Genomic DNA, 70,829 nt, shown 5'->3' with positions numbered 1-70,829 from the left:
TAAGACAACAGTATTTTATGTATCCCAGGCAGTATGAGGCAACAGTGATATGCAGTGAGCTACCACATTTCACATCCTTTTCCAGAAATCAAATTCATTGGTCAGAGTACACAAATTATTTGCATTAACATTCCGTACAATAAACTGAAATGAAGAGATAAATCAATAGCTAGGCTACAGATCAGAACAACATTGCTGCTACCTTCAGATTACAAGATTCAGTCAGATCATGTATTCCATGGGTGATTCCTGTTTTGGGCCACATATTCATGTCCTCGTGTTTAATTGGCTCTTATTCTTTTATAAAATTAGACAAATCTTTATAACAAACCTATTTTATTATGTGTTTAGGTGTTTTCTAGTGCTCAAACAAAGATAAATTATTATTTTAATTTTTTTACATCTCTTTAAAGCACCATTTCTCTGCAATATGCAGTCATTTTAGCATATTCCAAATGCAATGTATTCAACTTCCTCAGTAAATATAAACTATAAAATTATAAAAACCAAAGATTATTCTTTATTATTTTGATAGACTAGTGTATACTACCTGTAGAGAAAGAAACAAATCTGGTGAAACTTGTTTTGTTTTCTGTAATTATATAATATATTATATGTCCCCGCATTCATTTTCCACCCTGTGAGCCTGCAGTTTCTCGGCTCCCTAAAAAGCCTACAAATCCATCCATCCATCCATCCATCCATCCATTATCTTCCGCTTATCCGGGGTCGGGTCGCGGGGTCAGCAGTCTCAGCAGGGAGACCCAGACTTCCCTCTCCCCGGCCACTTCATCCAGCTCCTCTGGGGGGATCCCGAGGCGTTCCCAGGCCAGCCGGGAGACATAGTCTCTCCAGCGTGTCCTGGGTCTTCCCCGGGGTCTCCTCCCAGTGGGACATGCCCGGAACAACTCCCCAGGGAGGCGTCCCGGAGGCATCCGAATCAGATGCCCGAGCCACCTCATCTGGCTCCTCTCGATGCGGAGGAGCAGCGGCTCTACTCTGAGTCCCTCCCGAATGACCGAGCTCCTCACCCTATCTCTAAGGGAGAGTCCAGCCACCCTGCGGAGGAAACTCATTTCGGCCGCTTGTACCCGCGATCTCGTTCTTTCAGTCACTACCTATAGCTCATGACCATAGGTGAGGGTAGGAACGTAGATCGACTGGTAAATCGAGAGCTTCGCCTTTTGGCTCAGCTCTCTCTTCACCATGACAGACCGATGCAGCGCCCGCATCACTGCTGACGCCGCACCGATCCGCCTGTTGACCTCCCGTTAGCCTACAAATCCATACAGCCATTTCCAGGAAGTGACATTATTTGTTAGGGAAATTCAACTAGAACAGTCACTTCCTGTATTTTTCCTCAGTTTCATATTACACACCGGTTTGAGGCACCCATAAAGTTACACCCTGTTAGTATATATTATGGGAAATATTTATTGGAAAAAATATTTTTCAAAACATGTTAAAAATATATTTAAATGCTGATCGTCTGTAGAGTGTGTGCTAGCTAAAGGTTGCTCACTCAAAGAGCTAGAGCTAAATTAGCTAGAAATATTCCAACCTGTTAGGTTCCACCCTGTTAGGCTATGTATGGCATATGCAGCCTACTGAGTAGAAATTGTACAATTTCTTGTTTTAATGAAACATTTAATGAGTACCCGGATAAAACCCCACGACGACATGGGGAGAACATGCAAACTCCACACACATGCAACCCAGGCGGAGACTCGAACCCGGGTCCCAGAGGTGTAAGGCAACAATGCTCCACCATGCCGCCCCATATTAAACAAAATAGTATTAAAAAAAGACATATTAGGCGTTACCAATAGCATATTATTACTATTGTACATTTAATTGGGAAGAGCAAAGATGCTTCCGATGCATATCGATGTATCACGTATCAACTTTTCCATGAATATACAAAAAACCGCAATAGAGTGAAGCCGCGAATGTCGAAGCGGCGGGGGACGACTGTATTTCTGTATGACATGTAATATTGCATCACCATCCTTCCAATGCAACTTGAAATTTCCCTGAATGGTTAGTTGCTCTCATACGGCACACTGAAGACTGCCACTGGAAATCAAGTTTTTGGATACGATAGTCTTGCAGTATGACCCTTGGTTTTTCAGGCTTAGGCATTTGCACTATGGCAACTTAAACCCAGCTAACAGGGAATGTTCCCAGAATTTCCACCAACGTTATGTGAAAATCTTCTCAAAGTTGGTGGAGAATGTTCTTATTATGATGTTAATGGAATATGTTATTTCCACATTTTACATTTTAACCAAGGTTCTGTCAATGTCAGCATGATAACATTATTACATGAACATCCATTTAATGAAATTAATGTTGAAAATTATTGCTTCATAATAAAATAGTATTTTATAAAGGTGCTACAGTATGTGTATACTGACAACACATCACCTAGCCTTGAACTCATGTCCAATAATGTGTAAAGCCACAGTGTTCCTTCCTGCTCTAACATGTCCTTCATTTACTTTTATAAGGCTTAGTTGCTGTAGTAGTAGTTATAGTAGTGCAATAACATTCAGAAAACAGGAACATTTGGTGAAATTTCCTGGGAGAACACAGCCAGACATGTTCTTTAGATCATCAAATATTTGCATTATGAAAATGACTCATGGTTTTCAAGGTAAAACAAACAGATGCCTGTTTTATCAATGTCAAGGAAAAATGCCAGTTTTTACCTCCCCATTTTTACTGTAAAATGTGCCCAGTTTGCAAAATCACTCTGTTGAAATTAATAAAAATAACATAACACAATAACAGAACTTTTAATGAACCTTTTTCAAATCCAATTTACAAACCCTTATAATGATCAACGGTATATGTCACAAGCCAATGATTATTAAGAATCAGTTTGCCGATGGGAAGTGGTCTCACAAACTTGGTTCATGAAGAGCTCACAAACTCTGCTGACAGAGCATGAATAGCAGGCTTCTGTTATGCATCAACAATTCATGCATTTAAATGAAATGATCATGGTCTTAATTACAGTATGCAAGTGAGTTGGTGTCTCAGATTAACTTAAGTTTGTGCATGTGTTTCATGTGATGGATTTGTATGCCAACTCCAGTCCTGTACTGGATATGCAGCTGCCTTTATTCAAAATACTGTCTGAGCTAGAAAACCTATATGAACTGCTGCAGGATGATAACTTCTGTGAAAGGAGGCAAATAGGGTCAGATGTCCCCATCAATTAAGGGATATAAGCTATGGTTTTGAGATGCCTTGATATTGAAAAACACCCAAGTATGGCTTGTTTAAGAGAGTTTGCTCTTCACAACAGAGGTAGTAATAGTGAGTATAATACTGTAGCTTATGCATCTACAAGTTCAGTCGGTTGGGATGGGTGCCTGTAACCAAAATGTCACTGGCTTAAATCCCGTGGCTGGCAGGGTAATTTTACTGTTGGGCCCTTGAACAAGGCCCTTAAGCCCTCTCAAAAATGTATGTTGATTTTGATGAAGCTGTCTGTTAACTAAATAATATGTAAAATGAAGTTAACTGTTCAGGAACAGTCTATTGATTATATGTTCTGATCCATGGACAACAGAAGCTTTTCCTTGGCCAAATGTCAGTTTTGGTTTTTACATATAATCATGTAATCTTTTCATTTCAGAGAGAACCAAAGAGTCTGGAATGTCATAAATATGCTGAAGCTGAACAGCACACACCAATTTCCACATATTGCAAATGAGAGGCAAGAGAATAATAACCCTTTCCCCATCACACATGTGTATTTTTTGGTGTTGGGATTGATGTTGCATGTTAAGAGTGATGTCCAAGACAGCTAGCAGTCAAATAAAGCCTTAAGATCCTACACCCATAGGGGATGATTCCTTGTAATTGTGTCAGGGTCAGCACCTGTTTTGTCCCAGTGTTTCGTGCCTTCTCCCCATTTGGCCAACAGGTGTCGCTGGCCATCCTCTCCTCCCCGTTATCAGTTTTTAGTGTGTTTCCCCAGCTCCTCTTATGGCTCCATGGCTTGAGCTGAGCATGTGGCTACCTATTAAACCCCTCAGTCATGTGTAGAAATCTCACCTCCTCTATTTTGTAGATTTTGTTCCCTAGTGTTTCATTTGTATCAGTTTTTCTAGTTCCTGTGTTTTGTGACTTGTATTCGGTTTTGGTTCTCTGCATGGTGCCCATGGTTATGTTTTGCCTGTCTTTGTTATTCCCCAGTGTTAGATTTGGTTTCCTTGTTTCTCTGTCAGTTTCTTAGTTTGCCTGTTTGATCTTCTATTAGTTTCACCTGTTGACTATTTTCTTGTGTCAGTCCTTGTATGTTGTCTGACTGCTTGTTGTAATGCACCCTCCCTGATTGGTTAATTGTTTCATGCCTCACTCCTCCTGTGTCGTTATTTGGTTCGGATGTGTATTTAGGTTCCTGCCTCCTCAGTGTGTCATTGTATTTCAGAAGGTGTATGTCAGTTGTGTATTTTAGAATGTTAAGTTACCCTGGGTTTATTATTTGTACTCTATTTCCTCCCTGTCTGTCTGCTCCTTGTTGCCCTAACCTTTTGTAGTTAGTCTTTGTTTTTCCTATTTTGCTTTTTGACGTCTTATGGTTCTTTGTTTTTTTTTTAGTGTTTCCTTGTGTTTTCTGTTCTGATAATAAACACTTGTTGTGTTCCTGGAGCTGCCAGTGGATCGTCCACCTTCCTTCCTGCCTGCACCATGCCACGCCCTTGTGACAGAAACTCCTGAGTCCCTGACAGACTGATCAGAAACCTTCACACGCTAGTTAGTTTGCTTGCTTGCAGTGTTGTTTGGCTGTCTTAAGTGATAATGAAGGAGTTCAGAGTTAAATGTGCTTCACAACTTTTGTAAATTAGCTCAGGCTACAGCACTGAGATCTTGTTCCTTAATATGATGGTAAACACTTTTAAAAAAGAACCACATAAAGAATTAAGTGGCTGCACATCATTCCTGTCCCTGCCAGCATTAGCACTGTGCTGAGCGGTACGCTTTGTAAGACTACACCATTGTTTCCTGAAATGAGGAATAGAACCTTGTTATAACATAATCAGGGAACATACTCATTAAGGGCACATGTTATATGGTCTTTTGCAAATGCTGAAATTACCTGTAAATTTGCCTGTGGATCTGCCCAACCCCATATCAGTTTTAATGTCACATCTCTTCCATCAATATCAAGTACTGGAGTTACAGCTTATATAGACATCCAGCACTAACCACCATTCACCTCCTCTCAGAATCTGCACAGTATCCTTGTAACTGGGGCATCATGTAGGTTTTGAGTAATACAGATTCCACTAACAGCAGCACCCATCCCCCCCCCCCCCCCCCCCCCCCAATGACCACTTCCTTTAATATACTCTCCACGTGAATCTTAACTCTGATACAGCTTCATACCCTCATGTATATTTCTAAATTTCAGCCATAGTCATGTGCACCATGAGATTTGGCATGATTTTTAGCAGAGGGCCTTCAGGCATCCATCTTAGGCATATGGATTTTGGAGAGGCGGATGAGGGACAGCCATGGGGGTGCTGGCTAAGTTTGGCCGGGATTATGGTAATTCTGGAGACTTTTTTGGTGGTGGTGTTGGAGGTAAAATTTGCCTACCGGGGTTACATGTTGATGGTGAAATTTGGCGACTTGGTGGGCGCAGAGTTGTAAACCTCTCGCTGGCTAAATTAACTGCCACTGAATAGCAATGTGACAGATTCCCGGGACACTGCATATCATCGGCAGGAGTCAGGGAGCTGTTGTCAATTTGCAGGAGACTCCTGGAACTTCCGGGAGAGGGGGGACGTCTGACCCTAACCCTTTCTTTACAGTGCCTGGGGAAATTAACAACGCTATGGAGAATGTTACTTACATATTTCATATTTGCCCTATTATGGACCAGTATCCCATCCAGGGTGCCCTCCACTGCCTGGGATAGGCTTCAGGGTCCCCATGTCCCTGGCCAAGAGAAGTGGTTGTAAGAAAAAGGATATCACATAATACTGTAAAATGTATACATAAAATGTATACTGTCACAATAACATGGGCCTGTCTGAAAAACATGAGTCCAAGACTGAAAAAGATCCAGTAGCCATAGGTCAGGGAAGGCTTGATGCCATGACGAATCATAGTTCTATTCCCACAATAGTGTACATCAGTGCTGGCTTAAAAACCCTCTTCAACAGTGATGTAACTCTTTATCTCCATCCAGAGTGGGTTACCTGAAACACCTGCAAACCCAGACGGCTGGCCTAGGAAGTGCAGGACACCTGCAGCATGTTGTTTTCCACAGAGGAGTCATACATTGTAGATAAATGAGATGAGCACTCCCCCTAATGGCCTTGCTAAGGTTAACCCTGTAATACTGGAACTGGTGGGCATGACATTTCAGCATGACCTCACCAGATTGCTCCACCACCATAACTTGCATCTCAGTCATTAAAACTCAAGATCAAAAACAAACAAACAAATAAATAAAATGAGAATTATTATAATTATGTACTGTATATATACAGTGGTACCTTGGTATACGTCCACTTTGGAATAAGTTCAAATTGGTACGCTTCCTGTTTGGATGCGAAAAATTCTGCTTGGTATACGACCTTTGTTTGGAATACAACTCGCTTGCTATAACTTGTATAAAATATATAAATACTGGAATGGCATTGTACAAAACATTGTAACTTCACATAGTACTCAAATTTTGCTTTGTTATTATGTTGTGGAGTAAAATGACGCCACACAAAACTACATTTTATATCCATTGGTTCAGTCTCCTGTCTCCTTTCTTCTTTAACCACCTTCTCTGTCTAGCTTACTCAGTCTGGACCAAACGAGCAGGTGAATGGAAAAGTAGCTGCTACCCTAACATCTAGATCCTGGTAGTAGTTAAAGTCCTGCTCCCTATAGTAACAATTTGAACAATTATATACCACATAAAATATCAACATTTCATTGTTAAAATCTATTCTCAAACACGAACCATTCAGATCAAAAGAATCGATCAAATTTCAGTATCAGTCCACACACCCCTATCAACTGTATTATCTTATTTATCAATTGTATTATCTAATCCTGGTCAGGGCAGTGTGGTGGCCTGGTGCCTACAGGGCAAAAGGCTGTTATTATTTACATGCCAGTCTATTGCAGGGCATATACACACATGTATGCTACGGATACCTTATAACAGAGCTGGGACAACAACGCTACTCACTGAACCACCCTACTGCTTTACGATGTGTATTTTGAATGAAAAGATCAGTGGTTATTGTTAATACACCACAGCATGCAACAACAGAATCTGTCCTATGCATTTAACCCATATGTGACATCATGAGATAGCACGGGGCAGCTAATTAAGCACCCAGGGAGCAGTGCTTGGGGGGCGGTACCTTGCTCAGGGTATTTCAGTGGTGCTTTACTGGTTGGGGATTCGAACCAGCAATCTTTCCATTACGAGTGTGCTTCCCTAACTATTAAGACACCACATACATGTGGCATACATCAAGTACTATTCCTGGAAATGATTTTTTGCAGAATTTGGGCAGACGTATAAAAGTGAATTCAGAAGTTCTCTTTTGCTCCAAGTAAATCTTTTTAGAGAGAAAATGTTATGAATTTCTGTCATGAACAAAAATTTAAGAAAAATAACTGTTTATAATGCTGCGCAATTATTAGGCAATCATAAACTAAGTTGATTTTTCCTCACTGTCACGCTCGATCGCGGGCAGAGCGGCGATCGTGCAGGCAGAAACGGGCAGACAAGCCGTAATCAGGGCAAACAGGGGTTTATTCAGGGGATCCGGGGCAGGGAACAGAAGACGCCAACTAACATCAATGACAGACACGGGTTAGTACAAATCAGGAACTTAAATACATGAAACAAGGCAGCAAGAAACAAGACACGACTGGGCACGATCAGGAAATCACACGTGGGTAATTAGGGGGCGTGGCACACACGAGGAGCTGACGGAGCGGGCGTCACAGAACCCCCCCCCAAAGGCGCGCTACACCGGGCGCGCCAAGGAAGGGGGCGACGGACGGGACGAGGCAGAACAGGACCTAAAAGACAAGAGCAAAAAAATCAACGGGGAACAGGGAACAAGACAGACAGGCAAAACTGACACAGAGGCAGAAGCCAGGACAGGACACCACACAAGACAGGAAAGGCCGACAGACAGACCAGGAAGGGAGAAACAGAGGGAACAGGCGGAACAAAAGGAGCGGGAGTGACGGGAGGGAACGACGGGAAACCAGGGACAGAGCGGGGCAGAACAAAGGGACCAGGAACAGAGGACGGCGGGACAAAGGCAGGAGGAACAAAGACAGGCGGGACAGAGACAGGAAAGAAGGGAGAGAAGGAGGAGGAAGGAAGGGGAGCCCGAGGGAGCCCCAGCGGGCAACGGGAGGCAGCCGGAGGGGCCGCAGGCAGCCGGGAGGCCGGAGCGGACCTCGGAGGGGCCGAGGAGACAGGGCGAGGGACCCGCGGAGGGGCCAGGGAGGGAGCAGGAGGGAGCACCAGGGAAGGGGACGAGGGAGCTGGAAGGGGCCAGGGCGAAGGCAAGGCGAGGGGGGGAGCCGCCGCAGGCGGCGACGTCCTCAGACGGGCCGAAGGTAGGGGCCCCGCAGGCGACCGAGGAGCCGCCGTCGGGGAGCCCCCCGGCGACCGACCAGGCACCGGAGGGGGGAGCGAGGCAGGGCGACGAGGCATCGGAGGGGGACCCGCAGGCGACAGCCGACCCGGAGGGCCAGGACCCGCAGGCGCCAACCGAGCCCCAGCGCAGGCGAGGCAGGGCGAGCCAGGGGGCAGGGCGGGCGGGACCCCAGCCCTGCATCTGTGTCCCCGCCCCTTACGGGACACGGACATCACGCCCCTCGGTCGGGGCCGAGGACGCCAAGGCAAGGGCAGAGGAGTCACAGGAGCGGGGCCAGGGACAGGAGCGGGGCCAGGGACAGGAGCGGGGCCAGGGACAGGAGCGGGGCCAGGGACAGGAACCGGAACAGGGTCAGCAGGCGGAGGGGGCGCCTCGGGAGCTGCTGCAGCGCGGTCAGGGGGCGCCTGCCCGGGAGCTGCTGCAGCGCGGTCAGGGGGCGCCTGCCCGGGAGCTGCTGCAGCGCGGTCAGGGGGCGCCTGCCCGGGAGCTGCTGCAGCAGGCGGCTGCAGTGGGGGCGCCTGCCCGGGAGCTGCAGCAGGCGGCTGCAGTGGGGGCGCCTGCCCGGGAGCTGCAGCAGGCGGCTGCAGTGGGGGCGCCTGCCCGGGAGCTGCAGCAGGCGGCTGCAGTGGGGGCGCCTGCCCGGGAGCTGCAGCAGGCGAAGGGGGCTGTGCAGGCAGCGCTGGCGGCTGCACGGGAGCGGGGTCCGCCGGCAATGGCGGCTGCACGGGAGCGGGGTCCGCCGGCAATGGCGGCTGCACGGGAGCGGGGTCCGCCGGCAATGGCGGCTGCACGGGAGCGGGGTCCGCCGGCAATGGCGGCCGTTCCGACGGCGTAGCCAGGACCGGTGCTCTCCGGACAGGAAAGGCTGCCTGGGGAGACAGCTTAGCAGAGCTAGGGACCCTCCGGGCGATTGGGGAGACTTCCCGATCCTCCTCCGGGAGGGCCGCCGGGATGAGGGCACATGCCCTCAAGGCGATCGTCGGGGCGATCGCCGGTTCCTTCCGTTTCCTCCTCCGGCTCTTGGTAGCGGCGGGAGGTGGAGCTACGTCCGCCAATGCGGATGGCGGAAGGACGGGTCCCCGCTCGCTGGTAGCGACTGAGCGCTTGGTCCGGAGCCGAGCTATCCGCAGGAGACCCTCGCGCAGCTCCTCGGCCAAGCGGGCGTCTAGATCGAGGGCTAGCTCCCCGAGGGTCTTCTCACACCGGAGGATGAGGCTCCATGCAGGTAGATCTTCTGAGATACCGGGTTGGGATCTCCAGAAAACCACCTGGTCTCCGAGGCGGAAGTACTCCTCCTCGGAGATGTAGTCAGCCTTGTTGGGGTCTGTCCTTCTGTCACGCTCGATCGCGGGCAGAGCGGCGATCGTGCGGGCGAGCAGGCAGAAACGGGCAGACAAGCCGTAATCAGGGCAAACAGGGGTTTATTCAGGGGATCCGGGGCAGGGAACAGAAGACGCCAACTAACATCAATGACAGACACGGGTTAGTACAAATCAGGAACTTAAATACATGAAACAAGGCAGCAAGAAACAAGACACGACTGGGCACGATCAGGAAATCACACGTGGGTAATTAGGGGGCGTGGCACACACGAGGAGCTGACGGAGCGGGCGTCACACTCACCATCAACAGAATTAATAATTAAAACAATAATAAGAACATTTTTGTTATTCAGTCTACATAAGGAATGAAAAACTACTGGCCATTCTATACAGTCCATTGTCAATGTGTACAGTAGCTCTCTTTCTTCAAAATGACCATCATGAACATGTTGACCACTGAACCAGTCAAGTCCTATTAGCTTGATTGTATGACAATCACATTTTATGACTTGGGGAATTTTTCATTGTTTTGCATCCCTCTGACTGGAACTTGTCTATTTTCATGTAAGGTCCTTTTTTGGCACATGTAAATAACAATAATAATTTACTTAATAAATAAATGGGGAAGTATATACAGTTTCCTGTTTTTCTCCAAATAAAAAGAACTCAGACTAAATACTGAGCATGCTCTATTTTTAAACAGTTCATTCTCAATTGTAGATTAATCTCCACTAACAATATTGCACATAAACGAAGATACAAGAAAAATACACACTTACTTAATAATTCTGCATGCAGTATATGTATTGAGTAATTCCATTCTTGCCTCCTGATTCCACAGCTACATGACGTTCTTGCACAGCATTTTTTGACAGACAGCCAAAACACTATTGAACAACAGGGTCATTACATGTGCACTATGACATACCTCATGCTCAGTGAGCTTCCTGGAGTCACATTTGGACAGGCACACCTGTGACCCAGACTGATAATCACAAGATCCTTTGGTTGACGTTACCATTATCTGGAAATGTATGACACAGTTCCACACTCATGCTACAGGTAGCTGTCATTTAAGAGAGTTGTTGCTAAAAATCATTGTTTAAACTTGAAGTAACTTGTGATTAACTTTTTCACACTGTAAACACGTACTTCTTAAATCTATATTTATTTATTTCCAGTGGTGTTTATGATTGGTTGCATAACTGTGATTGTTCAAAGTTCTCCAGCCTGAAATGGACATTCTCAGATTACATGCTACATTGTTGCTTGTGAGATGGGATGGGGTCATGTGACCCCAGCCACTCACCTGCAGTAAGTTATTAATTATTAACCATATAAGTAGTGTTCTTCATTTTAAACAGATGGTCCTCATGGAGGCCAGGCAGCACATTTGATCCTTTCAATCCTAATATTTCACTTTGTGAAAACACAAAGGGTGTGTTGTGTTCTCTGTTTGCTAACTTCTAAAAGTTCCCCATTCCATACTGAAACCTCTGCATTACATGGATATGAAATGTGAAATCTGCATTGTTAATATTGTTTTGGATCATATTTTTTCTTTGAAAAAGGGGAAATACTGATTGGGTTAAGGAAGGAATTACAAAAATGTTTCATGACAACTGTTAATGAATGGATGTTGCATTTATATAGCACTTTTCAAGGCACCCAATGGACAGCCATTTGAATCACCAACACCGTGTAGCACCCACCTGGATGATGCAATAGCTTTTCTGCAATGTTTTTCACTAAGATCAAAACTGAACAGAGAAGAACAAAAAATGGACATCTGAAATGGGCCAATACAGTACATTAAAAATATATCAAAAGTGACTGGGTGACAAAATCCATCTTCCAACCTTCCAATTGATCCTGAGCAGGATCAAGGTCACACACTGAACATAGAAACTCCCCCAAATACATTGGAGTAATCATACATAAGTAACTAGAATAACTGGAATAAAGTTCTGCAGTCTCTAAAAATGGGAAGTGTTTCCGCAATTTTGGCCACTAGTGTAGTTAGTGTAGTGACCAGGTTAGATTAAGGAATGCTTTAGGTAAACGGGTATACCAAAATATGTTATTGTCATACAAGAGTTAGACACAAATTCATGCTATCATGCCGATTCAACTTGCATATAGTTCGACTAGAAGAGGGCATCTCAGTATTCAAGAAATCTTTCATACATTGAAGACACCACATTTATAACAAAATAAGATCTGTACATCAATAAGATCTGTAGATATGAGGAAAGTTAAATAAAGGAGTGAAATCATGGAAGCACAATGAACAAAGGTTGTGACTTCAGGACTGGCAGTTGACGGGTATTGATGGTGGAGACAGATTTTGGACGACTTTTGATCCCTTGGAACAATCACTGATAACAAAGGATCCAGCTGTCAAGAAATATGTTGGCAGAGCCACAAAGAACCTAGGAAAAAAATCTAAAGTACTGATATACAATATCTTTATTTATTTATAATATATAATTTCCATGCTTATCTTTTGTAACTTGTCCTTATCCATTGGTTTAGTTTTCGTTCGGTGTAGCTTTGAATTTTTTTTGTTGTTGTTTGTTTAATTCTATGTTTTTTAGGTGCAAATTCAAAACTTTAAATCTGTGTATGCATGCATACCTGTCAGGATCTGTGGAGGACAGGCAGGCAGGCACCTGGGAAGGACAAGGCGGGTAGGCGGAATATGAGGTAAACAAGGGTTTAATCGGGGAGACTGGGGAACAGCAACGCACATTACATCAACGACCGACATCAGACAGGACAAGACGTGGACTGATATACAAGAGACAAGTTGAAATAACAAGGAACAGCTGGGCACAATCGGGGAATGATGAGGGGGCTTGGCACACACGAGGATCGGACGAGCTGGGCATGACAATCCCTGCCCAATAAAACTGATTTTGATTTAGAATATGGTCTTATTTTCTGTGAATATTCATGTGAAAGCTGTACAGTGAAGAAGCAGGACAGGAAGACACACAGAAACCAAAATGAGCTTGTTCATGGTAAGCAAGCACTAAAAGTCTGGGGCTTGACCAACAATGTCAAAGGACAAACTTAAATGACAAAATAAAGGCAAAAAGCTAAAGAGTATAACAACATGTAAATTAACTGTCAAGCTCCTTCCTGACACGTCTGTTATTATATATATGTACTTTAAGATTACTTATGATTTGAAAGTGACTTCTTTCATGGCCACAATAGAACTAAAAACAGTTCATCTTAAAGGTTTTGATATTTGTTTGTTGTTTGATAATGGAGATTGTTAATGGTGATACATTACTTTCTATAGCTATCATCCTGGATTACATGTTGCGGCCTACAAAAAATTGCATCTCCATAGTATCTATGGACGTGGAATTAATGATAAACCACATTATGCCTAAACCAATCTTTTATGCTGGCATCATTTGCTGGAAACTGCTTTCTAAACACCTGCTTGGTCTCCCCTTAGTAACAGTGAGATCAGGACATTGGGAACAGAGTATGCTTGGTCATGCTGAGAAAGCATTTTGCTTTTTGTTGAGTCACCAACAGCCATGCATGACTAAAATTACAGGCACATAGGAACAAACAAATGCAATAAGCAACAGTAAGAAAACCATTTACTAGCCTGTGTTATTGTAATAATAACCTGACATAGAATACGATAAAAACAACCTTTGTGATAAAAGTATCACCCTAAGTGTCCTAAAGGAAGAGACCTCTGGATTCCCCCGTCAATCCTTCGAGGAGCATTTTTTAAAATTAATCACTCAATAACACTACCTGTTGCTAAGTGATGTTTCAAAAGCGCTGGCATGAATGAAAACGGCAGGAAAAGCGTGTTTTATATTTATGCCTTTCTCTTCTTGTACTCGACACTGGAATGTTTGCTCACCATAAATAAGCACATTCTGATTCCAAAGTTTACGCGTGTTATGAACACAGACATCAGTAAGTTTCATGACATCAGCTGTAAATCTTTGACCATTCTCTTACAAATATTATAACAAATTCTTTAAACAGCAAACTAAACTGCAGTATAAAATATGTACATTCAAGTTGTACTACACATTTTTCAAGCACAAGATATGGGTTACTTTGTTCATAATATTATGATTATTTAAATGATCCCTGCACTGGACACTATATAACTGTATAAGCAGTCAATAAGTCAAAAATTTACAGTGTACTATTTCAAATGCAACATTTTTATAAACTAAATTGAAAACGACTTCATCAGCAGTGTCACATGAAAATTACTACTTACGTAATTACTGCTCTGCTTCAGGTCTGTGTTTATAATACACATAAACTTTGGAATCAGAATGTACTTATTTATGGTGAGCAAACATTCCAGTGTGAAGTACAGGAAGAGAAAGGTACAAATGAACAAACAATTGAAGACAAAAAGTTAAAAGACAAAAAAGCAAATTAATTGCAGCTCTCTTTCTTGAGACATACCAGCTATTATGAATACAGTTCAAAATGACCTTTGATGCATAAGTTAACTCTTTCAGAGTTACAATAAAACACGGAGCAAGCATGTTTAGCATGTTTTTACAAATGAACATACATATGTATCTCTCTAGGGTAACAACCACTGGTAGCTAAATAAATAAATAAATAAACAAACAAACAAATAAATCACGTCGAATCAACACAGGATACCAAGAACTTCCTCAAATGTAAACCAGATTAAACCAGTATCTGCTGCTGTTATCACATGCTTGAAACTGCTTCCTGAAACAACTGCTTTTCTCAACTTCGATACGATGCGATCAGGAACCTGGGAACAGAACATGCTGAGTCACGATGACCAAATATTTTTCTTTTTGTTAATCCTGTAGTCATTTCTGGTTTAAAAACTGAGAAATGTGCAAATACTAATAGCAGTAAAAAATAATGAAATCATTTACTAGTGTTATGTCGTTAATAGATGTTTTTAAAAAATAATTTTGTGATGCTAGTATTACACTCACTGTCCGGAAGGTAATTAATGAGACCTCGGCATTCTGCCTCACCTAATGCCGATTCACCATGAGTAGCAATTCTTAAAAATGAGCTATTCAATAACAATTCCTGTTGGGAGTTGGCCTTTTCAAAAGCGCAAGCATGAATAGAAACTCAAAATTATATAATTATTACAAAATGAATTATTTTCTAATCATATCTAAAAGTTTGACCGTTTTGATAAATATTACTTTAAATAGCAAACTGCCATGTCAACAACATGCACTCAAGTCTAATAACAAATTTCAGCTTTACAAACACAAGGCAAAGGCTAATTTCCTAGGCGTTTATATCTAGGTTTTTATGTTGTGGAAATATGAGAAAAATGTTATTTAAAAGCAAAGCATTTATTTCAAAAAGTGTTGTTTTCGATACGTGTTGTTTTGATGACGTGATACTAACAATGAAGTGAAGCAGTTTTCATTGTTGCCTCGCCTGAAAAATGCGGAAAGGCAAGACCAGGAATATGTTTGTATTGTAATGATAACATGTAATTAAACCAATATCTAATAATTCGAATATACACTCCCTTTAATTTAAAAATGTTTTTAGATACCTAAAAAAAAGATTCCTTATCCCGTGACTTCTCTATGGGGGCCCTGGTGTTTTCTTATTGGTTGCTTCCCAAACCCTTTCCGTTCATTTCATTGGCTGTTTGTCTTTGCCCCTTAGACGCTGACGTCAGCTGGCTTAAACCCTTAAAATACAGAGAAGGAGCAGCAGCCATTTCAGATCGTCGGGGATTCGCAGGGAAGTTCTTGCTTCAACAGTGCTTGAACGGAACTTCTTCGCTTACCAGAAGCTCAGACTCCTGTCGCATTCTTATAATCTAGAGGATTATATTTTTGTACGTTTAGTTTTCTAAAAAACAAAAAACCAGCAAAGATGGAATCTCAGATTCGTCAGAACTACGATCGCGAGTGTGAAGCCGCCATCAATCGCATGGTCAACTTGGAGCTCTATGCTTCCTACACTTACCTGTCTATGGTGAGTCACTTGTTAGCAGTCTTCCTCTCTTTTTTTTGTAATGTTTTTGTGAAGTCTGTCTGGCTGACTTTTTCGAAAACATGAAAATCTCGTCGGCTGACCGTCATATTTGTTCGCGTTATGCGGTGGCTCTTGTTCTCACTCTTATAATCCTTTATCTTCCTATACAGGCCTACTATTTTGACCGGGACGACGTGGCGCTGCAGGGCTTCTCTCATTTCTTCAAGGAGAACAGCGAGGAAGAACGGGAGCATGCCGATAAGCTGCTCTCTTTCCAGAATAAGAGGGGCGGACGCGTCGTCCTGCAGGATATCAAGGTGGGATAACAGAAATTAATTGTCCTCGTAATATGTAGTGATTTTTATATTAAGCATCTTAAATTAACCACAACTTCTATCAGTATGACGTATACTTTGGCTTGTATACCATAGTACATTTAATGTGTAACCCATGGTTTGTTCTTTGTCTTGTTCAGAAGCCGGAAAGGGATGAGTGGGGCAGTGGTCTGGAGGCAATGCAGTGTGCCTTGGAGCTGGAGAAGCGAGTCAACCTAGCCCTGCTGGATCTGCACAAAATCTCCTCTGGAAAAAATGACCCTCATGTGAGTTGAAGCTATCCTTTGAGTTCTGCATCTCTCAGGTGTCGTTATGTTCTGTGTGTACTGACTCCTCTCCTTTTTCTCCTCAGCTCTGTGACTTCCTGGAAACTCACTACCTGAATGAGCAGGTTGAGGCCATCAAGAAACTTGGTGACCACGTCACCAACCTCACAAAGATGGATGCAGGCAATAACAGGATGGCTGAATACCTGTTTGACAAGCACACTTTGAGCAAAAGCAGTTAGATTAACTCAATGCATTCTGCAACCAGACCTGGCTTAATTGTAACTTGATGTAGCTCTAATTTACCATGATACTGTATGCTTTGTCTGGTCTGGATTAGGTGTGGTGTTGCTTTAGTGCTCAAGTGAGTGGTGTCCATGAATCACTGAAGTCTAATAAACATTTTGAGCTGGCTGTCTGCTGGGTTTGTCGTTTTGTATTTGCTTTGTACAAAATCCATCTTTTAATGGCACTTATGGCATATGTACAGGACATGATTGAAATTCAGGCTTTTTTTTAAGGACCTTCATAGCAGGGTCTGAACTTCTAAGTCACCATTATTGTTACCAACAGTGGGGGTTTCACCTCATTTGCCACACTTCACACAGCACCACTACAGCGCAGGTGAGCGTGCATGTATGCTCACGCAGCCCCTCCCCTCAGCCTCACATTCACCCATCACACACATTCATATACCAGAGGTGGCCATGCAAGGTGCCAACCTGCCCACTGGTTGAAATTGTGTTCTTCTCAGACTTAGTGAGTGTGTGAGCATAACAAGCTGTATTTTTCATAGTTGTATTGGGTTTAATTTTTTTTTTTTGAAGACTGGGCGTTTACAGCATACGTCAGGATACTTTTACATTTTTGTATTGTTCCCACACTGCAGCATATGCCATATTAGGCCAACTGGGTATGCGTGTGTTAACCAGTGCGCATGCGTTCATCGGCTATTGAAGGGAGGGGAGGGGCTGCGTGAGCGTACGTGCACGCTCGCCTGCGCTGTAGTGGTGAAGTGTGGCGAATGAGGTGAAAACCCCACTGTTGGTAACAATGGTGATTTAAAAGTTCAGACTCTGCTATGAAGGTCCTTAAAACCAGCCTGAAGTGGCTTGAGAAGGTCATGCAGGTGGATAAGAGACACAGGCTCAAACTGGTTAAAAACAGCAGAGCAAGTGACAATGATGGGTTATGAGATGGTGGTGAGATAAAAGCTTTGATACTTATCCATAAAAAAAATCACAAAATTTATCATAGGTATCTGAAGAGACATCAAGGCACATGGGTTGAGGGGTGTTAATAGTATTAAAAAAGAACATGGGGTTTATTGGAATTTTTGAAAACAATGTCCGAAAAATAGTCTCTTCAGCTCCAACAGTATTTTGATGGCTGTGCCAGTTTTCATTTAAAATGTCATAGGAGACCTGCAGTCTTTTTCTCTACTTGTGCTCTGTGCTCCTGCAGCTTCATCTGACTGCTCGAGTGACATCATTTAGTTACGGCTCTTTCTTGGGTTTGGAACGCAGGGTTTTAAAAGGAGCGACGATATCTAAGATATTTTGACAGGTGGAATAAAATAATGAAGCTAGCTCTTCAGTGTCCAAGTGCTTCAAAGCGTGCAAAGAAGTGAGATGTACAGCAAAGAGATGTTTTAGTCACAGGTCTCTGGTTGGGGTTTCTAGCCTGTGATGGTCTGGATTCCCTACCACAGGCTCCTTGAGTCTCTACTGTCTCTGAAATGGTCTTTTTTGTGTACTGATGTTTGGCTTTTTTGATGGCGTGGGACTCATTGGCCCAGACTGTTCTTCGGCCAGCAGTATCACCAGCTCTGAAGCAGTGTTCCGGTCCCTCAGCAGCCTGTGAACCTCCCCTGTCAGCCATGGCTTCCGCTTAGCCCATGTGGTGATGGTCAAAGTGTACGTCATATCACCAGTGCATGGCTGTTTATGAAAACTGCTGCTCTTTACTCAGCTAATATGGAGTGAGAATGTGGCTGGAATGCTGAGAATGTGAAGTCAGAAATGAAATTGCAATACAGGGGAAGCTGATTGCTTACCACAGCTAAATGTAGTAGTTTTGTTTCCCGTCTGCTGTCCTAAGGGCTGAACTTCTCTAGTGGCTTTTGTCGCTGGTGTCCAATGCATGCAAGGGTTTTTCTAATCTTTTTGCCACAACCCCTACCACAAGTACATTATGATGTATGATTTAGATCCACTAAATTACAATGAAATGCCAACTATGATGTTTATCTTATTTGCCAATTCTAGTTTACTATTTTATTTAATCCTTACTGTGCATATAGTTTTCTCCAAAATCTGTGAAACAAAGCTGAAGCCAGCTAAATGGTGGTCCAGTTTGCTTTCTTATTTTTCTTATTATCAGTACCCCATGATGTTGACTAAGGGTAAATGTTCCAACTGGATTACTGTGCCAGAGTTCAATCATGCAAACACTGTGTATATAGTGCATTTTTTGGGTCATCTATTAAAAACATTGTGCACAGTGAATCTTGGGTTTAGCCATTGTTTTGGTGAACCTGGAGTAGCTTTTGGGATTAAGTGTCGTACTCAAGGGCCCAACAGTGCTACTATTATTCTGCCTGCCACAGAATTAAAACCTGTGACCTTCTGGACACAGACATAGACTCCTAACCCAGAGAACAAGACATTTAAGCAACTTCATGGCAGTGTTATTTTTCTCTGTGGTAAAGTGGAACTGGCTGCTGTTAAATTTGCAGAAAGTCAGTAGGCTGTGTGGCTCTGCTGGTTAAGCATCTGTGCCCTTGTCCAGAAGGTCATTGGTTTGAATGTCATGGCTGGCAGGGTAATCACAGTACTGTTGGACGCTTCAGCAAGGCCCGTATTACCAAAAACTGTTCTGAGGTGGATGAATGGAGAAACTTACCGTATTTTTATATTATTATAGACCTATCTCAAATCTTCCTTTCATTGCAAAGATCATGGAAAAGGTTGTAGTTCGTCAGTTGGCCTCTTTCCTACAAAAAAAGTAATACCAATGAATTATATCAGTCTGGCTTTAGATCAAACCATAGCACAGAAACTGCTCTTACTACAACCTTTTCCATGATCTTTGCAATGAAAGGAAGATTTGAGATAGGTCTATAATAATATAACAACAACAAATTAATTTTTGTATAGCACGCTATCACAACATTACATTGTCTCAAAGCACTTTACAGCATCTCCACCCAAAGCCCCCAGTGAGTAAGTGTAGGTTATATAGACAACTGGCGGATGTTCTGGGGTAGGCCTGGGCTTTTGAAGAGGGACGGTATTCACCCCTCGCGGGCTGGTGCCGACCTCCTGTCTAAAAGCATAGCTCATAGTCTACAGGCAAATCGCTGACTAACTAGAGCCAAGTCCAGGCGGCAGGCAAACCGGCATAACCGACCGCCTGCTAGTCGCTTAGAGTCGTCACCTAGGGTTCATTTCATTGAGACTGTGTCTGTTCCCCGCGTCTTTAATCATGGAGGACTATTCCACCGTGGAGTGTGCCATAATAACTTAATTAAAATCACAATGAATCCGTTACTACAAAACAGTTTTGATGCAATATTTAAACTTAAACTTGGACTTCTGAATATAAGATCACTGGCCCCTAAAGCACTATTAATAAATGAAATAATTACTGATTTTAGTCTTGGTGCCCTGTGCCTTACTGAGACCTGGCTTAAACTGGATGAATTCATGGCACTGAATGAATCTACTCCAGCGGAATACAGTTATAAGCATAACCCTCGACCAAATCGCAAAGGTGGTGGTGTTGCTGCAATTTTTCAGTCCAACTTAGGAGTGTCTGAGAAATGTGGTGTGAGTTTCACCACATTTGAAACTCTTGTTCTTAGCCTTGCTGGCTCATCTCTTTGTAGTTAGTCACCCCAAATCACCATTGTTATTGTGTATAGACCGCCTGGGCCGTACAGTGATTTTCTTAAGGAATTTGCTGATTTTTTAACAAACCTGGTGGTCAGTACCGACAAAGCCGTTATTGTGGGTGATTTTAACATTCATATGGAGAAGGATAATGATCCTTTAAAAACAGCGTTTGCAGCTATTCTTGACTCTGTAGGTGTATGTCAGAATGTAGTCGGGCCTACTCATGTCTGTAACCATACCCTTGATTTGATCATTAGTCATGGCATCCTGGTAGAACATATGTCTATTATGCCACAGAGTCCTCTGCTCTCAGATCATTACTTGTTAACATTTGAAATCCAGTATAGCCTCCTGTTGACCACCACTCCAAAGTATAGAATCAGACGTTCTATTAAGGCACTAACTACAACAACATTTATGAAACAACTTCCACAGTCCTTCAGCCTTACATCTGAAGCATCGTGTGTAAATGAACTTGAACAGGCAACTTCAAACATGGAAAAATCCCTTCGCAGCACTCTAGATCTTGTGGCTCCACTTAGGAGTATAAAGCATAGCAATAACAAACCTGCCCCCTGGTACTCTGATAATACACGTGAACTCAAACAGGCATCACGCAAGCTAGAGCGAAAATGGCGCTCAACTAAACTGGAAGTTTTCAAATCTGCCTGGAAAGAGAGCCTCTCTAAATACAGACAAGCACTAGTAACTGCTCGGTCTGTGTATCTCTCCAGATTAATAGACATGAACAAAACCAATCCTAAATTCCTATTTGAATCCGTGGCTAGGATAACACAGAATTCCTCATTAAACCTGCAAATCCCGCAAGCTCTTAAGAGTGATGACTTTCTTACATTTTTTAATGGTAAGATAACTACAATTAGACAGACTATACAGTGCACACCTTTACCTACTTACGGCTGCCTGCCTCCTGCTAGTCTTATGCCTACCAATAATGAGACCTTTGAATCATTCATTCCTATTACACACTCAGAACTTTTGAGCTTAATTTTCTCCTGTAAATCCTCTACTAGCCTTGTAGACCCAATTCCTACAAAATTCTTCAAGGAAATTGCACCACAGATTGGCACTACCGTGTTAAATGTGTTAAACTCTTCTCTTAGGCTTGGATATGTTCCAAAACCTTTTAAAATGGCTGTTGTCAGACCCGTCCTAAAGAAACCAAATCTTGAACCCAGTGTTTTAGGAAACTATAGACCTATCTCAAATCTTCCTTTCATTTCAAAGATCATGGAAAAGGTTGTAGTTCGTCAGTTGTCCTCTTTCCTACAAAAAACTAATGCCAATGAATTATATCAGTCTGGCTTTAGACCAAACCATAGCACAGAAACTGCTCTAGTCAAAGTAATGAATGATTTACTTGTGGCTTCTGACCGTGGCTGTGTATCTCTGTTGGTATTGCTAGATTTAACTGCAGCGTTCGATACTGTGGACCATAATATCCTCTTGGACCGGTTAGAAGGTGTAGTTGGCATTACAGGGACAGCACTTTCTTGGTTCCGCTCATATTTGTCTGATCGCTATCAGTATGCCCATGTGAACAATGAATCATCCAAGGCCACTAAAGTTGAATATGGTGTCCCACAGGGATCAGTCCTGGGCCCGCTACTGTTTACCCTATACATGCTACCTCTTGGTAACATTATTAGAAATCATGGTATTGGGTTTCATTGTTATGCAGATGATACACAGTTGTACATATCTGTTAACCCTGATGATATATCACTGCTATCTCGGTTAGAAGACTGTCTATTAGATATCCAGTGCTGGATGGCAAAAAATTTCCTTATGTTAAACACAGAAAAAACAGAAGTTCTGGTAATTGGTCCCAAGGCTGCTAGAAATAAGTTCCACCACCTCAACGTTGGTAACCTTCCTACACAACCTAACATGGTAGTTAGAAATCTTGGCGTTCTTGTCGATTCAGATCTATGCTTTGATGCTCACATAAGAAGTATTACTAGAACTGCATTTTATCATCTATGGAACATAGCCAAGCTTCGTAAGATGCTCTCACTTAATGATGCAGAAAAACTAATACATGCCTTCGTAAGTTCCAGACTGGATTACTGTAATGCCCTCCTATCGGGTTGCCCGTCTGGATCCTTGCATAAACTTCAGATGGTACAGAATGCTGCAGCCAGAGTTCTAACAAACACTAAAAAATTTGATCATATTACACCGGTCTTATCCTCTCTTCATTGGCTGCCAGTTAAGTCTCGAATTGACTATAAGATACTGCTATTAACTTATAAAGCACTAAATGGCCTTGCACCAGAATACCTTAGTGAACTGCTGACCACATACAACCCTCCACGCTTGCTTCGCTCTCAAGCCATGGGATATCTGTTAGTGCCTAGGGTAGAAAGAGCTACGGCAGGCTGCAGAGCTTTCTCCTACAAAGCTCCTCAGCTGTGGAATGGTCTTCCACCGGATGTGCGGGTTTCAGGTTCACTCTCAATATTCAAGTCCAGACTAAAAACACACCTGTTTAGTTTAGCGTATAGGGACACTAGTTCTAGCCCCAGCTAACTCTTCACTCCCAGTCAGACCTGTAGTGTGAGGTGTAGAGCTGGGTGGGGATCGGTGCCATTGGCTTTGGATGAACTGGATTGTCAGTGCTGTCACTCTAGCTTTGCAATCTCTTGCGGAACTGGAGTGCTGACATTTCAGGGACTTCCCATGCCGGCATTCCCACTTGCCTCTCCCTCCTACTGATGCTGCCATAGCCATATCTGCCGGAGCTTGCAGATTGCACTTCATATTGTACTCACCTAGCTTTTAGCACTGCCAATAGCCTCCTCTACTATGCCTAATTGTACATTTTATTTCCCCTACTCCTCCTGGGGGGTGATGCCTGGAGACCTCAATCTATCAAGATATCCAGCACACCCGGCCACATGTGACGTCGCCACCACCAGTGATGTCCCTGCATCCAGCTCGCCGTTCTGATCTTCCATGTATGACCCGCTGCCTTACCTCTGGTTGCCTGGCAATTGGAAGAAGACTCGGCTTCGGCATTGGCTTATCATCTTCCTTGCTCTCCTCTCTCTATTTGACTATCCCTGCCGGCCCCTGGAGGATGGGCTCCCCCTTTGAGTCTGGTCCCTCTCAAGGTTTCTTCCTTCTAGGGAGTTTTTCCTATCCTCCCCATCCTCCAGGGGCCGGCAGGGAGAGTCAAATAGGAGAGATGGTTAAGTGCCAAGTCCATCCATCCATTTTCCAAACCGCTTATCCTGCTGGGTCGCGGGGGGTCCGGAGCCTATCCCAGAAGCAATGGGCACGAGGCAGGGAACAACCCAGGACGGGTGGCCAGCCTATCGTAGGGCACACCCACACACCAGTCACGCACACATGCACACCTGCAGGCAATTTAGCAAGTCCAATTAGCCTCAGCATGTTTTTGGACTGTGGGGGGAAACCGGAGTACCCGGAGGAAACCCCATGACGACATGGGGAGAACATGCAAACTCCACACACATGTGACCCAGGCGGAGACTCGAACCCGGTCCCAGAAGTGTGAGGCAATCGTGCTAACCACTGCACCACCATGCCGCCCCCAGGTGCCAAGTCACACTGTCCAAATCATAAGATTTGAGAAATAACCGGGGAGCAGGGAGGTGATGACAAGCCGGTGCCGACTCTCCCTCCAATCACCAGGCAACCAGAGGTAAGGCAGCGGGTCATATGTCGAAGATGACACAGGCAGAAGGGCGAGCTGGATGCAAGGATATCATGGGTAGAAACAACATCACATGTAGCAGGGTGTGCTGAATATCTTGATAGAGAGATAGAAAATCCACACAAACAATGATATAACATGAATCTAAACTTGACAGGGCTGTTAGATACCCATCTCTTGCATGCTTATTCAGCAACAGTTATCATTCAGCAAGTTATTATTCAGCAACATAAACAATAGGCAATTTTTTAAAAGTGCTGACATTGTCCTTTTGAGGACTAATACTGTATGTACTCAAAGTGCCAGTGAAAAAGGGGGATACAGTAAAAATGACAACAGAAAAACAATACAAAAAAGCTATCCAGATGTAATTTTTAGTATTGCACAAGCCGATAAATGCAAAACCATTAAAAAATTTCAATTGAACATGCATTATATGAAATATAGCTACATTATTATTTTGTCATGTCTGTTGCTACAACACACATTTGAAGCAAGATATTGTGTTGGTAAAATTGAAAGCACACAAAGCCATTAAAAATGTAAAACATTTTACCTGTCTTTTGGTAAAAAATGCCAGCCATCTGACTTTCATTTCAGACACAGGTTGCTCCTCTTCAAAATAATTTCCTGTCTTCTTAGTGCATGGTTGGCATTCATTGCATCATCAATGAAGACCGAGTTAGACTTAATTCCCTTGGGAGTATTCCAATGTTAAAACTCTCTTGAAATCCAGCAGGTCAAAGGGCCCCCGTGGAAACATACAGCACAGTACCCCCAACACTTATTCCCATTTTCTGAACATACAATCCTTGCTGCTCCAGTACTTCAAGGTCTTTTAGCAGTGGTTCAAGAATGGCAGTGTACCCATAATCCTTCACGTCATTGCTATTACACAGACATGCGAGATACGGACAACCTATACCATATTCGTAAGTTTGAAATGACTGTATGCAAAGACCTTATGTTTTGTTGTTGAATGTGCATAAAGGGTTGAAAACTTCATAGCCGTATTTATACAGTACTAGTGTTTTATACTGACACAAGTTTCACAAAATTCCATTGTGTTCTTTCTCTAAGACTTTAGCACATCATTATGATTAAACAGCCCTGTCAAGACTTTCATAATTGGAATATAAATACATTTCCATATGTATAAAAAAGCATTCAGTCAGCTCAATAACTTTAAAATTATTCTTGTATAAAGTTGTTCTTCAGATTCAGAGTCAAATGGTCCATCTGTTGACAGGAAACTTAGGGGATTTGCCATTTTAACTATCACTGTTATATCAGTGGTGACTTCATTGTTAACTGCACAGTTGTGCTTGATCACTATATTTTCAAATAATTTTGGTGTGCATTCATCCAAAACTGAGCTAATCCGGCAAAGCTCATTTATAATTTCCCGTTCACAGTACTTTGTCTTGATGCAAGTCTTGATTGTCTGTGTAATCATCTGTTGTTAAGTCTAGGTGGTCCGGATGTGTCTCAGAGTCTGAAATGTCTGGAGTACAAGTTTGATACACATTTATAAGAAAATTTTGAACAGTAAATTTAAAATTAAATGAGAAAATTCAACAAATTATTAATTACAAATAAAAATTATAAACACATTATCCACTCACCCCTACTAACCCACTACTAATCAGAGAAAATGTGTAGTGATGTTAGCTAAGCCATTTCCTACCCATAGCTAGCTATCTCGCTCCCTAACATGTTAACTTATTCCCAATAACCAAAATTAATTAAACATGAAATATGTATCAATAAGCTCATTTGTCTTCCTGGTGTTGAGGACACACCATGGAGCCTGGTGTTGAACCTCCTCCCTGTAGGTCTGCTGAGTGTGAACTTGATGGTGATGTTTGATTCACACATAGGTACACAGTCATATGTAAACAGTGAGTAGAGCAGCTCACAGCCCTGTGGCACTCCAGTAATCAGTGAAAGGGTGGTAGGAGGTGCAGCTAGGTAACATAACAGAGTGGGTTATCTTGATTCCAAAGTCAGTCAGTTTGGAGACCAGTGGAAGGATGACTGTGTTGAATATTTACATGAAGTCTACAAACTGCATCCTGATGTAGGTGTCCTTGTTGGCCAGGTATGTTAGAGATGAGGGTGATATGGTAGAGATGGCATCAATTGACCTGTTGGGGCAGATGGCAAAGTGCTAGGGGTCCAGGGTGGGGGTAAGACAGGCTGTCAGTTGAGCCAGGACAAACCTCTCAAGGCACATCATGGTGATGGGGTGAGAGCCACAGGGCATGCCTGTCAATGTTGGTTTTTGAAAATAAGGGAGATTTCCTGCATTGGATTTTGGTAATAAGGGAGATTTGCAACATCAATGACAATAATAATTCCCACCAGTCGTACCCCTTATAGTTCAGTAAGGGTACACAGAATAAACTCTGAAATCATCACTAGGCAACCACCTGCTTTATAATATCAGCAAGATTTAGATTAACTAGCCCCTACCCTACATTAACTAAGTGACTACAATTAGGTGGACAGTCAGATATCTGCAGTACTCCTGCCTTTTAAAGGTGAGGTGACATGTCATTTTGATTGGTGTATTGCATGTTATGTCCAAAACAGGCCCCTGAATAACTAAGAACGGTAGGACATTTATGCACGTTACGCTGGCGCAAAATTTGATTTTTCTGCGGTCAAAATAGCAAAGTGGTTTGGGATACGCCCATGAATATTAGATGCGCCTTGCACTTTATACTTTGCATTAGATTGTAAAAATACATCCCTATGTCTCCATAGTATCTATGGATAGAGAATCAATGGTTTATAAACCATATAAGCCTAAACCAGTCTTTCCTGCTAGTATCATATGCTGGAAACTGCTTCCTTAACAACTACTTTGTGTCACCTTAGCAACAGTGAGATCAGAACCATGGGAACGAAATATGCTTGGTCATGGCGACGAAGCATTTTTCTTTTTGTTAAGTCACCAACACTCATGCATCGCTAAAACTGCAGGCACATTGGAATGAAGAAATGCAAAAACATTTACTAGTTTGTGTTTTTATTTGAAAAATGACAGAATATGATGTTACAAATGTAATTTATCACAGTAAAAGGCTAACTTTGTGATGTCAGTTTTACACTTAGTGTCCTGAAGGTAATAATGAGACCTCAGAATTCTGCCTCACTGACTGTCGGTTCACCATGAGAAGCCATTATTAAACATTAATCAGTCAGTAACACGACCTGTTGGCAGCTGGCCTTTTCAAAAGTGCTGACACAAATGAAACCTCAAAATTGAAAAATTATTGCAAAATACATAATCTTTGTCTCTCACCTGAAGAATGTGGAAGGAGCAAGAATATTTTTGTATTCTAAGAAAAAAAATGTAAGGACCACCATATCTAATAATTGCAATATACACCCCTTTTAATATGTTACTAGATGCATAATATTCTTATCTTGTGACTTGACTATTGAGTCTTTGGTGTATTCTCATTGGTTGCTTCTCATATCCTCTCCATCCACTTCATTGGCTGGTTTTTCTTGCCCCTTAGATGCTGATGTCAGCTCGTTTAATGCCTTTAAATACGGAGAAGGAGCAGCAGAAATTTCAGATCATCCGGAATTCGCAGGGAAGTTCTTGCTTCAACAGTGCTTGAACGGAACTTCTTCACCTACCATCCGTTGAGACTCCTGTCACATTCCTCTCATAAGCTCGAAGATTATAATTTTGTACGTTTAACTTTCTAAAAAAAGAAAACAAAAGCAGCCAAGATGGAATCTCAGATTCGTCAGAACTACGACCGCGAGTGTGAAGCCGTCATCAATCGCATGGTCAACTTGGAGCTCTATGCTTCCTACACTTACCTGTCTATGGTGAGTCACTTGTTAGTCTTACTGTCTTTTTTGTAATGTTTTGTAAAGCCTGTATCGTTGACAATATGAAAATTGTCCTTTTCGTCAACTGACCGTCATATTTATCTGTTCTCTGCATTAGGCAGTGGCTCTCGTTCTCACCCTGACAATCCTTTATTTTGCTCTACAGGCCTACTATTTTGACCGGGACGACGTGGCGCTGCAGGGCTTCTCTCATTTCTTCAAGGAGAACAGCGAGGAAGAACGGGAGCATGCCGATAAGCTGCTCTCTTTCCAGAATAAGAGGGGCGGACGCGTCGTCCTGCAGGATATCAAGGTGGGATAACAGAAATGAATTATCCTTGTGAAATGTAGTGTCTCTCATATTAAGCATCTTGAACTACTCACAGCCTCTATATCAGTGTATGCGATTATGCATATCAGTTGATATGTTTCTTCATATATTTGAGTATCCATAATTCCCATGGTCTGTCATTGATTATATATTTTTTTCTTGCTTTGTGCAGAAGCCTGAGAAGGATGAGTGGGGCAGTGGTCTGGAGGCAATGCAGTGTGCCTTGAAGCTGGAGAAGAATGTGAACCTGGCCCTTCTGGAGTTGCACAAAATTGCCTCTGGAAAAAATGACCCTCATGTGAGTTGAAAATGTCCCTTGAGTTCTGCATCACTCAGGTGTCGTTATGTTCTGTGTGTACTGACTCCTCTCCTTTTCTCCTCAGCTCTGTGACTTCCTGGAAACTCACTACCTGAATGAGCAAGTTGAGGCCATCAAGAAACTTGGTGACCACGTCACCAACCTCACAAAGATGGATGCAGGCAAAAACAGGATGGCTGAATACTTGTTTGACAAGCACACTTTGAGCAAAAGCAGTTAAAGCTTAAATCAATGCATTCTGCAACCAGACCTGGCTTAATTGTAACTCGATGTTAAAGTTCAAAAACTCTGATTTAATTTGCTATAATACTGTATGCTTTGTCTGGTCTGGATTATAGGTGTGGTGTTGCTTTAGTGCTCAAGTGACTGATGTTCATGTATCAAACTGAAAAGGTCTAATAAACATTTTGAGCTGGCTGTCTGCTGTTTGGCTTTATATAGCTAATGTGATGTGGGAATGATATTGGAATGCTGAACATGTGACATCAGAAATGAAATTGCAATACAAAAGAAGTGGATTTCTTACCAGAGCTTAATGCAGTAGTCTTCTTTCCTATCTGCCATCTTAAAGCTTGAACTGCTCCCAAGGCTATTGTGGTTGCTGTCCAGCACATGTAAGGATTTTTCTAGTACTTTCACCACACCCCCTACCAAAAGTACATTACAATGTGAGATTTAGATGCACTAAATTGACACGAAATGCCAACCACAATGTTTTTCTTCTTTGCCAATTCTAGTGTAAATATGGTATTAATGCTTACACCCTGTATATAACGTAGTAGTTTTTCGTAGTAGTTTTCACGGGTGAAGCCAGATTAATGGGCAGTTTGCTTTCTTGTTTTTTCTAGTATCAGGACCCCTGGATGAAGGTAAATAATAAGTGACAGCACTGAATGGGGGTGTCAGAGTTCAGTCATGCAAACATGGTTGAATATTAAAGAATTTCCCTACAAATGTATCTACAGAAATGGCAAGAAGAGAACTGGGTCCAACACAATATATGACCTTAATAATAATCTCACACTGTTACAAGGCAGTTCTGGGGAAACTTAAATAGAATTACTCGTGTCTGTAACGCCAACAAGCAACTCCTCACAATTTGCACAAGCATAAGTGGTAAAGGGTGTCTACTTACTCCATCGTATACCAAAGATGTTCAGTTAGATTGGTATCTAGTGACTGAGCAGGACACAGCATTGGGCTGCATTAATCATGTTTGAGAAGCTATTGATTTACACCTTCATCTTGTAGCATTGGTTATTTACTGATGGAAAAATGTTTTCACAGATCATACCTGTCAACACTCCAGTTTATCCTGGGTTTCTCCCACACACTGTAAAAAAAAAAGGATTTTTTGACTCAACTTGATTCAGTAAAGTCATCTTGGTGCTTTGACCGAGTTACTTAATCTCTATGTAAAATGTCGAATTAACTACACTTAAATACATTAGTCGATACAGTATGCAATTTATTGAATAACTTCCTGTGTTAAATAACTTGGATTAAAAAAGATTTAAGGCAACTAAAAAAGATTTTGGTTGAACTTATTTTATCATATTTTAAGTTACAAATGTGGGTAACACTTTATAATACTTTTCCGCAGTGAACAGGTAAATATGCAGGAAGTAAGCAGCAATAAAGTAGTAGTGCTTCATTAACACTTAAATTAGTACTATTCACTACAAAGGAGTTATGCTTAATTACTCAATAGGTAATAGTGAACTAATTATAATAGTAGTTCGCTAGTACTTCATTAGGAACTATTGAGTATTGCAGGTCTCATTGGGAATTATCTTCTAACTCTGGATTATTTCTAAAAACTACTAGTTCATTACTCATCAAATGAACAGTGCTTTTTTTTTGGACTAACTGTGACATTTAGGCTACTGTTCTCAATGGTTTATGATTTTTTTCCTTTTGGAAAAACAGGTTTGTTTCTTCCTACTTGTTTGTATGACATACAACTTTAATGTAGTGTATAGTTACACTTTAGGGTCCTGGTAAAGAGTAAAGCTTATCTGCAGTTAGACACGTTAGATTTGCTTTGTGCTACTTACAACAAAAAATGATTTTGTGCAACATTTGTTCCAAAACCTGCAGCAATATATGCGTGGGCACATGCGTAGTCATAGTTGTGTACAAAATGCATCATTTAAATGCAGTTTTCAGGGATGCAGTGGAGCGTTTTGTACGTTTAGCTGATTTGCAAATCAAGTGGCCTTACTTATTTACACAAAAGGGAATTTTTTCTCATTTTGAGTTTCTTACTGATGTACCTGTCCTCCGTGCCATAGAGCATTACATCAGTTGTAATTTCATGTTAAATAATGTGTTTCTGGACTCTCTGACTTTAGACTTGTCTTAGGCGATTCGTTGAGATTAACCCCTAGAGAGGAACAAAGGCCAGCTGTGGAAAGGTGGTATCTAAAAAGACAGGCAAGATGGTCCAAAAGAAGAGCCAGACAGTAAATCCCCATGTAGCCACTCTATTAAACAGCCTGTTGGATTTTGAGTAGCACTTCCTAAAGGTTAATTAAGTGTCTTTGTGTATTTTTCTGCACACCTATTGTTTAATCTCTCTTTCCCTCTCTGTCATCCCTCCCACTTTTCTTTATCACATGCAGTGAACAGCCAGACTAAAGCGATTTTCAGGCACAAGTGATTATTCTGTTTCCATAAAAGTAATTTCGTTTCATTGAAAATAATTGCACGTTTCTGCACATTTAAGTTTGATTAGACAAAGTTTAAATTGATGCCCTGAGATAGTTCTTTAAAAATCAATTTATTGATTAAATTTAAATGAATATACTTTTCTTTTTAAACATGTTAGTATAGTGTGATTTGTCATGTATTGCTGCCTTTGAATAAATGTTCCATAAAAGTCAGGGGCCTTTTCATTTTTGTTTAATTGCTTTAGTGGTAAATACTAATTAAGGAATAAAGAGATCAAGATACTCTGTCAATTTCTGTCTATCTGTCTGAAACTAATATTACTTTTTATCAGTATTGCAAGAAAGAAATCTTTAAAGTAATTAACAGTAAAGAAATGAATGTTGAATGTCATTAACTTACTGTTAACTGCATGTGTATTATACTGGAATGTTAGCTACAGTATTAAGGCTAGCTACAGTACTGCTTCATACTAACTGCTTTTTTATACCTCAGTAACAGTGAGATCAGGACATTGGGACACAGAATGCTTAGTCATGGTGAGGAAGCATTTTTCTTTTTAAGTCACCAACCCTCACGCATGGCTAACACTGCAGGCACATAGGAATGAACAAATGCAAAAAGCAACAATAGTAAGAAAACCATTTACTAGTTTGTGTCTGGCTTTTGGCAGCTGGCCTTTTCAAAAGTGCTGACACAAATGAAATCTGAAAATTGAAAAATTATTTAAAAATAAATAATAGTGCATTTTATTATAAAATTATTTTCTAATTAGATGTAAAAGACTGCTTCATTGATATTATAACAAATACTTTAAATAGTAAACTGAACTGTTATGTTAACATGTACACAGGCCTAGCAACAAACTTCTTTACGAACACAAGATACAGGTTAGTTTCCTGGGTGTTTATGTCTAGGCTTTTCAGTGTTTGTAAAGAGTATGAGAAATGTACTATTAAAAAGCAAAGCATTTACATACAAGTGTTCTTTTTGATTTATGTTTTTATGATATATTTATGATAATGAGGTAAAAACTGTCAATGCAATTTCATCTTTGACTCACCTGAAGAATGTGGAAGGAGCAGGAATATTTTTGAATTCTAAGAAAAAAATGTAAGGAGCACCATATCTAATAATTGTAACATACACTCCTTTTAATATGTTACTAGATGTACAAAATTCTTACAGCATCTTATTATCAGTGGCATGTCTATTGAGTCTTTGGTGTTTTCTAATTGGTCGCTTCTTAAATCCTTTCCATCCATTTCTTTGGCTGGTTTTTCTTGTCCCTTAGATGCTGATGTCAGCTCGTTTAATGCCTTTAAATACAGAGAAGGAGCAGCAGAAATTTCAGATCTTCCAGAATTTGCTGTGTAGTTCTTGCTTCAACAGTGCTTGAACGGAACTTCTTCGTTTTTAACTTTCTAAAAAACAAAAAAGCAGCCAAGATGGAATCTCAGATTCGTCAGAACTACGACCGCGAGTGTGAAGCCGTCATCAATCGCATGGTCAACTTGGAGCTCTATGCTTCCTACACTTACCTGTCTATGGTGAGTCACTTGCTAGCAGTCTTACTGTCTTTTTTGTAATGTTTTGTAAAGCCTGTATCGTTGACAATATGAAAATTGTCCTTTTCGTCAACTGACCGTCATATTTATCTGTTCTCTGCATTAGGCAGTGGCTCTCGTTCTCACCCTGACAATCCTTTATCTTGCTCTACAGGCCAACTATTTTGATCGGGACGACGTGGCGCTGCAGGGCTTCTCTCATTTCTTCAAGGAGAACAGCGAGGAAGAACGGGAGCATGCCGATAAGCTGCTCTCTTTCCAGAATAAGAGGGGCGGACGCGTCGTCCTGCAGGATATCAAGGTGGGATAACAGAAATGAATTATCTTCATAATATGTAGTGATTTTCATATTAAGCATCTTAAATTAACCACAACTTCTATCAGTATAATGTATACTTTGGCTTGTATACCATAGTACATTTAATGTGTAACCCATGGTTTGTTATTTGTCTTGTTCAGAAGCCGGAAAGGGATGAGTGGGGCAGTGGTCTGGAGGCAATGCAGTGTGCCTTGGAGCTGGAGAAGCGAGTCAACCTGACCCTGCTGGATTTGCACAAAATCTCCTCTGGAAAAAATGACCCTCATGTGAGTTGAAGCTATCCTTTGAATTCTGCATCTCTCAGGTGTCATGTTTGATCTGTGTGTACTGACTCCTCTCCTTTTCTCCTCAGCTCTGTGACTTCCTGGAAACTCACTACCTGAATGAGCAAGTTGAGGCCATCAAGAAACTTGGTGACCACGTCACCAACCTCACAAAGATGGATGCAGGCAAAAACAGGATGGCTGAATACCTGTTTGACAAGCACACTTTGAGCAAAAGCAGTTAAAGATTAACTCAATGCATTCTGCAACCAGACCTGGCTTAATTGTAACTTGATGTTAAAGTTGAAAAGCTCTTGATAATTTAATTTACTATAGTAATCTATGCTTTGGTTGCATCTGGTGTGGATTACAGCTGTGGTGTTACCTTGTAGTGCCCTGTCAAGTGACTGACGTCCATGTATCAAACTGAAAAGGTCTAATAAACATTTTGAGCTGGCTGTCTGCTGTTTGGCTTTATATAGCTAATGTGAGGTGGGAATGATATTGGAATGCTGAACATGTGACATCAGAAATGAAATTGCAATACAAAAGAAGTGGGTTTCTTACCAGAGCTTAATGCAGTAGTCTTCTTTCCTATCGGCCATCTTAAAGCTTTAACTGCTCCCATGGCTATTGTGGTTGCTGTCCAGCGCATGTAAGGATTTTTCTAGTCTTTTTGCCACACCCCCTACCAAAAGTACTAGAATCTGTAATATACCCAACAAGCAACTCCTCATCAGAGGATTCATTATTTGCACAAGCATAAGTGGTGGAGAGTGTCTTCTTGCTCCAATGCATATCAAAGGTTTTCAGGTAGACTGGTATCTAGTGACTGGGCAGGCCAGGGCATTGGGCTGCATTAATCATATTTGGGGTACTATTGATTTACATCTTATAGGATTGGTAATTTTCTGATAAAAAAATGCTTTCAAAGTTCATACCTGCTCACACTCCCATTTTCCCTGAATTTTTCCAGTATTTCAAGGACATCTCCCTGCACCACCCCGCTTTTTTCTTTCTTCTGGGAAACAAATTACAACGTAACTTGCATGGCTCTCAAATTTTATTATAAATAATCGACACATTGATACATAAGTTTTGTATGTTTGTCTGTTACCCAAGTTGCCAGATCATCTACACTGAACAAAAATATAAACGCAACACTCTTGTTTCTGCTCCCATTTTTCATGAGATGGACTTAAAGATCTACAATTCATTCCAGATACACAATATTACCATTTCTCTCAAACATTTCTCACAAATCAGTCTAAATGTGTGATAGTGAGCACTTCTGCTTTGCTGAGATAATCCATCCCACCTCACAGGTGTGCCACATCAAGATGCTGATCTGACATCATGGGTAGTGCACAGGTGTACCTTATACTGCCCACAATAAAAGGCCACCCTGGAATGTGCAGTTTTGTCTCACAGCAAAATGCCACAGATGCCACAAGCATTGAGGGAGCGTGCAATTGGCATGCGGACAGCAGGAATGTCAACCAGATCTGTTGCTCGTGCATTGAATGTTCATTTCTCAACCATAAGCCGTCTCCAAAGGCGTTTCAGAGAATATGGCAGTACATCCAACCGGCCTCACAACCGCAGACCACGTGTAACCACACCAGCCCAGGACCTCCACATCCAGCAGGTTCACCTCCAAGATCGTCTGAGACCAGCCACTCAGACAGATAATGCACGGCCCCATGTTGCAAGGATCTGTACACAGTTCTTGGAAGCTGAAAATGTCCCAGTTCTTGCATGGCCAGCATACTCACCGGACATGTCACCCGTTGAGCATGTTTGGGATGTGCTTGACCGGCGTATACGACAGCGTGTACCAGTTCCCACTAATATCCAACAACTTCGCACAGCCATTGAAGAGGAGTGGACCAACATTCCACAGGCCACAATTGACAATCTGATAAACTCTATGCGATGAAGATGTGTTGCATTGCATGAGGCAAATGGTGGTCACACCAGATACTGACCGGTTCTGAGTCCCCAGACCCCCAATAAAGCAAAAAACTGCACATTCCAGGGTGGCCTTTTAGAGTGTTGCGTTTATATTTTTGTTCAGTGTATGAAAGAATATAGACACAATCCACACATTACATACAAATTCAACCCATCTGTCACAACAACCTGGCAACCCACAATCTGATTCAAGGGGTGTTGCGGAGCTTCTCTCTGTGCAGCTGTTGAATGAATGCTGAATGAATTAGATAACTTAGCTGATGTCAAAATGTCAGGGAAGGATAGTGTTGCACTGAAAAAAAACCCAAGTACTCCGAGAAATTTGAGTTGTACTGAACAATTTTCATTTATATCTGCTGGTCACCAAGATAGTGGCCATACCATTTGCAAAGTTGACTTTAATATAGGGCACAGTGTGAAAAATGATGTGTGTCATTATATCAGCTCCCAGTGGTTTCTGTGATAAATCGATGTTTATGTTTTGTAATAACATAAAGAGAAATAAAAATGTAGGCAGGTATGTCACAGATGGATATACTACTACCAAGAAGGGAGGTATGTGACTGTTATGATACGTATCCTCTGACATGCAAACTTGGCTCTACCTTTATCAAAGAGCCCAAAGTGTGTAATCAGAACACACCCACCACAATCACACCAGCACCACCAGCCTCCAATGTTGACACATCAGACATTGGCTCATGTTGTTTTCTCTCGTAGCCCTCACTTCAGTGTGCAGCTGGAGGAACCAGGGAAATATCAGACGAGCCGATTTTTGCAGCCATCCAGTGATTTTATCTCTTAGGTCACAGAAACCATAGTTTCCTTTTTGCTGAAAGAAGTGAATCTTTGTAAGGTTATCAGCTACCATGTCATTTTGTGCAGTGATTTATGTCTTTTTCACGCCAGTGATGCACTGGACTTTAAGTTGACTAACCTGATCTGCAAAAGTCATGATAGCTTCCTTTTTCAACAATTAGTCATTTTCGGGGGCAGCATGGTGGTGCAGTGGTTAGCACTGTTGCCTCACACCTCTGGGACCCGGGTTCGAGTCTCCACCTGGGTCACATGTGTGTGGAGTTTGCACGTTCTCCCCATGTCGTCGTGGGGTTTTCTCCGGGTACTCCAGTTTCCCCCCACAGTCCAAAAACATGCTGAGCCTAATTGGAGTCACTAAATTGCCCGTAGGTGTGCATATGAGAGTGAATGGTGTGTGAGTGTGCCCTGCGATGGACTGGTCCCCCATCCTGGGTTGTTCCCTGCCTCGTGCCCATTGCTTCCGGGATAGGCTCCGGACCCCCCGCAACCCAGTAGGATAAGCGGTTTGGAAAATGGATGGATGGATAGTCATTTTCAATCATTGCCGCTGGCTGTATGTCATTTTTGGTGGTGAACCAAACCTCACAAGACGAACTCCAAGTGGGAGACAAAGTCTGGTACTATAGTTTCAGGCAACCAACCTCAACACAAAGACTCTCCAGGAAGCTTCTACCACGCTAGTCAGGACCATATGATATCATGGACAAACTGTCACCTGTGGCTTATCGAATCAGAACCAACAGAGACACCCAAGAAACATGCCTCCAGTGTTTTCATCGGAATCAAATCAAGAAGTACAAAGCCCAGAGAAAGCCTGAAACAGCCACCAACCAGTCTTCTCTGGACAGCACTCCAGACGAAGCCAGCAGCTTGGAATAAGCCACATTCCAACCAAAAAGGAGGACAACTTTTCCAACTGAAATCTCACCAAAACCCCCAAGAGGGAAGAACAAAGAGAAAGGGAAGGAAAGAAGGTCACAGATAGGGTAGACCAAGGTGGTGAGCTTGACTACTGATATCTGGGTGATCTTGAGGTTTTGTTTATCTGTTTGTTTGTTTTGATAACTTCTCATTTTATTTGGTTGTTGTTTTTGGTAAGGACCTGGGGTGGCTCACGCGTGTCCGGGAAATTACTGAAGAGGATTCGGTTCTGCACTTTTCTTTGTCCTGTTTGTTTCCTTACAATTGCTCTCTGGCCAAGAATTGTTGCCCACTATACTTTCTCCTCTTTGTTCCCTTTGCATCAGCGTACACAACATTCAGTCTTGACTCACTCCCTCAATCCTAATTCGGTCCTCATTTTCTATCCCCTTACCACTAGGATGACGCTGCCCAGCTACTAGCCTTACTCAGCCAGGAGGGGTGATGCCCCAGTCCAAGAGGGCATCCCTTGGGCCTCCATCAGGCATTGTCTGCCGGGAACAGCCCAGTCTCTTGATTACTAACTGTTGTACCCACATACAGCGAGTATTCGTCTGACGATATCGACCGAGCCTATTACCTCCATGAGAGACCCCAAACTAGTGGGACAGGTGTCTGATGGACCCAGGATGCCATGCATCATGCTGCCGTGGACACTACCCACATGTTGGAGCAGTTACCCAACGACCGTGAACCAAGCTGAGTCCAATCGACAGCCCAAGAGGTTCCTGGACGCCCTGCTGGGAGCTGCATTGGGTTCACCACTCCTTGCTGTGCCAGGAGACAGGCTCCAGCCCCTGCACTCGTCTCCCATCCATCCTGTAACTATACCACCCAGAGTGTTGAACGAGATGTTTCATGTGCCTCGTCGCATGTGGATGATCCTGTTTCAACATCAGTCACCTGAATGATGGCAATGCCATAATCAGCCGAAAGGGGGGATATGTAGGATCACACATGCACATATCACAAACCTTAAATTCCAGGTGGCCTGAGACAAGGCCTACCCAGGTACGAGAGGCACATTGGCCTAGGCCTCAAAGGGTGGTTCGTGACCCCACACACACAGACACACTTAAACACACACATATAACAAGGGAGGCCAGCACTCCAACTTTTATTGCTCAAAGTTTTAACAACCTACAGGCAGCAGAGTGGACCTCAAGGACAGGGGTCCCTCGACTTGGCACACAACCCCCTCCTCAGACATCCTACCTTACATACCACTCATCCAACACCCTAAAGAAAGTTTCTTTTAAGTTTGGCTGTTGTATATCTGTATATTTATTTACTCATGACTACTAGTCTCAATATACAGATAGGTTATGTTTGTAATGTGTCCTAACTTTCAAAGATTATTTTTCTTTGACTGACAAACCTTCCCCCCCCTTTTCTTTTCCACATTCCTCAGCAACCCTTATCTGATCTTTGTATTCTACCATGCCTATCTAAGGGTAAGATGTGCTGTTGGAATGACAATATGTTATATAATGTCTGTATAAAGGGTAACCTCTGATTGAGGTGCAACCTAGACCACCTGGACCAGGTACTGGTGTGAGTAATATAACATAACATAATGACATAATATAAGTAATCATTAATTAATCATTACAGATGGTATTCGGTGTGAACCGCTAGGCTGGTATGGTATGTTTGGTATCAAGCCGATGGAAAATCACTTCAGTTTCCAAATCTGGTCAGTGGTTACCACGAAAGTGAATATATCAAAAGTTACACCAGCCTAACGAAAATCATCAATACAAGGGAAATCAGTCTGGTCATAAATCTCAAAAGGACTGATACAGACCCCCTTCCGAAAGCCCGCCAAATGGATGGTCAGCCATTGGTCCAGGAGTTGAATTCCTGGTCACTCCTATTCACAAACTTTACATTATAAAACCTGGCACCTCAGAACAAAGTCAGGAGAGGAAAAACAAAAGGGAGGAGAAAACAAAAGACCATCAGCCTGAAGACAGTCAGAGAACATCAGCCCAAGAGAAGAGAAGCCCACAAGAAGCCCTCCAGAAGCCTGCCAGTGACAGCCCAGCTGGACAGAGAACTGCAACCAAGCCCAAGATTCACCAGGAGAGAGAATCAGAGGGATTCCACTCCAACAACTGCTGCAAACACGGCGCCTCCCTGAGTGCCATCACCCATCAGCTCACCAGCCACTGCAACCAACTGCAAAGACCCCCCCCCCTTTCCTGCAGCCAAATAAACTTCCTTTCATTTCTAACAACCTAAACTGTCCTATTCACCCACTATATTACTTTAGGGTCGTGTTTCCACAAACATTTTTCCCTTTTCAGGTTACTCATTTTAAATCTGGTCATTGCATTTTCATGATGACATTGTTTGTGTCTATTCCGTTATTTCATGTTTATTGTTTAGGTGTAATGTCTGTCTTATGTTAGTTGTAGGAATAAATGCATGTCTTTTATACAACTTCAGCCTCCGTCATTGAGTGCTCACAATAGTCCCTGCCTCTGTGCGATCTGGCTACTACGCTCTGAAACCTCAAACTCGCCTGAAATATCGCGAGACTCTCTCTCAGCCGTGAGGGGAGCTTCTATACAGATCGTTTACATTACCTGCTGACGCAGCTCGCTGGACGAGCCTTCTAACCCAGGTTATTGAGCGATACTGGTTATTAATGAATCTCATTTAAGTCTCACATTAACAGACTCACGGGGATTCCACAGTTTGGAGGAGCCGATCATTCGGCATAACAATTGGTTAATAATCAGCATAAAATAATAATTAATTAAGTTAATTAATTTCAAAACATATTGGTGGAGATATTAAAATTTACCTGAGCTAATAATTCCTACATTTATTGGTGGAGAATGCGGTCACAAGGTTTAAACCTTGTGAGCGCATAATTTAAACTTTTTATGACCGAACGTACAGTTGAATAAGCGCTATTGTGAACTGGTTGCAAAAGTTGAGGATCAATCGCACTCAGGGCAATCTGTAGGCATTTAAGCGGGATCATACGGGCTAATTATAGTTTTTTATTTCTGTTATTAGTAGTTATATTATTTTGTTTAATTTTTGGTTATTTCGTTTTAGTTTATTTCGTTTAAAACTGCAGTAAACCTTAACCCTATGTCTGACGAGATTCTCAGATATAGCGCGTTGTTTCCAGGATCGATTCGGACGAGTTTCTCCGTTTCTATATATCCTGGCAGAACAGCATATCTATTAGCGAACAGGAATTCTTGTTACTAGGTTCTAAACTGAATTCTGTTGCGCTTGGACTCCCTAACATAAGACCGATAGCTTAGCTACCTATCAGGATCTTACTCATATGTGTGTGCCTGCTTTAGACAAAGTAAGTTTAACACCACTTTGCGCTGTGAGCCAAGTGTGTGTGTGTCATTTAGAAATTGGGAGTCTCCTGTGCTTGCGACCCGCCGTGGTTTAAGCACCATTTGCGACGAGATATAGTGCACTCACTATTTAGATCCGTCGTCGTAACGCCAGCGCTGTCTCGCTACAGTAATTGTTTTAAGGGGTTAAACTGCGCAAAGCGCAGAAGAAGGCCGCAAGCGGCATGCACATGCATTAAAAGTCACTCATTTAGCGTCGGCAACCGCCTAGCAATATCTTTGGTTACGAGTGCAGTCAGCGAACGCCACTCTAACCACTTAGAGGTCAGAGCCCTGAAGGCCTGCCTGACGCCATTTGTTTTTTTCTCTGGGTCACCAGTGACGCCCCACCCCCACAAAAGGAGCAACGCCCTATTGAGCCTGTAGTGGTCAGGCATAGAACTACCACTCCATTTCGAAATTGCGCTTCTAGTGGCAAGCCATAGCAGCGCCACTCCATTGAAATTGCACCTCTAGTAGTCAGCCATAGTAGGTTAATAACATCTGAGTTGGGTCTCTGGTGGTCAACTGCGGTAATACCAACACGCATAATTGGACACACAGGTTCTTGCCTGAAAGCATTAATCAACTTCACGAACTACACATTAACATCTAATTAGGTTATTGCTGCATAACTAATTGATGTTTACAATTGAATAAGAAACACAATTCATTTGGTTTGATTTATGTTTTACCTTTTTGATTTCATTTAGGTTTTATTTCATTTTATGCTTTCATTCTTTCCCTCACCCCCAACAAGGTGTCTTGCATAGAAGTTCAACCGCTATTAACAGTCAACCAGTTACATACACAATCACATCAGGGAGTCGTTCTGGACCTAATCGTTTGAGCTCTTCCTGTGCTAGGTGCTTACCATTCGCTCTCTGTTGGTTGAGCTTGTCTGTGGCTCTGCTGTCACTGCTTGCGATCGTACAGTTTTTCAGAATCAAAGGGGAGTTCTCAGCAATTGGACAGGACAATAAAGGCGATTTTGCCAACCTTGGTTGAGTCAGGCCTCAGGTAGTGCAGCCGATAAGCTGAGCCCCACCTGGGTTGTCTCAGTTGTGCGTACAGAACACCCCCTTCCAAGTTGACATTTTTGGGGATCGGGGGAGTGAGAGCAGGACTCAGGCCTGCTTGGCTGGGATTGAGCTTGTGGGACGTGCTCTGTTCAGGAGGGACACCTGACAGCGTTCAAACCTCTCCACCTGCATCACTAGCTTAACACCGCAACACCTCATATAGGGACAAGTAAAGCAGAACCTGCTAGTGGTCCCCCTTCTGGTCAAAGCGCAGTTGTTCAACAGAGCCCAACCCAGGGGTAATCTGATCTGCAGCAGCAAGCTACGTTTGAATGCAGTCCCATTGCTTTTGAAGCTCTTGTTTCTCACTTCCTGTTCCCAACTTCTCCTGTTGTCTTCTGACACTGTCAGTAGTCACAGACCTGCAATTTCCAGGATAAGGCATTATCCTTTCCCCTTCACTAGTGCATCTCTCAAGCCCTAGAGTTACTCACACTGTTCTAACCTGCAACATCTTCTCCCAGGGAACAATTTTTGTTTATTTATTTTGCCAGTTCTACTTTATTTGTTCACCCAGATTTAGGTGTCAGGCCACCCACCTAGGCAACACCCAGCCTGAGTGTAACAGATATCTGCAGCCACCCTCCAGTTGACCGACTCACAATGACCCACATGGAAAGCCCCCTCAACCAGTGGAAAGATTTGGGTACCTGGCCTGATGTTATGACTTCTGACTTCCTGTCTAGTCATGCCGATCTCACACGGTCCAAAGCAGCTGACCAAATTGAGGACGACATCGCTGAACTAATGGCCATGCCATCCACTCAGAAATGCGAGAGTAAAAGGCTAACCAAAGTACTCGGCTCCCTCGCACACAAACTTCTAGCCAGGCTGAAGATAAATGAAGAGGAAACGTCCCATCTCCAGCAAAGGGTGCAAGCAATCCAACAGCAGGAGAGAGACACCCAACAACTTCTGGCTGAGACACAGCGAGATGCGGCCCAAGCTCAACATCGCATTGAGAACTTCGAGTAAGAACTCCAACAAAGAAGGTCTCCGTCCCATGAGGAGGAGGAGACAGAAGAAGGCGAGATGCCTCAAACAAGTAAAAGGTTCCAATGCACCCTGGAAGAGCTCAGAGCTGAAGCTGACCAGCAGGAATAGCAAGCCAGAGCCACCAGAGAGAACCTTGAAGCCAGACTGGACCAGGCTAAAACACTGTTGGACAGAGCCCACACAGAGCTCAAGAACAAGGATGCTCGGATCCAGGCCTTGGAAAACCATCTGGCTCAGGCACAGAGACACCTGCACAAGCTGAATCACCAACTTATCAGCTCCCAGGAACAGCTCACTGATGCCAGAATGAAACATCAGGCTGACGCAGAAGAGATTGAATGGGCGAGAAGGGAACTGAAGCAAGCATATGAGGGGAAGTCAGAATTCGGAGCCTCCTACAATTCTGTGATGGCACCGATTTCCTCTCTGACAGCGCTGTCTCCCCCAAGGGACTCAGACCACGCTCAAGGGAGCTCTCATTGGGACAAGGTCCACCACCGGACCTTGAGGAACCAAGTGCCTGGAAGGTCTCTCTCAAAGAAGGCACCCCAGATGAAACAGGTCTACTGAAGCAATACCAACACCGGGTTACCACATAGGAGCTTGATAAAGTAGCTCGGAATATCGACATGTTTACGCCTAACCTCATGGGGGGCCACGACATTCATACCTACCTCCAAGACATCGACTTCCACCTCCAAAGACTGGACAGTGTGACCAATGAGGACAGAGTCTACCTCATCAGGATCACATCCAGCCTGGAGGTCCACAGCTTCCTGGATCGACAGCCCAGTCGAATCAAGGCCGACTCCAAGCTGCTACACGAAGCACTGATTCGAGAGTTTGCTGATCCTGAGTCGGGACAAGGTATCGGCGTCGCCTTGGATGTCAAACAGAGACTGAAGGAGGAAAAGTTGCGAACCAGACTCGAAGCCTGGACAAACCATGGAGAAAGATGAGTGGGTTCTACTCCAATTGCTGCGTGATTTCTTTGCTCAGCATCCCCTTAAGGGTCAAGAGGACTTTCGGAAGAAAGATCCAAAATGACTAGGATGGAAGCACAAAACACACAGGACCCCACAATCCTCACCAGAACACAAACCAGACAATGCCCATGGACTCCCTTGGATGTCAGCCCCAAGTAACACTCAACAGCCATCGGCCTTCCCTACCAGAGATATTGGAACAACTGAAGAAGTCCCACCTCAACTAGAAAGAGCTGCCGACTCAGGCCTGGTAAGAGCACCCGATGTTGCCGTCACCAACGCAGAGCTCAATCAAGGGGATGAGGCCCCACCAGCACCTGACAATGCTGTCCTGGTTGTGTGCCGTGACTCAGAAGAGCACCAACAATACTGTGGTGATGCCTCACCAATTCCTGGCCAGGCCTTTGTGCCACAGCTCCTGGGTGACCTGGTGGAAAGGGGGGTAGCCAAGAAATTCTACCTCTCCATCACCCTGGAAGATGTTCTCATCCTGGAGGCCCTCATCGACACTGCAGCAGACATAAACCTCATGTCAGCCAGTCTCTTCCGCCATGTGCAGCACCTAGCCACCCAGAAGAACAAAACCCTCCAGCCGAGGCAATGGTCTTTGGACGTGCAGGCATATTCACCAGTGGGCACCAGGATGGATCACATGATACCCCTCAATTAGTCCATCGGTCCCATGAATGTAATGCACCCTGTATACATTTCCCAACTTGAGTCCATTCCTCTCCTCATTGGGAAAGATTTGCTGTACCGGTTCGAGCCGTTGTTAGACTTCCAACGTTTGGGCTCAAGTTAAAGAACCACTGCCACTGTGGACACCGGATGCAGCCACACGGGATTGTCAAACCCTGTCTGCCTCCTCAGACCTCACTCCACACCATGGAGAGTACCCAGCTGGAGATCAGTGTCGTGACACGAGAGACCCATGCCAGCATCATGATTCCTTCCTGTGTAGGCTGGACCCTACCCTGGGATCCTTCAGCCCCAAGATCAGGAAAGGCATATGGCTCCAAGGCATGGAAATCACAGATGTGGTAATGACTATGGGGGTAGAAAAATCTCCAGTGACAAAAGGGACTGTATGTCACATGGAGCTCGTTGACGACCAACACTGGATGTCATCCAGCTGCCACTACTATTCTCGGGAGGGACCAGCAGCACCCAGCATTTTGGACATGCTCACGCCAATGGAACCGTCGCAACACTGCTATGTTGATGAAAATGTCTGTCAAGACACAATCACCATTTATGTAGATGGGTGCGCATTCAATCATCAGGGGACCGTGAAAGCTAGAGCAAGCATTCTGGGGCACAACGACAACCATGTCCCACCACAACAGCTCAAGTTTGGTCCTCACACATCGCAGTATGCGGAGCTGGCAGCAATCTTAATCGCCCGGGAGGGGGCCTCCGAACATGGAGTAGAGAATCTCCTGAACTGCAAAGACTCCAGCTATGCACGTCTCAGCTTCATGTGCCATCTCCCTCACTGGACACAGAATGACTTCAAGACATCAGGCTACAAGCCAGTCAAACACCAAGACGTGCAATGCTCTGATTACAGCACAAAATATGCATATCTATTGAAGGAAGGTCCGCGGTCATTCCAGACTCCCAGGACTGGACAAGATGTACAATGAGCACAAAGATGCACTCGCCAAAGCAGGAAAACTGTATGGTGACTCATGGGAGTTTTGTCCCCTCCCACCGACCCATGCTGTCCAGATCGTCACCTGCAGCATCCACCCTGCCGCCAGCAACTTCACTGTTGGAACTTTCCCCTCAGGTTTCCAACTCTGACATCGTCTCCCTCCAACCCACTGATGCTGTGCTCAGCACGGTCTGCGATCACCTCCGAGACCCCGCTGCGAACTCGATCTCCACAACTAACCAAGAATCCCTTCCTGACCTCCATCACCTGATGATGGCTTTATCCTCTCTTCATCTTGCCAAGGGCGTACCTCTTCAAATCCCTGATGCCCACACTTCACCACAGCTCGTGGTCCCTCAGGCACAAAGGGGGATCATGCTACTGTACGCCAACGATACACCCTGTGCAGGACACCGCAATGCCAAAACAACCTATGAGGCACTTAGTCAAGTAGCCTACTGGCCTAACTTGTGACAGGATGTGACAGAATATGTGAAAGGATGTCTGGTCTGATGCAAATTCCAACCAGCAAACCCAAATCACAAGGCCCCTCTGCAGCAACGGGGTATCAATTTCCTGTTGTCAGCTCTGCAAATTGACTGGGTAGGACCCTTGATGAGATCAGCTCATGGAAACAAATACTTCCTCACAGTCACCTGTCAGTGCACTAAGTGGGTAGAATGCCTCCCGGCACCCAATGACACAGCCCAGAAAATGGCATATCTGCTCATGAACCATGTGTTCTCCAGGTTTGGCCTTCCACTGAAAGTCAACTCAGACCAAGGCACCCACTTCATAGCCGAAGTGATGCAGGACATCTGGAAATTATTGGGGATCAAAGCCCAGTTTCACATCAGCCACCATCCTACAGCATCTGGCCAAGTAGAACAGACCAACCGAACCGTCGTCGGCATGCTCAAGAAAAATGTGGCGCCCAATCAGAAAGATTGGAATGTGAAATTGCCTCTAGTGCTCATGGCAATCAGAGCCACACCGCACAAGTCCACAGGAGTGTCCCCGTTTGAACTGATGACAGGACGACAAATGACACCCCCTCTCCACCTGCTCTACCAACCTGGTGACAACAGCCTACACCAGCATGTGAGAGCTTCCTTTGCACTTGCCCAGCAAATCCTGCAAAGAACTGCAGAGGGCAGGAAAGCCTACTACTGTACACACAGACACTATTGAATGGTATACAATGGAATTTATACAGAGTGTGCATTATTGTATTGTGTCTATTATACAATTTCATCTGGCAAAAAATCTAAACCAAAATGCTTACGAAAAAAAAATCACGTCTCCATAGTATCTATGGATGGAGAATCAATGATACACAATGTTAGACCTAAACCAGTCTTTCCTGCTGATATCATATACCGGAAACTGCTTCATACCAACTGCTTTGTCATACCTCAATAATAGTGAGATCAGGACATTGGGACACAGAATGCTTGGTCATGGTGAGGAAGCATTTTTCTTTTTGTTAAGTCACCAACACTCATGCATCGCTAAAACTGCAGGCACATAGAAATGAACAAATGCAAAAAGCAACAATAGTAAGAAAACCATTTACTAGTTGTGTTGTTATTAGAAAAATAACAGAATGTGATGTTACAAAAGTACTTTATAATCGTAAAAAACTAACTTTGTAATGTCAGTTTTACACTTAGTGTCCTGAAGGTAATAATAAGACCTCAAGATTCTCCCTCACTGACTGTCGGTTCACCATGAGAAGCCATTATTAAACATTAATCAGTCAGTAACACGACCTGTTGGCAGCTGGCCTTTTCAAAAGGGCTAGCAGAATTGAAATCTCAAAATTGAAATGATTATTTTATTATAAATTTATTTTTAATTAAATCTAAAATTTGACTGCTTCAATGACAACGCAACAAATACTTTAAACAGTAAACTGAACTGCTCATTAAACACGCAGCCTAGCAACAAATTTCTTTAGAAACACAAGATACAGGCTAGTTTCCCGTGCATTCGTAAATAATCTTTTTAGGTTGTGTAAATAGTATGAGAAATATGTTGCTCAAAAAGCATAGCAATTATTTTATAAAGTTTTGTTTTCGATTTGTGCTGTTTTTATGACGTGTTACTGACAAGTAAAAACGGTAAATACAATTTCATCTTTGCCTCACCAGAAGAATGTGGAAGGGCCTAGAAAAGTTTTCTATTCTAATCAGAAAATGTAAGGAAAACAATTTCTAATAATTCTAATACACACTCTCGTTAATTAAAAAATGTTTTTAGATACCTAACATCCTTATCCCGTGACTTGTCTATGGAGTCCTTGGTGTTTTGTTATTGGTTGCTTCCCAAACCCTTTCCTTTCATTTCATTGGTTGTTTCTCTTTGGCCCTTAGACACTGACGTCAGCTGGCTTAAACCCTTAAAATACGGAGAAGGAGCAGCAGCCATTTCAGATCGTCGGGGATTCGCAGGGAAGTTCTTGCTTCAACAGTGCTTGAACGGAACTTCTTCGCTTACCAGAACCTGAGGCTACTGTCGCATTCTTATAATCTAGAGGATTATATTTTTGTACGTTTAGTTTTCTAAAAAACAAAAAACCAGCAAAGATGGAATCTCAGATTCGTCAGAACTACGATCGCGAGTGTGAAGCCGCCATCAATCGCATGGTCAACTTGGAGCTCTATGCTTCCTACACTTACCTGTCTATGGTGAGTCACTTACTAGCAGTCTTCCTCTCTTTTTTGCAATGTTTTGTAAAGCCTGTATCGTTGATTGTTTTTCGAAAACATGGAAATTGTCCTTTTCGTCGTCTGACCGTCATATTTGTCTGTTCTGTGCGTTAGGCAGTGGCTCTCGTTCTCACCCTGACAATCCTTTATTTTGCTCTACAGGCCAACTATTTTGATCGGGACGACGTGGCGCTGCAGGGCTTCTCTCATTTCTTCAAGGAGAACAGCGAGGAAGAACGGGAGCATGCCGATAAGCTGCTCTCTTTCCAGAATAAGAGGGGCGGACGCGTCGTCCTGCAGGATATCAAGGTGGGATAACAGAAATTAATTGTCCTCGTAATATGTAGTGATTTTTATATTAAGCATCTTAAATTAACCACAACTTCTATCAGTATGACGTATACTTTGGCTTGTATACCTTTAGTATATTGTATATACGTGTAACTCATGGTCTGTTCTTTGTCTTGTTCAGAAGCCGGAAAGGGATGAGTGGGGCAGTGGTCTGGAGGCAATGCAGTGTGCCTTGGAGCTGGAGAAGCGAGTTAACCTAGCCCTGCTGGATCTGCACAAAATTGCCTCTGGAAAAAATGACCCTCATGTGAGTTGAAGCTATCCTTTGAGTTCTGCATCTCTCAGGTGTCGTTTTATGTTCTGTGTGTACTGACTCCTCTCCTTTTCTCCTCAGCTCTGTGACTTCCTGGAAACTCACTACCTGAATGAGCAAGTTGAGGCCATCAAGAAACTTGGTGACCATGTCACCAACCTCACAAAGATGGATGCAGGCAAAAACAGGATGGCTGAATACCTGTTTGACAAGCACACTTTGAGCAAAAGCAGTTAGATTAACTCAATGCATTCTGCAACCGGACCTGGCTTAATTTGTTGCTTGATATTGAAATTGAAAGCTCTTGACAACTTAATTTACTATACTATGCTTTGAATACATCTGGTCTGGATTATAGGTGTGGTGTTGCCTTGTAGTTCTGTCAGTTACTGACGTCCATGTATCAAACTGAAAAGGTCTAATAAACATTTTAAGCTGGATGTCTGCTTGGTTTGTTCTTTTGGTTGCTTTTATGCAGTTGATGTACATATACTTGTAGAAAAATATAGCTCTCACACAGTTGCAAGGTAAGTCTTCTGAAAAGTGTTAAACTATGACTACAGTTTGTAACATAGCCGGCAGGCAACTTACCAGAGGAATTGGTTTAAGTATAGGTATGGATGAATTAGTCGAATGTTGGACACTGAAGCTTTGGGTGAGCCATCCATTTTAGTGCCGCTGCAGTACTGTTGTAGTTTTAATTTAATGACCCAGCAGTGATACTATTACTCTGTATGCTGCACAATTAGAACCAATGACCTACCTAACACAGACACTCAGCCCAAAGAGCCAGATAGTCAAAATGAATTTGATTGCATAGGCAAAAGTACTGGGGTGCAATTGCATCCCCTACTGGTCAGAGGAAATGTGCCCATAAGAAGTTCAATAAAGTTATTCTGTGTTAGATTTGAAACTGTTTTGTGTTCAGCATTTCAATGTATTCAATTTATAAATTATGGCAAATCTCCAGCTTGGGGGGAGGGGGGAATTGAGACCACTCTTTTTAAGGAAATCTGCATTTTTAAATCCTGCTTCTGCTGACAAGGACACAGCAGATTGCTTGCCGGTTAATTTCTAAGACAACAGTACACAACAATGTATTAAAGCAGGAGACACTGAGGGACCAGAAACCAACCCAGTATAGGGTGGACAAGTTTGTAACAGGCTGCTAGAGAAAAAAGAAACCATTTATCAATGAGAAACAGAAGAGGCAGGTTGGAGTTTACAACAATGTATATTATATAGAAGCATACTCTAAATTGAGAAATGAGCGAAACTAAAAAAAATACTGTTTGCTCATTTTTTTTTCCTGAGTTGCATTTCCTTTATTTTTTTAATCTCACTTAAGCCACGGATGCTGCATGCTTTCCATTCCTAAGAGACAGACATTTTAAACTTTTATATAATGGCAAAAAGTCAAACAATAGATCTTTTACCAATAAATGCAAAATGGATACAAGCAAGTGCACAAACTTAGCACAAAGTGGTACCTTGACAGTGATGCTAACATTTCTGATGCCCAAAGCATGTGGCAGGGTCTGCTCAACCACTCCCTCACCCTGTCTATTGTCTCTGCCTGCTTCAAGATGTCCACCATTGTCCCTGTTCCAAAGACCACAAGTATAACCTGTCTTAATGACTGGTGCCCTGCTGCCCTGACCCACATCGTCAGCAAATGATTCGAGAGACAGGTCAGGGACTTTATCTGCTCCACCCTGCCTGTCACTTTGGACCCATTACAGTTCACGTATTGCCAAAACAGATACACAGACAATGCCATAGCCCTGATCCTGCACATCATCCTCTCCCACCCTGAAAGGAGGCACACATATATGAGAATGCTGTTTGTGGATTCAACACCATCATTCCCTCCAAGCTCGACGGGAAGCTCAGAGCTCTTGGCCTGCACAGCTTTTCCTGTCAGATCTGCCCTAACCACCTCCTGCACACTGATCCTCAACACGGTAGCTCCCCAGCGATGTGTACTGAGTCCTCTCCTGTATTCCCTGTACATTGCAGGTGACACGTCGGTGGTGGGTCTCATCTCCAATTGCGATGAGACCACTTACAGAGAGGTCAGAGCACTGATACAATGGTGTCAGGAGAACTGCCTCACCTTCAGCGTCACCAAGACCAAGGAGCTGATAGTGGACTTCAGGAGGCAGGGAGAAGTACACACCCCCATCTCCATCAATGAGACCATCGTGGAGAGGGTCAGCAGCTTTAAGTTCCTTGGTGTGCACATTACAGAAGACCTCACATGGGCAGTACATACCACTGAGGCAGTGAAGAAGGCACTGCAGTGCCTCTTCTATCTCTAGAGGCTGAAAAGGTTTGGCTTGACCCCACACATCCTGAGGACATTCTACGGATGCACTATTGAGGGCCTCCTAACCGAAGGCATCACTGCCTGGTACGTGAGCTGCACTGCCCTCAACTGTAAGACATCGCAGAGGGTGGTGCGTTCTGCCAAACAGTTGTTCGGAGAGATGCTACCACCCCTGCAGCCAGCTACAAAAATCATCAGGGACCCCAGTCACCCCAACCACACTCTGCTCACCATGCTACCACCCCTGCAAACCACCTACACCAGGTGGTGCTAGAGGAAAGCTGCAAAAATCATCAGGGATCCCAGCTACCCCAACCACACTCTGCTCACCTCGCTACTGTCAGGCAGATGGTACCGCAGCATCAAGAGTCATACCAGCAGGCTCCAGAATAGTTTCTTCCACCAAGTCACCAAGATCAGCCATCCCCAGCTCACCACTCCCACTCCCCATTGCGCTAGTGAATGCCTCTGGTTCAATAAACTGTACTGTATTACACCCACAGTCTGTCTGTCTGCCCCTTGGCATACTGTATGTATGCTGTATTGTGTTGAATTATACTGTAGCATTTGTGCATATGTTCAGTTGTATATTCTTGTACAGTTGTTTTATGTACAATTTCTATGTGCGGTACACTGTTGTACAGATGTTTTTTCATACAGTTTGCATTTATTTAATGTACTGCGCTGTGAATAGGAACTCGAGACCCAAGACTTTCACTCATTATTTCACCCTATTGATGCGACAATAAAAGTGATTTTGTTTGATTTTGAATGTCTGAGGGACAGTCCAAAGACATGCTGAGGCTAATTGGACCGTAGGTGTGCATGTGTGAGTGAATGGTGTGTGAGTGTGCCATCCTGGGCTGGCCCCCCATCCTAGGTTGTTCCCTGCCTCGTGCCCATTGCTTCTGGGATAGGCTCCGGAACCCCCACAACCCAGTAGGATAAGCGGTTTGGAAAATGGATGGATGTCTGAGGGACCTGTTGATAAGATAGAATTGATGATGTGTCCAGTAAAACCTGCCAAAAGTGATCCCTGCCTTGGTTCAGAGGGAACACTTCATTATTGTCATATGGCCTGTATCGGCTTGTCACTGATTTTCCTGCAAAGTTCGCAAATGAAAAATAGCCTGCATGTAGGTTCCATTGGGAGCGGTACAGCGATTTTACTTTGTTTTGAATACAGTGTTCATGATGACTAGACTTTATGTTTCCCTTGGCATTTGAACTGGAGCATTATGAGCCTGCATTGAGGACTAAGGGTTTTCATGCATGGCAAAAAGCAAACTCACCTTTTTATGACCATAATAAGCAGTCCACTCACTTAGATGCTACCATAAAATAGAAAGGATATATGCAGTCACACGGGAAAGGAACCATTGCAGTAAAACTGGACAACCAGAGAAACACTGCTATACAAGATATCTATTATTTAAAGTATGTTGTTCTTTGCATGGCATGGAATCCCTTTACATGATGAGAGTGAGTACTCCGCTAACAGCGGAAACCCGAAGTCTCAAGGGTGACATTTTGTCAGGAGGCCCTTGCTTGTTATGCCCCTGCTTGTAATTCAGTTTGGTATAGCTTGTAATGAATGGCTGGTTTGGCTATCTCACTTTGCACCCCCTGGAAGAAAATCCTGTAATTGCCTATGCTTAATGGCATTGTTAAAGTTGTGTTATAGTGGGACTGGTTGCCATTAAATCTGCAGACAGTCAACAGAGGTGGTGTGTCTCTCTACTGGTTAAGCATCTGTGCCCTTATCCAGAAGGTCATTGGTTTGGATGTCATGGCTGCTAAGGTAATCATATTACTGTTGGACATTTCAGCAAGGCTATTATTCTCAAATACAGTTCTGGGGTGCATAAATGGCCAATCCTATGCTCTCGTCACAAGCATTGTTGTCACCTGCACAAGTATTTCATAGGAGAGCAAGAAGGCATACACTATATTGCCACAAGTATTGGGACACCTGCTTTACACACACATACACTTTAATGACATCCTATTCTTAATAATAAGGAGTTGGCCCATCCTTTGCAGTTATTACAGCTTCCGCTGTTCTGGGAAGGCTGTCCACAAGGTTTAGGAACGTGTCTATGGGAATAACTGTTGAAGGCCAGCACTGAATGGGCAGAAGATCACTAAATAATCTGCATACATCAAGTGGTTGATTATAGTCCCACCAACTGCACATCCTGTTCCACAATCACTTAGGCGTTTTGACAAATCGTCCATGTAAACATTGAAAAGAACAGGAAACAGAATACTTCCTTGTCTAACTCCATTACACACCTTAAAAGGGACGGACACACAACTACCCCATTTAACATACATAGACTGGTGATTATACCAAAAGGACAGAATCCTAATTAAGGACTTGGGAACCCCATGGTATTGTAACTTACAAAATAACTTCTCGCGATTTACACGATCAAAGGCTTTGAAGCATCAATAAAACTGTAATAAAAGCAATAAAATTGTGTCTGTTATACAAATCTTATGTATTTTATGTATCTTGTAAGCACTTATTAACATGGTGTACAACAATTCCAGCTTCGAGCTGCTGTATAAAATGTGAATTTGTACATACAGTGCCCTCCAAAATGTTTAGGATAAAGCCATTAGCCTGTGCCAACCACCATTCCATGGGATTACTCCCATAGCCATCATACCTTTCAAAGTTTAACCCACATGACAGTGGGACAGTGGCTGGTGGAGCACCTTTAGGGACCACTGCAGCTCCAAGATCCCCCACTAATTTAGCCTGAGATCATGAGACCCCGGATACCATGGGATGTCACGAGGAGGCATAGTAGTGGTCGGGGTTAGGAGGAAGCTATGTACTGACCTCAGAAAACCTATTGCTTCCTGGAACCCAACTAGAGCGGTCAGCAGCAGATACTAAGGAGGGAGATTGCATGTGTCCCTACATGCAGTGGCTCACACAACAGGGTGCACTACACGCATCACAAAACCCTATTAATGAAACAGCCAGGCAGCCCAGACATACACATACAGATCTGGAAAAAAATAAGAAATCACAGCACAACTTTTTGCTTCACTCATTTATTAATGTATGGGTGTGCATCAGCAGCGTGGTTATTCTCTTCCTCTTATTAATGAAGGGCTTCTTTCATGCTTTATGGTCCTGTTTCTAGAAGACTGATACAAACTCTACTAGCAGTGCACTTCACACCTGCACTTAATGTTTCTCATTCCTTTTGAAGGTCACTTGACGTCATCCTCTGATTCATGAGAAACTGTCGGATAAGTTTACCGTCATCTCTGTCATTAGAAAGTTGCCTCCTCCCTTTACCTGGCTGCTTCACATTCTTTTTGTGTACTGCTGTCTTACACATTTCGAACATGGAAGCAATCTGCTGCTCAGTGTAGCCTTCAGGATTAAACTAGGATTTAAAAATGAGAGATTTGTTTAAAAATACATACATGCACACATACAAAGAGAGTGAGAAAGAAAACAAACCGGAATGAGGGTCAAACCCTCAGCTAAACCCAGAACAGAGAATCTCTCAAGGAACAATATCTGCATTACATTTATTTATGGGTGGTTATTTAGAGAAAAGGCAGAGAAGCATTAAGAAGTGAATAGTGACCATGACCGTGTGTAAATTAATCTGAGAGAGGTACAGCCGATGAGCTGCTGGCAGAGCGAAACAGATTAAGCCAAGCACCAGTATGTGGTAGCAATTGGATGGTGCTTCTTTGGTGTTGGGGGAGGGTACATTAGTGATATAAAAGGGTAGAAAATACACGAGTGGGGAAAGAATAAAGGAGGAAAAGGAGTTTCACCATTTTTTTGTATCCAGTACCAGAAAGTAAGGTGGGAATATCTAACTGGTAAGTTGTGTATTGTGATGTAAGAGTATCATAATTGTATTTGCTGTTGTTTTCAGATGATTCCAAGTTATGTTTTCAGACATCTTTGGAAACACTACAGGACAATAGCATTTTTTTCGCAATCCAAATTTGAACATTTTCATGTTTTAGTGTGGATGTTTTCAAAGATAGCTAAAGATGGAATTCAACACAGGTACCAACATTAGCATCCTTGGCTACTTAACTGATGTAAAATGGTTTCAATAAATTGTGAAAAAGTACAATAACAGAACACAGTATATTGTAATGTATTTGTATGGCTTATTAATCACGTGTTTTTTGTAAATTTAAATATACAACCATAGCCAAAATATCTGAAAATTTCTGATAATTAACAAAAGATTTCGAATCAAATTCTTTCTTATTTGGGCTTTTTAGCTGCTTTTTATTATTTGTCTGTTAAATATACATATAAACTTTTGAAAATACTATTTATCAATATTTTAAACCTGTGATGGGCAGATTGTGGAGTTTGGTATTTGAATGCAATATTACATAAAAAATTCCATTGTGGCTTTTGCAGTGTTCAGTTCAGTGAAGCTGAACATTCCCTGTGCTTAACTTGATATGTTTTATATATATCTTTTTATGTTTCACAACACATTACGATGCACACTCCAGTGGCCTCAAACCCATCATATCTCTCAATAAACCAACAAGCTCCTAGGCATAATTTATGTATGCTGTGATTTTCCCAACTGGGAGGTAGGGGGAAGAGCTTTCATCAGCCGGGACGGAGAGGAGTCACACTGTCCTTATTTATTTAAGCTTTAGGATTTTTGGATTAATTTCCACATGGATTTTGTTACATTAGTGGAGAGACAGGCAAGGACAACATGATGGTGTATTATGGGAGTGGAGAATAACAGCGTGTCAAGGGGATTGGGGTCAGCCATATCGCACAGCTGGCTTATAATTTAATTTTACCCCACCTTCGACATGTGGAACAAGCTATCCAGTGAGGAGAGAGTGAAAGCAAGCACATGACAAGTGAAAGACCATTATTAGCGAAGAATAAGAAGGAAGCAAAAATGCAGAGTAATTCAGAGAGAATTACATATAAAAAAAAGGATTTTCTACTGAACAGCCAGCAGGCGACGTGGTGGTTAAGGACAAAAAATGATCCAAAGAGGTTCCCTGCTGCTGTATCCTTCAGTGAGATACTCAACTGAGAATTTTCCAGAAAAAATATACAGCTGTCCAAATGAGAATCAAATAGGATATTCGCCTTGGATTAGTTTTAGGTAGGCTATGAAATGTTAACAGGGTGCTGTGCTTTTCCGGTTTTTTCCTTTCCTTTAGTGTGATATAGAGCTTTATGGGCAAATAAATGGTCTGCAATGTCTTAAGGCCCAAAGTACAGGCCAAAGGGATTAACTCTCACCACAGAAACCACCCTTCTCTAATCTGCTTGAAACACCTTGTTGGAATTCCACCTCTTACTTCCATTACATGGTTAGGTCACCTCGTAACACAATTATTATTGGCTGACTACCCGCAAGGATCTGAATGCAGACTGCAAGACATGGGCAGATTGTGTAGGGCAAGCTGACCAGTCAGAGCACACTGGGCTCATCAGAGGTGGGTCTTAAAGGTCTAAGAGTATTTCAGATAGAGTTATGGACAGAGTGAATAGAGATGCACAATATGAGAAAAATAAAGTGTTTTGGAACATTGAAGCATGCAAATCTATTGTAATATACCCCCAAAATAAAATGATGTGCAAATGAGCATATAAAGTCCCCTTTAATAATCTGTCTTAATGGTAGATAATGTACTTTTTCTTCAGCAGAACTGCAATGCCGTGGACCAAGTTAGAACTCCGGGCCCAAAGGGAGGCTGACTCATCTGAACCCAAACCATCAGCAGCACCAGATCCAGAGCCCAAACCTCCAGTTCTAGCACCATCAGTTCCAGCTTCACCTGTCCACCCCCACTATCACCACCATGAATTTAGTGACATCAAGAACAAGTTTATGAATGAACTGGGCCGAACACCAAGTAAGCGCCGATCTCATTTACCCACACAGGTTAAGCTTATTACCCTGTCTAAGGATGCCTTTGATTGTGCCTGTCTTTTTTCCACTTTTTCCCCACAATGCACCATTATTACATATTAATAATATTTAAAATATAGTCTGTCAGATGGAATAAAGGATGAAATAGCAGTAAATGAATTAGATGCTAAAATATTAAACTCAGGATGAATTTTAAGAGTTTCTTGAGTGATTTTAGTGCACAATATAAGTAGACAAGAGTTCAGACAAAACAACCCAAGATCTTTTACTTTCCTCTTTTTGACTGCAGGTCCATTTTTTGCTTTAATAGTGGAACCAGTTTTCTCTACTTATACTCATACAGTACTCCTCCTCCTTTTGTCACAGTAACTCATTTCAGGCCTAAGACCTCAGCAGTGCTTTGAGTGTGTTGAACTTGAACTAGGATAATAGCAATATATTCTCCAGCTGTGCATCTGTAGATTATCCATCCAAGCTTCTAAAAACATTTGTTACTCTAAATCACCCTTAAGGTGTGATTGTGTGTGTGAGTGTGATGAAATGAATATTGTATTATATATAATGATATCTATCTTTTTCTCAGTTCCTTTGTGGGCAGTAGGAGCTATCCTAGTTGTACTCCTGGCTTTAGTAGCCTGTGTCATCTTCTGTATTGCTAAAAAGTGCTTGGGCAAAAAAAAGAAAGCAAAGAAGGTACGAGAGAGGAAAATCGCCTGCAGGAGGAGGGGCGAGAGAGAAGGAGATGGTGAGGGTGGCGATAAGGTAAGAATGACAAGGAGAAAAGAGAGGAGGAACGAGCTTTTGTACGGTTACTGTATACACTATAACAAGAGCACGTTACGATGACATGTACTGTGCAACAGGATGAAGGAGATAAGAAAGAGGGAGAAGGAGAGGAGAAGGAACAGGAGAAATTGGGTAAGCTGGAGTTCTCCTTGGACTACAACTTTACAGAGACTCAGGTATGTTTCTGTCTGTTTGTAGCTTGATTATCATGTCATTGTTATTTTTTGTACCATAATGTCACAATGTGTGTCTTCACCTGGCTTGTGTAAAACACTTTACTCGTTGCTAGTATATCTAGGAAGTCTCAATTTTGTAAATTCTCTCTTTCCTACCCTCTTCTCTTTTAAACCAGTGATCATATACCTTTCCTCTCCCTCCTGCACCCAGTATCCTTGTATATAACAGTCACTGTATATAACAGGCACTGTCCTCCTTCCCTCTAGCTGGTAGTGGGGATACTCCAGGCCCAGGATCTTGCCGCAATGGATATGGGGGGAACATCAGACCCCTACGTTAAGGTCTACCTGCTCCCTGACAAGAAGAAAAAGTTTGAGACTAAGGTGCAGCGCAAGAACCTCTGTCCTGTCTTCAATGAGACCTTCACCTTCAAGGTCTGTGCAATAATCCTGTGTCTGATACTATGGCTGTTGTACCTGGGTCAAAGATTTATAAGGTTTTTAAAGTTGCAAAAAAAACACAATTACATTTCCCAAAAAGCCTTTTTATACTCAGTGGTGTCACCTATGCTGCCATATTACTAATATTCAAGAATAAAGCCAAATAAAGTCATATATTTTGGGATTCATATGAATGCACTTTAGGAAAATGTCATTCAGTGTAATGCTAAGTGTTTTTTTCCAAAACAATTTCTTTATGCCCACTTTTTTCATTATTTCTCCATGATCAGACTATTAGAAATAAAACTACCCAGGAAAAAATGACATTTTTTAATTTTAAATGCAACATGTGTCACAGATACACAGATTTTTAACAGAACTTTCTGCTTATATACTGGAAAAAATGGAAATATATATTCTATATATTGTTGCTATCCCCCTTCACGAATTGTCACCTTATCGTGGTGGAGAGGTTTGTGTGGCACCATGATCCTAGGAGCTATGTTGTCGGGGGCAGTTGTCCCTGGTAGGGTCTCCCAAGGCAAACTGGTCCCAGGTGAGTGGCCAGACTAAGTGCGGTTCAAACAGACTTTTCTGATGATAATTATCAAGGACCACATTACCCTGCCTGAACTGAGTGGAGGCCCAGCCACCATGCCTTATCCTGGAGCCAGACCTGGGGCAGGAGCTTGAGAGCAAGCACCTGGTGGCCGGGCCTCCATCCATGGGAAGCCTGAAGACATAACATGGGCCTGCCCTCCCCACCACCAACTGCAGGGAGTGCCATGGGGGTCAGATATAATGTAGATTGGGTGACAGTCGAATGTGGGGGCCTCAGTGGACTGATCGTCATCTACCAAAACTGGCTCTAGGTATATGGATTGTAACCTCTCTGGTGGGAAAGGAGCCTGAGCTGCTGTGGGCGGTAGAGAGATACTGAGTAGATATAGTTAGACTCACCTCAATGCACAGCTCAGACTCTGGAACCCCCAGGGGGGGGCTGGACTGTATTCCATTCTGCAGTCACCCCTGGTGGGAGGCGCCGGGCAGGGGTGAGGCTACTTATAGCCCCTCGGTTCAGTGTCAATACATTGGAATTCACCCCGGTCAATGAGAGGCTTACCTTTCTTCGACTGAGTCAGGAGATGGGCTCTGACTATTATCTCTGCATATGCACCGAGCACCAGTTCAGAGTACCCAGCCTTCTTGGAGACCTTGGAGGAGGTGCTGGAAGACACCCTTCTAGGGACTCCATTATTTTGTTGAGGGACTTTAATTTAACCCTTAAGTTGACCCATTAATATACAAATTAGAAGTCTTAATTTCACCGGTAGGTTTAACAGCAAAAGATACAAAATAAGCAAGAAAAAAAAATCATCATGTAACACTACAAACCAATTTGTCATTTATGTAGGGAAATAAGTATTTGATCTCTTGGAACACTTGCTTTAGTACTTGGTGGAGTAACCATTGTTGGCAAGCACAGCTGTCAGACGTTTCTTGTAGCTGGTGATGAGATTTGCATGCAGGTCAGCAGGAATTTTCATCCACTCAGACGTCCTCCAAATCTTTAAGGTTTTTAGGCTGTCACTTGGATACACAAAGCTTGAGTTTTCTCCATAGGTTTTCTGTGTGATTAAGGCCCAGAGACTGGCTAGGGCCCCCCATGACTTTAATACGCTTCTTCTTGAACCACTCCTTTGTTGCCCTGGCCACATACTTAGGGTTCTTATCTTGTGGGAGACCTACCCGCAATCAATTTTCTGTTCCCGGGCTGAAGGAAGGAGGTTCTCATCCAAGATTTTACGGTACATGACCATGTCCATCATTCCTTTGATGTAGTGCAGCTGTCCTGTAGCCTTAGCAGAAAAACACCCCCAAAGCATAATGCTTCCACCTCCGTGTTTGACAGTAGGGGTGGTATTCCTGGGGTTACAGTCATCATTCTTTTCCCTCCAAACTCGACGAGTAGAGTTGATGCCAAACAGCCTAATTTTGGTCTTATCTGACCACATCACATTCTTCCAAGCCTCATTGGGAAGATTCAGGTGTTCACTGGCTTACTTCAGATGGGCCTGAACATGGGTCCTCTTGAGCAGGGGTACTTTGCAAGCACTGCAGGATTTCAAACTGTAATGGCAGAAGGTGTTACCGATGGTTTTCTTGGCGACTGTGGTCCCTGCCGCTTTGGGATCAGTAACGAGCTCCTCCCATGTATATCTGGAGTTAGCCCTCACCATTCTTAAGATCATTGATGCCACACGAGATGAGATCTTCCTTGGGGCCCCAGACCGAGGGTGATTGAAAGTTATTTTGTCTTTCTTCCATTGGTGAATAATTCCACTAACAGTTGTTACTTTCTCACCAAGCTGCTTGCTAATGGTAGTGTAGCCGATTCCACCTTTGTAAAGATCAAAAATGTTTTCTTTGATGTACTTAGATGTCTCTTTGGTATTTCCCATAGTGATAAGTTTGAAAATGTAGACAGGTTAGTGACCCAAGAATAATGTTTAACAAAGTAATGCCATTAAATGACAATACTAGCTTGGTATCTGTTAATACCATCCATCCATCCATTTTCCAAACTGCTTATCCTACTGGGTCACGGGGGGTCCGGAGCCTATCCTGGAATCAATGGGCACGAGGCAGGGAACAACCCAGGATGGGGGGCCAGCCCATCGCAGGGCACACTCACACACCATTCACACCTACGGGCAATTTAGCAACTCCAATTAGCCTCAGCATGTTTTTTGACTGTGGGGGGAAACCAGAGTACGCAGAGGAAACCCCACGATGACATAGGGAGAACATGCAAACTCCACACACATGTGACCCAGGCGGAGACTCGAACCTGGGACCCAGAGGTGTGAGGCGACAGTGCTAACCACTGCACCACCATGCCGCCCCCCATGCCACCCCATTTGACTAAAAATAATTTCGTAATTGAAGGCAGTTTTTTTAATACTGCATAAACAGTACAGTACTTTTTTTTGTTCATTTGTAATTGCAATGGTTAAAATAACATCCAATGTTATTTAATTGTCTACAAAACTGTTTTTGGGGTCTTTCTCTAGGTTCCTAGAGAGCCAAGATACATCCATTGCCAAAACATCTGGCTTACAAAAGGACACCCCTCTGTACTGCAATTTAAACCCCCCAGACTCAATTCCTAACAGGCTAGGAAGTGAATGTGCAACAATGGGCTCTCCAATTTTTTCATAAGTTTCAAACCGCATGCCAAGCCTGTACAGGCTGTAACATGGAGAAAGCCACCAGCCCACTTACACCCAGTCCTCATAACCATGCCTTCCCACAGCACTTATTCAGTCTGCCTCTCGCATTCTCGCTGGTCACGTCTTGCCATGTTATCGCAGTATCTGTGTTATAAAAATGCATAGAAGCACTATTTTCATTGCTCCATCCTCCTTTGATGCATGATAGTTTTTCATTGTTCTATCATCTCATGAAAATTAGGCTAAAACATTAGAATCCTTTTAATTTGAGAGAGAACAGTACTGTACAGTACTGAATAACAATGTACAATGTACTTTATTATTACTGTATGTAACATTGGTAAGGTCTTACTGTGCATAATGTATCAAACAAACCATGTATATGCACAAAAATCACATAATATATGGGGATCACGGAGGGTTCAGCCTTCTGCAGTAGGTCTTGGAACGTATCACCCTTGAATACAGGACGACTACTATATGTGTAAACTGACAAATTTTACGTGCTTTTCCCCTTGTAAAGATTCCCTATGCAGAACTTGGGGGAAAAACGCTGGTGCTGCAGGTCTTCGACTTTGACCGCTTCTCAAAGCATGATATTATTGGTGAAATCAAGATCCCTATGAATAGTGTGGATCTTGGCCAACCCCTGCAGGAATGGAGAGATCTGGAGAGTGGAGAAAAAGAAGAAGTATGTAATTTGCGCACAAATAAACTAGATGTTCCTTACCCTCATCCTTCGGTTTGTTTTAATCACCATTCTCTGTCAGTATCTCAACCATTTTTAATGGCATTTTCTTTTTCTGACTCATTCAGTTTGTCAGAGTTGTAATGTATGATTTTTTTCCATCTTTGTGTTCCAGCAAGAGAAGTTGGGAGATATTTGCATTTCGTTGCGTTATGTTCCTACAGCTGGCAAACTCACAGTCAACATCATGGAGGCTAAGAACCTGAAGAAGATGGATGTTGGTGGCTTATCAGGTGCTATACAACTCACTCCCTTACTGTATAGGTTTCCTGCAATTTGTCATTGCATCTTTATGAAGTTATTCTTATAGGGAAAATATACTTTTACTGTAACTGCTATTAGTCAACTATGATTAAAAACATCAACAGGAGAGATCCAGAGCTGTTTGCAGCTGTGTTATATAAATATTAATTACTTTTGTAATTACCAATGTTATCCATCATCCTAACAGACAACCTGCCACGTTAGTTACTGTCTTGACTCTGCACTTTGTAGGAGATCATTTGGTATTAGATGTAGTATGTGCTTGTCATATCTAGACAGTAGGGGGCGTAAACTAACCATTGTATTTTGTCCTTTAGCCCAGGGATCCCCAATTCTGGTCTTAGAGGGCCAGTCTGCAACACAGCTCGCATATTTCCCTGCTCAAACATGCATATTAAATCTGACAGTTAACTGATGAGCCGAATAAAGGGTATTTCAGCATGGAAATTTAAAAACTGCATTGAATATTGGCCCTCCAGAACTAAATTGGGGAACCCTGCTTAATTAATATATAAGAAATTTTGCATTTTATTATCAATTAGCCACTTTTCATTAGATTTGTGTTTCAATGATTAGAGGCTTATTTTGGTCATTGTGGCTCTCTCTGCCTCTTCACCATGTCAGCAAACACAATTGCTATTATAGCTAAATTTACTGTTCTTCTTTGAAAATTAATTGTTGTGTTTTTTTTCTCAAATTAGATCCTTTTGTGAAAATTGTGCTGCAACACAATGGGAAACGACTGAAGAAAAAGAAAACAACTGTTAAGAAAAATACTCTCAACCCCTACTTCAATGAGAGCTTCAGTTTTGACGTTCCTTTTGCACAGATACAGGTATAATATTACTCTGTTAGTTTTTAGTGTACTTTCCTCCAGCATAGACAAATATAATCTTATAATTTCCTGTTATTTTCTATGCAGAAAGTGCAGGTTCTCATAACGGTGTATGACTACGACAAGCTTGGAAGCAATGATGCCATTGGAAAAACGTTTATTGGCTACGGTGCCACAGGGGTAGGGCTACGCCATTGGTCAGATATGTTGGCCAATCCAAGACGACCTGTTGCCCAGTGGCATACTCTACAGCCTGAGGAAGAAGTGGATTCTGCTCTTAAAGGACCCCATCGCTAACCATTGCGTCATTGAACAGTCTCTGATTATCCTTTACTGATTTGTTACCCCATGAGTAGCGATCTAAATATTCTGAACTTATATCCTACCTCACAGTTCAACATACTTCTTTGTGTCTGTTATTTGCTTGAATTTTTCTAGTCTGTGACTTGATACTATGTAGGCGTTTGTTGCTTGTTCATTTGTTTTATTTCCACACACTTTACTGCAAAGATTACATTGGAAGAGAAAGGGTCAGGCCATTACAGGAAATAGATGGATGGATGGTGAAAACTGGAAATGCAATGCTCTGCTGATCTATAAAATATTATTCATTATCTGGTTATTTAAGTACATTTTTGCATATAGACAATCAAACTCTGAGTTATTGAATATATACATTTGCCTCTCAAAAGCATCTTTCCTCCTATTGATCCAACTACATGCACTGTAAAAAAAAATGATCCTCCAAATTAAAAATTCTAAAGTAACTGATTACAACAGCACTTTTGAGTTAGCCCAACGTTTCAGTTGCAATCACAGAATCTTAATTAGACAGAAATGCTACAACATTGGACTAACAAATAAATTTACATTGGCCCAACTAAAATGAACTAATATTGGAAACATCAATTAATTGTTGTAATATAAATTACAGGGGGCGGCATGGTGGTGCAGTGGTTAACACTGTTGCCTCACACCTCTGGGACCTGGGTTCGAGTCTCCGCCTGGGTCACATGTGTGTGGAGTTTGCATGTTCTCCCCATGTCGTCGTGGGGTTTCCTCCGGGTACTCCGATTTCCCCCCGCAGTCCAAAGACAGGCTAATTGGAGTTACTAAATTGCCCATAGGTGTGCATGTGTGACTGAATGGGGTGTGACTGTGCCCTTCGATGGGCTGCCCTCCATCCTGGGTTGTTCCCTGCCTTGTGCCCATTGCTTTCGAGATAGACTCCGGGCCCCCCCGTGACCCAGTAGGATAAGCAGGTTGGAAAATGGATGGATGGATATACGTAAATTACATAGTTATCTCAACATCTTGTGCATTTGTCATAACTTAAACTATGCTGGAAATACATAATTAATTTCAGCAAATGATAGATTTATTGGCTGAATCAAAAGTTTATTATTAAGGAAACACAAAAGTGACAATGCAATCAGTTAAGAAACTTTAATATGTGTGGCAAAAATTCAATTTTATTACCAAAACAAAGCATTCATAGTGATTTTTTTTTACCTGAAAACACAATTTAATGGCAGTGATAAAATTAAAAAAATTATGTGTCAATATTGGCCTTATAAAAATTGAAATTGTGGACTTACTCTTAAACCAAACAAAGCACTCATTAAAAAAATATAATTTTGATCATTGAAATATGAAATATAAAGCAATAACTGTCACACCCACACAGGCGGGACCTACAAGGTGTGGGAAGTTAGGGTTAATGAGAGGAGGGATAAAGGCAACCTAATCACACCAGTCCAACGCGAAGTATTGCCCTGATGTATTCGAGCCTTGCTAAGCACTTTCTTGTCTATCGTCTTACCCTGATTCCTGACCTGGTAAGTTTACCTCATGTTTGTTCCTTACCTGTTTTGCCTTCCCTTTCCAGACCCGTTCCTGTACCTGACCTGCCCTCCCAGCCAAGCACGGCACGTCTCGTCCCCACTTCCCTGTGTGGTCTCGTCCCGTGCCTCTGTGTAGGATTGACTCTCCGGTTATCGACTTACCTGCCCGTCCTTCGACCTCGCCTTTTGCCTGTCCCTTTCTGTGCTGTTGCTTGGCAAGCACAAATAAACCTTTCGTGGGTTTGCAATTCTGGATCCGAGTCTCTCTGTTCTGGTTCCTGTGACAATAACAAGTTTTAGAAGTATTCAATTTTCTTTGATGACAGCAGTATATTCGAGTCTCCAATGCGCAAACAAACAAAAAGCTTCACACTATAACAGTGCAGCATATCCTATCTAACTGTGAGTTACCTGGGGTTTAAAAAAAAAAAGAAAAAAAAAAACCCTTTCCAGGGAGGGAGGGGCGACTTTGTCCACAGACATCTCACATGGACAGCTTTTCAACTTTGAGTCTCCCAGACACACAAAATAATCAAACAGAAGATAATAAATCAAACATAAATAATAAAATATTATCACTATAAAGTGTTGCAGTCACTCACACATGCACACCTACTGTATGGGATATAATAAGGAGAAAACCCCTTCCGGGGGAAAAACCCCCATCTACAAACACCTTCACATTTACAGTCTTTCACATTTCAGGAGTATATTCTTGAGTGACACCAGAACTTGCAGAAGCAAGAATACCGTCTGGATTGTTTCAAAAGTATATTTCAGTTCCTTTGGGAATTGAATGTTTATACTATAGAGAAGCCCAAGAGGAATCGGAAATGCACTGGCAAAGTCTGCAAGCTCTTCATTCACGACTTGTCTGGCACTGGCATGGTGTCTCATGACTTCTAATATCCCATCTTCATGTTACTGGCTTGCATTTCGATGGAATCAGTGTCCTAAAAAAGGTAATAAAGATAAATCAGAAAACTGATCAAAAATAAGTTATTACAGAATGCACATTGAGTATAAACAGTCATTACTAAGTCACACACTTTCACCATCATAGTGAACAGTTTCATAACAACATTATCAAGGTGACAGAATTTGTTACACTTCAAAGTTACACCTTAAACAATGTTCTAAACCAGCTGTTCTGATATCTAGTCCAGGTGCTCCACTGCCACATCTGCCATGCACAACACACCTGGTCCAGGTCATTAAAAGCCCTTTATGAGCTGGACTGGGAAGGGAAATCATGAAATGATACAGGGAAGTAGGAACCCAAGATGGGAAATCCCACTGTAAAGTACAATATATCTGCGTATCATGAAACATTTTATATTAAAGTTTTGGATAAACCATATATTTCCTTATTTAAAGTAAAGTTCATATTCTCCTAGAGAAGCAGTCCACGCAGAGCTGTCTCTCTCCTGGGTACAGGAGTCTGTGGTCTAAAAGTTAAATACAAGTCTTAGCTGGAAAATAATGTCATTTAAATTCATTTTTAAATACAGACAACACTAAGAAAGACTGCACATTTGATCTTCAGTTTAACAGCTTAAAACTACAGAAATCACAATGAAAATGAGGCTAAATTTCAAAACAATGTTCAAATAAACCAATATTAAGCACAGTCCAGTGCACCATCAAATTAATCTTGATTGATCATCCTGTACCTGTTCATCTTAGTGCTCCAAAAGAGTCTTCAATTCCTGTGTAGCCTTTCCACCTTTTGCTCTGAAAATCTTGATCAGGGCTATTGAATGCTTTTCCAGGGATGTCAGTAAAGTTTCTTTCACGAGTGTTTATCTGGACTTCAGTGTAGCCAGCATGTCACAGTTTTTGGCGAAGGTTGTTCATCTTGTACTGAATACTTAGTTTCCATCCCTCCCAACCATTGCCAGCAGACTGAGTGAAACGTGATTCGTGATCAAAGCTATGTCCACTTTTTCACATTCAGATTCATTGGGATATGCTTTGTAAGTGAACATCACCCCAGTAACTTTGCTAATTATTTCGATCTTCACATCACGTGTGACCTCCAGTGGAGTCTTGTCATTTTCATACATTTCATTTGATTTTTGAAGACGGAGTTGAAGATCCAAGGAGAATTTAGGAATAGGAAAGTCTTTAGGCCATGGATCTGATCTTGTAATTGGTGCAGGTTAGTAGTATCATGATCTACATCTGACAAATGGTTCTCTTCAGCTGGTGTGAGACATATGTTCCAGAAAAGTCTCAGCGTAGCCTTGTCTGCTGGAAGATCTGTTATATCTGTTAAATTATACAGTTCACTGTCAAAATCAGGATCTTCATACTGGATAACAAACCCACTCTCTATGTTCAGTTTCTCACACAGCATTGCTTGGAGGTCTTCCAGGGTGTTAATTTTTCCAGGGCATGTTTATTTCCTGATGTGTTCAGGACCAAGAATTACATGAACCAGCATTGTGGTGAAAACAACACACTGCAAAAAGGAAAGAAAATGAGTACAGCACAAAGAGGCAAAAACAAAAATACAACAAAAAGCAACAAAACACATTTCATTAAGGAACATAGGCCTAAATGACAGATTAGTGATAGGTAAGAACACCCAAGGAAGTAAGAATCTCTTAAGTGACACCATAAGCCTTTCCTCAATATAGTAGGGAGTAAGTGGATAGTAATCATAAAGATCCTTAGGCTGAACAGTAACTTTTCAACAACTTCATAAGCTCTCAGATGTTCGACATACCAAATACCAACTTTCTCAACAATTAATGAGACATCATCACACCCAAGAACCATAAAGTTCAGGATTCTGGCAATCCAAAAGAAGACCCAATACATACAATCATGGTTTTTCTGTAAGTGGCCCCATACATGCACACAGACCAGAGATACAGCAGTAGTGGACGTTTGACAGCTAATGTGTTAAGAATGTTTCTGAAGCTACATGCATGGTGAACTGCTGTTTTGAAAAAGCTATGGTTTGCCTCAAATTTCATAGTCCAGAAATTTACTAAAGTGCCAATCCAGTGAATTAGGGCTGGGGGGGGGGGTAGTGTTCAACTAAGGGGGGTTCAAAAAAGTCTTTTGACTGCAAATGTCTTGAAAAGAACAAAGTACACATCTCAAACTTGTTACGTCACCATCAGTTTGCTTCGAATGAGCTGCACTACAATTTACTCGGTTGAGCTGTGTCTTTAATGCACCTGTAGTCCGGAATGTACAAGTGCAGTCAGTGTGAATACAGCGAAATGAAGAATATGGTCCATGCCAATGCTTTAATCTGTAATGTCTGAGAAGTGTGTCCTGATTAGCACCATGAAATCTTGCACTACATGAAAAGCCTGAAGAGTGCAAGGAGAACTGTAACTGTAAACTGTAAGTTTATATACTGTACAAGGGCATCTACACAATGAAATATTACCTGCATTATGATACTATAGTTCATGCCTAAAGCAAGCTGTTATAATAACTTTTATTTCACTTTTATGTTGCCAAATACATGAGAATTTGTCTGCAAACCAGGTAATATTATAAATAATTATAATTTTACCGTCATGTTTATTACAGTAATATCAGATTGTCATTAAACAATAACATTACTGTAATATTACATTAGTTTAAACACCAATTCTCTCTACCATTGCCCCACGACCATGGCGCACTAACAGTGTCTTTCTTTTTTTTCGCCTTGGCGCGGTTTTACTGCCGTGTTATGGACTAGGGAGCAACCACCGTTGTTGCTTCGATAACAGGGGTAATTCTAATAATAATAATACAAATCCAAAATAATGTTTAAAGTTTACAAGCATATTACAACATAGCCTGCACCACAGAATACTTTGCCGCGACGTGTTCAATCCAGCGTGCAAGGCGGCTCTGGAGAGTCGCTTGACAGCTATAGAACAGCTCTTTGCTGCCCAAGTGGCTCAGATCCCTTTGCCTGCTTCTCCCCTCCGTCCGTCTGCTTCAGCCCCTATCGCACTGCCGGAGCGGTACGACGGAGATCCCAACACTTGCCGGGGATTCCTCATGCAGTGCGGAATCTACGTAGAGGTGCACCCGGAAATGTTTCGCACTCAGGCAGCCGAAGTGCGGTTTGTGATTTCCCTTCTGACTGGCCGAGCCCAAGAGTGGGTGACGGCTCTATGGGCTAATCAGAGCCCTCTTGTCGACTCCACTCGGGACTTCCACCGGGCGTTGTTGGAGGTTTTTGATCACCCTGCTGTCGGGCGCAGACCGGGATATCGACTCCTAGACTGTCGGCAAGGGAGTCGATCGGCAGCAGAATTCTCATTGGAGTTCCGCACCACTGGACTACAGTGCTGCCGGACTACAGTGGCCCAACAATGCCTCAATGACCATTTTCCGAAGGGGCCTGAATCAGGAATTACAGGATGAGCTCGCCTCTCATGGAGAAGCTTTGTCTTTTGAGGAGTTTGTCAGGCTGGCCGTCTGGCTGGACAACACCGTCCGGGACCGTCGGCGGCGACGTCACCAGGCAGAGGCGCGCAGAACTCCTCCAAGTCCAACCCTCGATTCCCCGGAACCCATGCAGTTAGGAAGGTCCCCCCTCTCCTCAGCCGAACGGAGGACAAGAACTCAAGGGGGCCTGTGTCTATACTGCGGAGAGGCGGGACACGTCTTACTCGCCTGCACTGTGAGACCGAGCAGAGAGGAGTAAGCGCCGCTGGTAGGTGTCCCGCTGCAAGTTATGTTGACCCTGCATCAGTTAACTGTTCTGGCTGTCTTAGGTCCCCAGGAGAATCGAGTGACTGTTTTAGCACTCGTGGATAGTGGAGCAGCAGGTAATTTCATAGACCAAACCCTGGCATGCCACCTGGGCTTACCTCTCCAAAGGCTCGCCCGCCCGATTTCGGTCTTGGGCGTGACTGGAGAGAAGATAAGGGAGGGGACGATCCAATTCCATACCTACCCCTTCCTCCTTCATGTAGGGGCACTCCACGTTGAGAGGATTGAAGTATACGTTTTTCCTCAAGCAAAGGACCCCCTGATCTTGGGCTTCCCGTGGTAGCAGCTGCACAACCCACAGCTGGATTGGAGGACGGGTGAGCTGACATTGTGGTCCCGCGAATCTATGACTTCCTGCATGTCCCTACCTTGTCGAGCTTCCAGAGTAGAGAGCCCAGAACCTGAGGACTTAGGCCTAATCCCAGAGGAGTACCAGGACTTCAGTGATGTCTTTAGCAAAACGTGAGCTTTCGCTCTCCCTCCCCACCGGGACTGCGATTGTGCAATAGAGCTCCTGGAAGGTGCGGCCCTTCCTAAGGGGAAGCTGTACCCTGTTTCTTCCAGGAGGAGGAGTCCCTAGAGGATTACATTCAGGAGGGCCTGAGGCAGGGGGTAATACGCCCTTCCTCCTCACCTGTAACCGCTGGGTTCTTTTTTTGTTAAAAAGGATTGGGGGCTCAGGAACTGTATCAACTACCGTGCCCTCAACGCAATATCTGTTAAGTGGAGGGAACCTCTACCTTTGATTCCTTCTTCTCTAGAGCAGCTCCGAGAGGCTTGGATCTTTACTAAACTACACCTCCGGAGTGCATATAACTCAATCAGAATTAAGCAGGGAGATGAGTGGAAGACTTCGTTTGTCACCAGTAGGGGGCAGTACGAGTATCTCTTTAGAA

General features: G+C 42.8%; 4 protein-coding genes and 2 long non-coding RNA genes across 15 annotated transcripts; 4 read left to right on the top strand and 2 right to left on the bottom strand.

The window, feature by feature from the left end:
* Nucleotides 1-15,694: 15,694 nt before the first annotated feature.
* On the top strand, nucleotides 15,695-49,062 carry LOC125742450 (ferritin, middle subunit-like). 4 transcript variants are annotated; one of them, XM_049014461.1, is made up of 5 exons: nucleotides 15,695-15,976; nucleotides 16,147-16,293; nucleotides 16,452-16,577; nucleotides 16,664-16,783; nucleotides 33,711-33,959. In XM_049014461.1, the coding sequence occupies exons 1-5, from the start codon at nucleotides 15,875-15,877 to the stop codon at nucleotides 33,744-33,746; spliced, it is 531 nt and encodes a 176-aa protein (XP_048870418.1). In that variant the 5' UTR covers nucleotides 15,695-15,874; the 3' UTR covers nucleotides 33,747-33,959. The 4 variants fall into 4 exon arrangements, with proteins under 4 accessions (XP_048870418.1, XP_048870417.1, XP_048870420.1 ...); XM_049014460.1 differs by lacking the exon at nucleotides 33,711-33,959 and adding an exon at nucleotides 48,888-49,062 and having other exon boundaries at nucleotides 15,696-15,976; nucleotides 16,664-16,847; XM_049014463.1 differs by lacking the exons at nucleotides 15,695-15,976; nucleotides 16,147-16,293; nucleotides 16,452-16,577; nucleotides 16,664-16,783 and adding exons at nucleotides 32,732-32,901; nucleotides 33,074-33,220; nucleotides 33,379-33,504; nucleotides 48,888-49,062 and having other exon boundaries at nucleotides 33,591-33,776.
* Nucleotides 16,677-41,576, bottom strand: LOC125742452 (uncharacterized). 6 transcript variants are annotated; one of them, XR_007398112.1, is made up of 4 exons: nucleotides 40,675-41,576; nucleotides 34,443-34,522; nucleotides 33,711-34,189; nucleotides 16,677-16,783 (listed from the first exon to the last, which is right to left on the bottom strand). It is a non-coding gene; the product is annotated as an uncharacterized LOC125742452 (long non-coding RNA). The 6 variants fall into 6 exon arrangements; XR_007398110.1 differs by lacking the exon at nucleotides 40,675-41,576 and adding an exon at nucleotides 36,123-38,597 and having other exon boundaries at nucleotides 33,711-34,208; XR_007398108.1 differs by lacking the exon at nucleotides 40,675-41,576 and adding an exon at nucleotides 36,123-38,596.
* Nucleotides 27,878-34,067, top strand: LOC125742451 (ferritin, middle subunit-like). Of its 2 annotated transcripts, XR_007398106.1 has the most exons (5): nucleotides 27,878-28,028; nucleotides 28,198-28,344; nucleotides 28,535-28,660; nucleotides 28,746-29,074; nucleotides 33,936-34,067. XR_007398106.1 is itself a non-coding variant. In XM_049014465.1 (4 exons), exons 1-4 carry the CDS (start codon nucleotides 27,927-27,929, stop codon nucleotides 28,899-28,901), a joined length of 531 nt encoding a protein of 176 aa, XP_048870422.1. In that variant the 5' UTR covers nucleotides 27,878-27,926; the 3' UTR covers nucleotides 28,902-29,098. The 2 variants fall into 2 exon arrangements, 1 of the variants encoding a protein (XP_048870422.1); XM_049014465.1 differs by lacking the exon at nucleotides 33,936-34,067 and having other exon boundaries at nucleotides 28,746-29,098.
* Nucleotides 29,360-32,652, bottom strand: LOC125742453 (uncharacterized). Its single transcript, XR_007398113.1, has 3 exons — nucleotides 32,415-32,652; nucleotides 32,001-32,058; nucleotides 29,360-30,014 (listed from the first exon to the last, which is right to left on the bottom strand). It is a non-coding gene; the product is annotated as an uncharacterized LOC125742453 (long non-coding RNA).
* LOC125742449 (ferritin, middle subunit) lies at nucleotides 47,727-49,062 on the top strand. Its single transcript, XM_049014459.1, has 4 exons — nucleotides 47,727-47,997; nucleotides 48,181-48,327; nucleotides 48,491-48,616; nucleotides 48,704-49,062. Exons 1-4 carry the CDS (start codon nucleotides 47,896-47,898, stop codon nucleotides 48,857-48,859), a joined length of 531 nt encoding a protein of 176 aa, XP_048870416.1. The 5' UTR covers nucleotides 47,727-47,895; the 3' UTR covers nucleotides 48,860-49,062.
* Nucleotides 49,063-56,650: 7,588 nt separating this feature from the next.
* On the top strand, nucleotides 56,651-63,649 carry LOC125743174 (synaptotagmin-1-like). The gene is made up of 8 exons (XM_049015893.1): nucleotides 56,651-56,852; nucleotides 57,453-57,631; nucleotides 57,733-57,831; nucleotides 58,099-58,266; nucleotides 62,029-62,196; nucleotides 62,369-62,486; nucleotides 63,219-63,352; nucleotides 63,440-63,649. The coding sequence occupies exons 1-8, from the start codon at nucleotides 56,651-56,653 to the stop codon at nucleotides 63,647-63,649; spliced, it is 1,278 nt and encodes a 425-aa protein (XP_048871850.1).
* The last annotated feature ends 7,180 nt before the right edge of the window (nucleotides 63,650-70,829 follow it).

Source organism: Brienomyrus brachyistius, chromosome 5, assembly GCF_023856365.1.
Source record: "Brienomyrus brachyistius isolate T26 chromosome 5, BBRACH_0.4, whole genome shotgun sequence".
Classification (NCBI taxonomy): domain Eukaryota; kingdom Metazoa; phylum Chordata; class Actinopteri; order Osteoglossiformes; family Mormyridae; genus Brienomyrus; species Brienomyrus brachyistius.
Note: the sequence above shows the minus strand (reverse complement) of the source record. Positions and strands in the feature narration are given on the sequence as shown.

Coding starts and splice junctions, on each gene's coding strand:
- LOC125742450 (XM_049014460.1), top strand. CDS start 15,875: ATGGAATCTCAGATTCGTCAGAACTACGATCGCGAGTGTGAAGCCGCC. Junction 16,294..16,451: donor TCGTCCTGCAGGATATCAAG/GTGGGATAACAG, acceptor TGTCTTGTTCAG/AAGCCGGAAAGGGATGAGTG. Junction 16,578..16,663: donor CTGGAAAAAATGACCCTCAT/GTGAGTTGAAGC, acceptor TTTTCTCCTCAG/CTCTGTGACTTCCTGGAAAC.
- LOC125742451 (XM_049014465.1), top strand. CDS start 27,927: ATGGAATCTCAGATTCGTCAGAACTACGACCGCGAGTGTGAAGCCGTC. Junction 28,029..28,197: donor CCTACACTTACCTGTCTATG/GTGAGTCACTTG, acceptor TTTGCTCTACAG/GCCTACTATTTTGACCGGGA. Junction 28,345..28,534: donor TCGTCCTGCAGGATATCAAG/GTGGGATAACAG, acceptor TGCTTTGTGCAG/AAGCCTGAGAAGGATGAGTG.
- LOC125742449 (XM_049014459.1), top strand. CDS start 47,896: ATGGAATCTCAGATTCGTCAGAACTACGATCGCGAGTGTGAAGCCGCC. Junction 47,998..48,180: donor CCTACACTTACCTGTCTATG/GTGAGTCACTTA, acceptor TTTGCTCTACAG/GCCAACTATTTTGATCGGGA. Junction 48,328..48,490: donor TCGTCCTGCAGGATATCAAG/GTGGGATAACAG, acceptor TGTCTTGTTCAG/AAGCCGGAAAGGGATGAGTG.
- LOC125743174 (XM_049015893.1), top strand. CDS start 56,651: ATGCCGTGGACCAAGTTAGAACTCCGGGCCCAAAGGGAGGCTGACTCA. Junction 56,853..57,452: donor TGAACTGGGCCGAACACCAA/GTAAGCGCCGAT, acceptor TCTTTTTCTCAG/TTCCTTTGTGGGCAGTAGGA. Junction 63,353..63,439: donor TTCCTTTTGCACAGATACAG/GTATAATATTAC, acceptor TTTTCTATGCAG/AAAGTGCAGGTTCTCATAAC.